Here is a 60,948-nt window from a genome sequence, read left to right on the forward strand (position 1 = left end):
GAAATTTGATTCCACTTAGTTTCCAATTTTGAAAAAAAAGAAAAGGAAGAGTTTTGTCCGCGTGGATCGCCTATGTTTCACACATATGGATGAACAAGGGTTTTCCTCAGTCAATTAATTCAGATACACGCAAAAATTTCGCATTAACGAAAATTTCCTTTCAGAGTCATTGTAAGGAACGGAATACAAGTCAGGCCATCTTCTTTTCCAATCGAACGTTCTATCCCTAGTTATCCCCTTTGAGCCTTCAGAATAAAATACTTCATTTGGCAACCCCTGAGGATCGCAAACCCCACGCTGGGGCAAGTTGGAGTTGAAAAAAGGAAAAGTTTCAAGAAGTGAAAAGTGAAAAACAACAAGATCAAAAACAAAAGAAGAAAAGAGAACCTCAGTTCAAAAATAAACTGGGGCAAATTTTGTGAAAGTTCGAAAGAACGGCAAAAGGCCGAAAAGTCAAAAGGAAAAAGAAAATGAAAGAGAAAAAGCCTCAATTGAGCATAAACTGGGGCAAATTCTGATTTAACCCTAAAATAGGGTTGGCGCAACAATGCGATCTCAGATTCTTCAAACCAGTTTTGAAATCCGTTTTCAGGCCTTAACTTTTCTAAGCACCCCACCTGACCCCATTACAAAGCCGAAAGTCCTGACTCCTGTTCTTTGCAATGGCCCTGTCAAGAAAATTTCTGATGCCGGAAAATTTTAGCTGTATTTCTGAATTGCTTGAGTATGAGGTTGACGCTACTCACCATGTGAAAACCCATCAGCTCGAGGGAAAGGGAAAAGAGGCAAAAAGCAAAGAAAGAAAAGTATATGCAAGAAAATGCAGAAAATTCGGCGCTGAAGTCTCTGGTGAATGATGAGAAAATGCAAACAAAGTCTGAGATCTTTTGATTTCAAAATAGGGGCAATTTTGAAAAAATGCGATCTATGGTGCAATATCCTTGAAAGTCTTAAACTATCGTTTTCAAGCCAAATTACAAGCTAATAAAGTCCATCGTTGACTTATTCTTTCATGACAATCCAAAATGAGGATCATGCTCATAAGAAATTCATCAAATCAGTTGTGATCATAAGGGCATAACCCGTTTCCACATGTTTAGCTATCACTTCTGTCCATACGTTACAAGCCTAGAAAGCTTGTAGGTTGACTAAGTTTTCTTGAAAATAAGGGTAACAAACTCTTTGCTTTCACTAAGATGTGACATTGAATGGATTACATACAACCGGGGCGCAAAAATGAGACAGATTCTTATCTCCCATTTCCTTAGCCATTTCAAAAATAAAGTCACTTGATTGATTCTGAAAAGATGAGCCAACCAGAAGTGGTGACCCGTTACCCTAAACACCAATGCTAAAAAGTGAGGAAGAAATCTTCTTGAATTTGGTGTTACTTCGAGGAATTCATCATGAAATTTCTGCATGAGTTCAAACTTGACGATTAAAGTTTCTTCACATTGTTGTATATGTGCACTCTTTTCTAAATTTTAGAAAGTGCGGTTTTTCTTTGTTCAAGTAAATGGGAAATCATCTAAACCAATTTTTGCAATCAAATGGGCCCAAACTGGGGCAAAATTTTTATTTGCAAAATTTCACAAAATAAGCCCACACAGGGGCAAATATTTTTGTAGTCCAATTGAGGATTTCGTCCAAGAATCAAAATAATGCATTTTTCAAATCAGTCACGCTCATTTGAGTGCATGTAAGCCCTGTGCAGGTATTCATAGTTGAAATCGACGAAAGAGCGTCTGGTGATGTGGAAGGCCGATGCCGAAGAAAGAGAGGAGAAAGAAGGGAGAAGGGCCCTACACTGGGGCAAATCATTTTTTAAAAGATTCTCCCGTATATCAAAAATTCGAAAATTCAAAAAAAAATTTCAAAAAATCCGAAAAATTCAAAAGTCAAAAATCAAAAATCAAGTTCAAATTCTTGTCTCTTGGAAAGTCAAATTTAATTTCTTGCTTCTTAACAAATCAAATTCAATTTCATGACCAATTGGATGGCAGGACTGGGTCTTATCCCACTGACCATTCACCAAATCCCGTTGGGCCTGGATTTCGTGCCGCCAACATTCCAAATATCAAGTTGGGCCTGAGTTTCGTGCCGCCAACATCACTCTATCACGTTGGGCCTGGATTTCGTGCCGCCAACATTCCAAATATCAAGTTGGGCTTGGTTTTCGTGCCACCAACTTCACTTTATCACGTTGGGCCTGGACTTGGTGCCGCCAACATCACTTTATCACGTTGGGCCTGGACTAGGTGCCGCCAACATCACAAATGTCACGTTGGGCTTGGTTTTCATGCCACCAACTTCACATCACCAAGTTGGGCCTGGATTTCGTGCCGCCAACCTCACAAACATCAAGTTGGGCCTGGATTTCGTGCCGCCAACATTCCAAAAATCAAGTTGGGCCTGGATTTTGTGCCGCCAACGTTCCAAACATCAAGTTGGGCCTGGATTTCGTGCCGCCAACATTCCAAAAATCACGTTGGGCCTGGATTTCGTGCCGCCAACTTCACAATATCCCGTGGGTCTATCCCAATTTTAAATTTCTGTTCGGGTCTATCCCATGGGTCTATCCCATTTACTTTTCTGTCTGGGTCTATCCCATTTAAATTTCTGTTCGGGTCTATCCCGTGGGTCTAACCCCGTTTTAACTTTCTGTTCGGGTCAATCCATATTTTAAATTTTCTGTTTGGATCAATCCCATTTTAAATTTTTGTCAAAGGGGTCAGTCCCCATTTCTAAAGCATCCATCGTTCGAGACGCTCATAGCCGAATAACACAGGTAAGTATTTGGTGTCTACTTCTTTGCCTCAAGTTTTTTCAAAACTCAGACAAAGAGGGGCAAACTGTAGACACCAAAAATTTCATCAATACAATCTTAACTGTATTTAGCTTTATTCATTCAATTTCTGACTCTCTTTGATTCAATTTTAGTTTTTATCATTATTTATTTATTCTTGTTTCATATTTATTATTTTTAATTGATTTGAGGTTGCAAATAGTAATTGATGTTTATTCTTATTTTAATACATTAAAATTCATCATTTTCTTTTTAAAAGCAATTTTACGCTAAATTTTAGGAAAAATCCTGAATAAAGATCCATTTTATTTTTTTAAATTTGATTTTTTCTTGCTAAGGCATTTTGCAAGGTAATTTTAGAAAAATTAACATATTAAACAAGTGTGTCAATTGCATGTTGAACAAGTGTGCAAATAAGCATTAGACAAGTGGTTAAGGAATGGTAGGACAAGTGTTTAGGGAGGGGTAGGTGTTTGAGACACCTGGAGGTCTAAGAGAGGAGAAAAGGTACGAAAGGCTAAAAAAAAATCGAAGGAAGCTCTCGGCTGGGGGGCAAGCGAGGGAATGGAAAGGAAAAACAGGGGAAGGTTTTGGGCGGGGCTAAGGGCGAAAAAAAAAAAAAGGGAAAAACGGAGAGGAGGCTTCGTCTGGGTTGGAAGAAAAACAGAGAGAGGGGCTACGAAAACTAAAGGCAAGGGGGAACAAAGAAAAACAGGGGAAAAGGATAGAAGGCAGGGGACGAAAAATCTGGAGAGCTAAGCAGGGGGTTTCGGCCTTGAATAAAAAAAACAGAGGAGGAATTGGGGTCTAAGAGAAGGGAAAAAGGAGCAAAAACAAAAAGGAGCCGGAGGTGAGAAGCAGGGGAGGGCTGCGGCTGAGTATTGGAGAGGGTCAGGGCAAAAGATAGGAAAAAAGAACAAGGAAAAAAAGAAACAGAGGAGCGGCGAAAAAAGAGAGGTTGATAGAGAGGAAAGAGCTTCAGGCAGCGGAAAAGAAGAAAAGGAAGACAAAACGCGAGAGACATAAGCTGAGAGAGTTTCGGAATAAAAACAGAGAGAAGAGAGGCTTGCGCCGCCCGCCCAAGCCACCACCGGCCCCGCATCCGCTGCGGCTGCTGTCTGTCATTGCCGCCACCACGCGCAACCTCCATAAGCGACCACCGCAGCCGTGAAGGTGGAAGCCGAGGCCATTCAGAAGAGCTTCGGGCAGAAGCAAGAGGGAAAGGCCGCGACCAGAGCCTCTCGTCAACTGCTTCTCCATCTGCTCCTCTTCCATGGATGATTTGAGCAGCAACGGCAACAGAGGTTTCCAATTCACCGAGCTGCCATAACCTCATCGACTGTCCGTCACCATCGTTGCCGAGCAGATGCTGTGAGTCCTCTTCCCCCTTTCAAATTTTGGTTCTCTTCAAGCTTAGGCCTATAAGACTCTCAGAAGAGAATGGCTTATTGTCATTGTTATGTTGATTGTGCGCAAATTTGAGCCTACATGATTTCTGTGTTGATTGGGGCTGAACGTCTTTATGTTTCTGACTAATTTTGGGCTGATTGTAATCTCAATTGAGCAAAGTTCTGCTGAAACTTTTTATGCCCACTCAGTGTTTGATAAAATGCCCAATTGGAAATGCTAATTGGAAACTAATTTGCCTGCATTTTTTTTCGTATGAAAAAACTAGTTAAGTCAGCGAGCTCATCTCCTGACGTTTGAAAATTGTGATGTATTGGCGTTTGGCATTTTTTTCGTTCCCCTTTGCTTCCCGAATTGATGTTAGGGAAAGAAGTCGTGGATTTCGTTGTCTGCGGAGAATGTCTAAGTTGAAACTTTTTTTTATCTTGCTCTGCTTGAAAGAAAGACAGAAATGGCGGGCTATTGTTTAACCTGTTAGGGAAGACGATCGTTTGTCCAAAATCAACTTCAGTCATTCCATTTGCTTTTTATTTTGTAATTTAGCCCCAGAGTTCCAGAGTTTCTAATTGTGACCCTCTAAACCTTCATGATTTCTTCAATTAAGTCCCTATTTTATTATGATTGAACCCCAAGTTTCCCCTTGTTCTGATATGGCCCAAAATCTAGAAAAATTGAACTAATTTCACCCTCTTGAGCTTAATCCTCTGTTTACCTATTTTATATGATTTCTGGATTTGATGCATAATCAGAGGTTAACAGGTTTTAGTTGGGTTTTATTTTGTGGGGTTTCACTAAATAAAATTAGGATTGACTTGGACTTATTTGTTTGGGTCTAACAAATGGGCTTTGATTGCTTTTGCTTGGATTTTGATATAGCATTGGATAACCAAAGCCCTTGCATCATTCGGTTGGGCTGGAGTAATAGAAGGTGGGCTAGTTTGTTTTCAAACAAAAGAACTTTCGGTTTGGGCTCGGAAGTTAAAGCCCATGCTTTTTGTTGGGTTTTACTTGATAAAAGTAATAGGCTGGCCCATCCCCTTTGTTTTGAATTTTCGGTTGGGCTAGGGAAGTTCGAGCCCAAACAAATAAAGAAAAGGGCCCAATGGCCTGTTTTGCCAAGAAGCCTGATAACGAAATTTCATTCCAGTCCCCTGACTTTCGAGTGCTTTCACTATGGCCCCAACAATTTTCAATTTCATTCAATTGGGTCCTTACTTTAATTGCAAATGAGTCCTTGAGCTTTATTTTTCTTTAATTTTGACCCCAAAACTTTGTTCATTTTTGCAATTAAGTCCCTTCTTCTTTGGACTTTTTAAATGTGGGTTGTTGACATGATTCAATTGATTCAAATTCATGCTTATTTCTATCATTTGTGATTATTTGCCAAATAAATTGGTGCCTTGACCCTTTTATTGTTTTGAAGCTAATATTCTTTTCATTTCACAACTCAAGGGAGGTAACCTCTATCTCTTTGATTTTATTTTTCCTACGTGCTCCTACGTGTTATGTGAATATGCATGTCTACGTTGTTTTCCTTGCCTTTCTTTAATTCCTTTCATTTATTTTATTTACTTTTGTTTTTTTATTTAAGTTATTCTTTATGGGGTATGTGTACACCTCTTGGCTTGTAATAGTTAGGGATTTAATTCATTTTCCCCCTTTTAGATTGTAGTAGGGTCTCCCTAATGTAATAGATAGGGCTTGGAGGAGCATTCAATGAAGACCTATCGAAGTCATGTGCCTAGTTAGCAAATGTAATAGTTAGGGCTTTAATTGTCTTATGTGTCTTGCATGTTTAGTTACTACGTGTTAATTTGCTTTGTTAGGGCCTTGCATCTAGTCGAGCATGTTAAATGTTATGTGCTATGTGTTTATAAGTGTTTGGCATGTCTACTCGCTTTTCATAGCCTGAATGAATGTGATGGATGAATGTACGTTTCCACTAGTCCAACGCTAGTCGGAATTCATAGAATGGGCTAGTCCAACGCTAGACCCTTAGGGATTTCCTCTCGTTAGTACATATTTGCCTGTTCACTACATATCACGCATTTTTCTTAGTTTTATCATTTGGCATGATCCTCGACCCCCTTTTCCCCTCACTTTAGGTTTTGCATCCCATGCTAGTTATAGGGTACATTTGCGTGAGAGTCCCCTTCCGATAAGGGAGACGAGCGAGTGTGGCTACTCGATAGCCTTAGCACGCTAGTTTCGCCTTCTAATCAAAGGGAAAATCAAGTCACGATTTAGGTCTCCCCGTACCCAATATGCATGAATTCCCTAGGCTCATGCATTCTCAATCCACTCTGTCATTACACTTTCACTTTTGTCTCATTTGCACACATGCACCTTCATATCCCTTCACTTGCACACGAACACTTTTTATCTCCACTTGCACACGAACATTTTATCTTCACTCGCACACGAGTACTTTCATCTACATTTGCACACCTTCACTCTTATCTTATTACTTTTATCATTTTTCTCACTTCACACAAACTCACACTTTCATATGGCATGCATTCCACTCATTTTTCACGTCATTTAGGTTTAGGTGTGACCTCTCCAAAATGATCATTACTGGGCTTCACAATTAATGTGATTGGCACCACTCAACCTTTGAAGAGAAATTTCCCCCAATCCCCCTAGGTCTAGGTTTTTGCATTCATATAGACATATCCAATATGCGATACATACCATGGGTAGAAAAATTAGGGAAAATTGGTTTAAGTCACGCAACTAGCCTTGGCTAGGTCAAAGGGGTGCCTTGGATTCTATCCTTGCCTTCCCCTTTGTCAAACGTGACCCCCGAACCTTTTTCTTTGGCTTACGTGGACTAGGAGTCGTTTTAAAAAGGGTTTTGCTACTTTGTCTTTAAAAAACACTTTTTGGGTGACTTGGTACACCCCAAATCTATACCAAGTGGCGACTCCGTTTTTCATATTAAAAAACCCTTTTTAAAATTTTCATTTGGCCAAATCGTCGCTTTCCAAAGTCCCATGGCCTATTTACTTGTCATTTTGCACACGTTAACACCACACTTCACACTCACATCACATCACTCGAATCGAAAAGTGGGGCGCGACAGTTGGCGACTCCACTGGGGACTTCCTAAGTGGGTCCAAGCATTTGACTTAGCCATTCGTTTCCTTTTCTACCCTTTTTATGCATTGCACTTGGATATTAGGCTTGCATTTTTCATTTTTAGGACCTTTTGTCTTATGTACGTAATCAAACCAATCCCTCGACTCATGAATGTATGTTTGAATGAATGTTTACTTGTTATCTCGCGCTTGCATTGCATTTGGGGGGGTGTGTGTCACCTTTAGAGCCTCGCGTGGTTCTCAACCCCTTCCCTCAAAATAGGGGAACACTTCATACGTGCATGTTTACTTGCTTTATCCCATTTTATTTTTATTTTCGTGGGCGTTTCCCACACCGCCTTGTAGGATTAGGATCGATTGCCTTGGGTAGGCGGCTGGTGTGCTCTGCGCCCATAGCGCTACCTAAGGGATCACTCGAGCCACCGATCAAAGGCCCTGGGAGTGATGACCCTTCGCCTTTAGGTCTGAAGGCTTGGGAGCCGAAGCTTTATCGAGTCTAGGCATTAGTGAACCAAACCTCATGCATCCATGTTAGCATTTGCCTAGGGTAGAGTCAGCCTCACCTTTTTTTAAGCACAATTAGGCACGAGGGAAGGGGTTCCACCCCTTTTATTGGTTTTTATCGTATTTCTTTTCTTAATTGCTCCCAATGTGTTATGTGTACTATCAATTGCACTAACCATTCTTTTGTTTTCTTGGATTGCATTCATGTGCCTTAGCAATAAGGGGCCTCTTTGGCACTCTTTTAGTGACTCACCCACTAGATAGCTCACATGTCTAAATTTCAGTCTTTGCACTTACCTTTCAATAAATACATTTCATTTTTAGACTTTTTCCCCCGATACGTTATTTATGTCCTTTAGGTCATATTTGTCACATATTTACATTGCTTTAATAAACTGGCATCACGTATAAACCCTAGAAAGGGAATGCCATTTAGGGGATCCCGTGTTAGGAATAAACCACCCCATGTCTCGGATATATAATCCAAATGAGACTTGCACGTTTACCTTTCTCGTACCATCCGAAGGGGTAGTGCACAAGGTAAGGTAGGATCCGATCATTTTCATGAAGCAATTTTTGGAATATGAGCATCTAATAATCACTTTTTGGCCATTTTCTCAAAATTGGTAAAATTCCCTTGCATAAAAGGACATTAATTCACAAATGATTCCTCATTATTGAGACGATAAATATAGAGGCTAAATTTTGATTTTAGAGGCTCATAGACCAAGGCATTGTAATGATTTCTTGAAACCACCCAGTGGGCGAATAATTCAATCGATTTTTGAACAAATCATCCATCTTATCCAATCCATTTTTTTCAATTCATTCACTTTTAGTACAATTTAATCATTTTTGAATAAATTCATTTCATCCAATTCATTTGACCAATTTACCCTTTTTAGGGTCATTCGGTCGATTTTGAATAAATTATCAAATCATTTGACCAATTTACCCTTTTTAGGGTCATCCGGTCGTTTTTGAATAAATCGTCAAGTCATTTGATCAATTTACCCTTTTTAGGGTCACCTGGTCGATTTTGAATAGATCGTTAATTCATTTGACCAATTTACCCTTTTTAGGGTCACCTGGTCGATTTTGAATAAATCGTCAATTCATTTGACCGATTTACCCTTTTTAGGGTCATTCGGCCGATTTTTGAATAAATCACTAATTCAATTTCATTCATTTGGCCAATTTACCCATTTTTAGCCGATTTTGAATAAATCAAGTTTCGTTCAATCTATTTGATCAATTTACCCTTTTTAGGGTGATCTGATTAATTTTGGATAAATTAAATTGCATTCAATTCATTTGACCTATTTAGGGTGATCCGGTCGATTTTTAATAAATTGTCAATTTCATTTGACCAATTAGGGTTTCAATGTCGAATTTCAAAATGGAAAACCTAGTCGATTTTGAGAAAAGTTGTCAAAACGAATTCCAATCTCTTCGGTAGGAAGTTCGTCAAAATCAAACCCGTACGTTTTTGCAAGTTCTTGTATCAATCAAAAGTGATCAATCCCTTCGGACGAGGTCCTCATTTTGACAAACGTCTCTTCTTATTCCAATGGGCCAAATTTTTCAAAATTATTTTCACTCCATGAGTTGATCGGATCCATCAGGTATTGTATAGTGCCTATTCTAGCGGATTGCATTTTCATGCTAGGCCTACCCTTGGCATAAAAAGGGTTCCCCCCATAGGACATGCATACCGATTTTGCAGTTTTGCCTACTAACTCGGGGTATTTTTCTTTTGTTTTCCCCCTCCCCTGCATTCATAAAAATGTTTCAATAAGATGAAAATATTCTTCTATATCTGATGATAATTTTAATCCAATAAAGTTTGAAGAGTACAAGTGTTATTTGATTCTTGGGCAGATCCTACGATGAAAACATAAATGATCTATCTGGAAGCTCTACGCTAAAGCCTCTGAGAGATGTTGTGATTGTTTTCCAAAGAAAAATTTTCTATATTTGATTTGTTAATACATTTTGTTCCAAAAAGAAAAGGAGACAAAAAGTGTATATGTGGAGCTCTTTACAAGTTTCTCTCTTCTCATTTGTATTGTAATTGAATGAGAAATTTTGTTTCAAACATTTTCAGTAATAAACTTTTTGGACAATCATTGTTTTGTGCATATTTATGTACATTTCATTCTTTATTCTTATTCATTGGAGATTTCGTGACGAATTTTAAGAAGTAAGACCAAATTGAAAAGCTTCATGATCACAAGGGTCTGCTTTCAAAAATCCTTATGTACACCAGATTGTTGATCCGAGTCATCCAATAAGAGTGCTCAGGAAAAGGGTGAACGGTCACTCAAAAGGCCCAATGAGATATCTTTTCTCCTTCACTTAACCCCAAAATAAAATCAGTGACATTGATTGATAAATTGCAAATTGGGGCCATCTTTGCTTGAAAATATCCATGGTGTTTAATCGATTCAATCACATCTAAGTGAAAGCAAAAATGTGCATTATTCTTGTTTGTTTTGAAAATTTGGAATGATACTTTGAGCATTTGTTTCACCATCTATACAGATTTTTATCACTTGCTCTCCCATTTGAGCCTATGAAAGAATAATTTCGTTTCAGATAAGAGCCTTAATGATCACTACCCTGCAATGGGAAAATTTTCAAAAAGGGAATGGATTCTCAACGACCATTTCGTTACTTTGGTTGTCATGAGGTGTAAGAATGATGCTTTGGCCGTCGTTTCTACAACCTAAACACCAATTACCACTTGCATCCCTATTTGAGCAAAAATTGGTGGTTCTTTTCGAGTGCACATATGATCGCACCCCACATTGGGGAAGGAGATTGGGGAATTTTGAAAAGAAAAGGGGAAAAGCAAACATGCTAAAATAGGAAGGGAACCGCAAATTGGGGAAATTTGATTCCACTTAGTTTCCAATTTTGAAAAAAAAGAAAAGGAAGAGTTTTGTCCGCGTGGATCGCCTATGTTTCACACATATGGATGAACAAGGGTTTTCCTCAGTCAATTAATTCAGATACACGCAAAAATTTCGCATTAACGAAAATTTCCTTTCAGAGTCATTGTAAGGAACGGAATACAAGTCAGGCCATCTTCTTTTCCAATCGAACGTTCTATCCCTAGTTATCCCCTTTGAGCCTTCAGAATAAAATACTTCATTTGGCAACCCCTGAGGATCGCAAACCCCACGCTGGGGCAAGTTGGAGTTGAAAAAAGGAAAAGTTTCAAGAAGTGAAAAGTGAAAAACAACAAGATCAAAAACAAAAGAAGAAAAGAGAACCTCAGTTCAAAAATAAACTGGGGCAAATTTTGTGAAAGTTCGAAAGAACGGCAAAAGGCCGAAAAGTCAAAAGGAAAAAGAAAATGAAAGAGAAAAAGCCTCAATTGAGCATAAACTGGGGCAAATTCTGATTTAACCCTAAAATAGGGTTGGCGCAACAATGCGATCTCAGATTCTTCAAACCAGTTTTGAAATCCGTTTTCAGGCCTTAACTTTTCTAAGCACCCCACCTGACCCCATTACAAAGCCGAAAGTCCTGACTCCTGTTCTTTGCAATGGCCCTGTCAAGAAAATTTCTGATGCCGGAAAATTTTAGCTGTATTTCTGAATTGCTTGAGTATGAGGTTGACGCTACTCACCATGTGAAAACCCATCAGCTCGAGGGAAAGGGAAAAGAGGCAAAAAGCAAAGAAAGAAAAGTATATGCAAGAAAATGCAGAAAATTCGGCGCTGAAGTCTCTGGTGAATGATGAGAAAATGCAAACAAAGTCTGAGATCTTTTGATTTCAAAATAGGGGCAATTTTGAAAAAATGCGATCTATGGTGCAATATCCTTGAAAGTCTTAAACTATCGTTTTCAAGCCAAATTACAAGCTAATAAAGTCCATCGTTGACTTATTCTTTCATGACAATCCAAAATGAGGATCATGCTCATAAGAAATTCATCAAATCAGTTGTGATCATAAGGGCATAACCCGTTTCCACATGTTTAGCTATCACTTCTGTCCATACGTTACAAGCCTAGAAAGCTTGTAGGTTGACTAAGTTTTCTTGAAAATAAGGGTAACAAACTCTTTGCTTTCACTAAGATGTGACATTGAATGGATTACATACAACCGGGGCGCAAAAATGAGACAGATTCTTATCTCCCATTTCCTTAGCCATTTCAAAAATAAAGTCACTTGATTGATTCTGAAAAGATGAGCCAACCAGAAGTGGTGACCCGTTACCCTAAACACCAATGCTAAAAAGTGAGGAAGAAATCTTCTTGAATTTGGTGTTACTTCGAGGAATTCATCATGAAATTTCTGCATGAGTTCAAACTTGACGATTAAAGTTTCTTCACATTGTTGTATATGTGCACTCTTTTCTAAATTTTAGAAAGTGCGGTTTTTCTTTGTTCAAGTAAATGGGAAATCATCTAAACCAATTTTTGCAATCAAATGGGCCCAAACTGGGGCAAAATTTTTATTTGCAAAATTTCACAAAATAAGCCCACACAGGGGCAAATATTTTTGTAGTCCAATTGAGGATTTCGTCCAAGAATCAAAATAATGCATTTTTCAAATCAGTCACGCTCATTTGAGTGCATGTAAGCCCTGTGCAGGTATTCATAGTTGAAATCGACGAAAGAGCGTCTGGTGATGTGGAAGGCCGATGCCGAAGAAAGAGAGGAGAAAGAAGGGAGAAGGGCCCTACACTGGGGCAAATCATTTTTTAAAAGATTCTCCCGTATATCAAAAATTCGAAAATTCAAAAAAAAATTTCAAAAAATCCGAAAAATTCAAAAGTCAAAAATCAAAAATCAAGTTCAAATTCTTGTCTCTTGGAAAGTCAAATTTAATTTCTTGCTTCTTAACAAATCAAATTCAATTTCATGACCAATTGGATGGCAGGACTGGGTCTTATCCCACTGACCATTCACCAAATCCCGTTGGGCCTGGATTTCGTGCCGCCAACATTCCAAATATCAAGTTGGGCCTGAGTTTCGTGCCGCCAACATCACTCTATCACGTTGGGCCTGGATTTCGTGCCGCCAACATTCCAAATATCAAGTTGGGCTTGGTTTTCGTGCCACCAACTTCACTTTATCACGTTGGGCCTGGACTTGGTGCCGCCAACATCACTTTATCACGTTGGGCCTGGACTAGGTGCCGCCAACATCACAAATGTCACGTTGGGCTTGGTTTTCATGCCACCAACTTCACATCACCAAGTTGGGCCTGGATTTCGTGCCGCCAACCTCACAAACATCAAGTTGGGCCTGGATTTCGTGCCGCCAACATTCCAAAAATCAAGTTGGGCCTGGATTTTGTGCCGCCAACGTTCCAAACATCAAGTTGGGCCTGGATTTCGTGCCGCCAACATTCCAAAAATCACGTTGGGCCTGGATTTCGTGCCGCCAACTTCACAATATCCCGTGGGTCTATCCCAATTTTAAATTTCTGTTCGGGTCTATCCCATGGGTCTATCCCATTTACTTTTCTGTCTGGGTCTATCCCATTTAAATTTCTGTTCGGGTCTATCCCGTGGGTCTAACCCCGTTTTAACTTTCTGTTCGGGTCAATCCATATTTTAAATTTTCTGTTTGGATCAATCCCATTTTAAATTTTTGTCAAAGGGGTCAGTCCCCATTTCTAAAGCATCCATCGTTCGAGACGCTCATAGCCGAATAACACAGGTAAGTATTTGGTGTCTACTTCTTTGCCTCAAGTTTTTTCAAAACTCAGACAAAGAGGGGCAAACTGTAGACACCAAAAATTTCATCAATACAATCTTAACTGTATTTAGCTTTATTCATTCAATTTCTGACTCTCTTTGATTCAATTTTAGTTTTTATCATTATTTATTTATTCTTGTTTCATATTTATTATTTTTAATTGATTTGAGGTTGCAAATAGTAATTGATGTTTATTCTTATTTTAATACATTAAAATTCATCATTTTCTTTTTAAAAGCAATTTTACGCTAAATTTTAGGAAAAATCCTGAATAAAGATCCATTTTATTTTTTTAAATTTGATTTTTTCTTGCTAAGGCATTTTGCAAGGTAATTTTAGAAAAATTAACATATTAAACAAGTGTGTCAATTGCATGTTGAACAAGTGTGCAAATAAGCATTAGACAAGTGGTTAAGGAATGGTAGGACAAGTGTTTAGGGAGGGGTAGGTGTTTGAGACACCTGGAGGTCTAAGAGAGGAGAAAAGGTACGAAAGGCTAAAAAAAAATCGAAGGAAGCTCTCGGCTGGGGGGCAAGCGAGGGAATGGAAAGGAAAAACAGGGGAAGGTTTTGGGCGGGGCTAAGGGCGAAAAAAAAAAAAAGGGAAAAACGGAGAGGAGGCTTCGTCTGGGTTGGAAGAAAAACAGAGAGAGGGGCTACGAAAACTAAAGGCAAGGGGGAACAAAGAAAAACAGGGGAAAAGGATAGAAGGCAGGGGACGAAAAATCTGGAGAGCTAAGCAGGGGGTTTCGGCCTTGAATAAAAAAAACAGAGGAGGAATTGGGGTCTAAGAGAAGGGAAAAAGGAGCAAAAACAAAAAGGAGCCGGAGGTGAGAAGCAGGGGAGGGCTGCGGCTGAGTATTGGAGAGGGTCAGGGCAAAAGATAGGAAAAAAGAACAAGGAAAAAAAGAAACAGAGGAGCGGCGAAAAAAGAGAGGTTGATAGAGAGGAAAGAGCTTCAGGCAGCGGAAAAGAAGAAAAGGAAGACAAAACGCGAGAGACATAAGCTGAGAGAGTTTCGGAATAAAAACAGAGAGAAGAGAGGCTTGCGCCGCCCGCCCAAGCCACCACCGGCCCCGCATCCGCTGCGGCTGCTGTCTGTCATTGCCGCCACCACGCGCAACCTCCATAAGCGACCACCGCAGCCGTGAAGGTGGAAGCCGAGGCCATTCAGAAGAGCTTCGGGCAGAAGCAAGAGGGAAAGGCCGCGACCAGAGCCTCTCGTCAACTGCTTCTCCATCTGCTCCTCTTCCATGGATGATTTGAGCAGCAACGGCAACAGAGGTTTCCAATTCACCGAGCTGCCATAACCTCATCGACTGTCCGTCACCATCGTTGCCGAGCAGATGCTGTGAGTCCTCTTCCCCCTTTCAAATTTTGGTTCTCTTCAAGCTTAGGCCTATAAGACTCTCAGAAGAGAATGGCTTATTGTCATTGTTATGTTGATTGTGCGCAAATTTGAGCCTACATGATTTCTGTGTTGATTGGGGCTGAACGTCTTTATGTTTCTGACTAATTTTGGGCTGATTGTAATCTCAATTGAGCAAAGTTCTGCTGAAACTTTTTATGCCCACTCAGTGTTTGATAAAATGCCCAATTGGAAATGCTAATTGGAAACTAATTTGCCTGCATTTTTTTTCGTATGAAAAAACTAGTTAAGTCAGCGAGCTCATCTCCTGACGTTTGAAAATTGTGATGTATTGGCGTTTGGCATTTTTTTCGTTCCCCTTTGCTTCCCGAATTGATGTTAGGGAAAGAAGTCGTGGATTTCGTTGTCTGCGGAGAATGTCTAAGTTGAAACTTTTTTTTATCTTGCTCTGCTTGAAAGAAAGACAGAAATGGCGGGCTATTGTTTAACCTGTTAGGGAAGACGATCGTTTGTCCAAAATCAACTTCAGTCATTCCATTTGCTTTTTATTTTGTAATTTAGCCCCAGAGTTCCAGAGTTTCTAATTGTGACCCTCTAAACCTTCATGATTTCTTCAATTAAGTCCCTATTTTATTATGATTGAACCCCAAGTTTCCCCTTGTTCTGATATGGCCCAAAATCTAGAAAAATTGAACTAATTTCACCCTCTTGAGCTTAATCCTCTGTTTACCTATTTTATATGATTTCTGGATTTGATGCATAATCAGAGGTTAACAGGTTTTAGTTGGGTTTTATTTTGTGGGGTTTCACTAAATAAAATTAGGATTGACTTGGACTTATTTGTTTGGGTCTAACAAATGGGCTTTGATTGCTTTTGCTTGGATTTTGATATAGCATTGGATAACCAAAGCCCTTGCATCATTCGGTTGGGCTGGAGTAATAGAAGGTGGGCTAGTTTGTTTTCAAACAAAAGAACTTTCGGTTTGGGCTCGGAAGTTAAAGCCCATGCTTTTTGTTGGGTTTTACTTGATAAAAGTAATAGGCTGGCCCATCCCCTTTGTTTTGAATTTTCGGTTGGGCTAGGGAAGTTCGAGCCCAAACAAATAAAGAAAAGGGCCCAATGGCCTGTTTTGCCAAGAAGCCTGATAACGAAATTTCATTCCAGTCCCCTGACTTTCGAGTGCTTTCACTATGGCCCCAACAATTTTCAATTTCATTCAATTGGGTCCTTACTTTAATTGCAAATGAGTCCTTGAGCTTTATTTTTCTTTAATTTTGACCCCAAAACTTTGTTCATTTTTGCAATTAAGTCCCTTCTTCTTTGGACTTTTTAAATGTGGGTTGTTGACATGATTCAATTGATTCAAATTCATGCTTATTTCTATCATTTGTGATTATTTGCCAAATAAATTGGTGCCTTGACCCTTTTATTGTTTTGAAGCTAATATTCTTTTCATTTCACAACTCAAGGGAGGTAACCTCTATCTCTTTGATTTTATTTTTCCTACGTGCTCCTACGTGTTATGTGAATATGCATGTCTACGTTGTTTTCCTTGCCTTTCTTTAATTCCTTTCATTTATTTTATTTACTTTTGTTTTTTTATTTAAGTTATTCTTTATGGGGTATGTGTACACCTCTTGGCTTGTAATAGTTAGGGATTTAATTCATTTTCCCCCTTTTAGATTGTAGTAGGGTCTCCCTAATGTAATAGATAGGGCTTGGAGGAGCATTCAATGAAGACCTATCGAAGTCATGTGCCTAGTTAGCAAATGTAATAGTTAGGGCTTTAATTGTCTTATGTGTCTTGCATGTTTAGTTACTACGTGTTAATTTGCTTTGTTAGGGCCTTGCATCTAGTCGAGCATGTTAAATGTTATGTGCTATGTGTTTATAAGTGTTTGGCATGTCTACTCGCTTTTCATAGCCTGAATGAATGTGATGGATGAATGTACGTTTCCACTAGTCCAACGCTAGTCGGAATTCATAGAATGGGCTAGTCCAACGCTAGACCCTTAGGGATTTCCTCTCGTTAGTACATATTTGCCTGTTCACTACATATCACGCATTTTTCTTAGTTTTATCATTTGGCATGATCCTCGACCCCCTTTTCCCCTCACTTTAGGTTTTGCATCCCATGCTAGTTATAGGGTACATTTGCGTGAGAGTCCCCTTCCGATAAGGGAGACGAGCGAGTGTGGCTACTCGATAGCCTTAGCACGCTAGTTTCGCCTTCTAATCAAAGGGAAAATCAAGTCACGATTTAGGTCTCCCCGTACCCAATATGCATGAATTCCCTAGGCTCATGCATTCTCAATCCACTCTGTCATTACACTTTCACTTTTGTCTCATTTGCACACATGCACCTTCATATCCCTTCACTTGCACACGAACACTTTTTATCTCCACTTGCACACGAACATTTTATCTTCACTCGCACACGAGTACTTTCATCTACATTTGCACACCTTCACTCTTATCTTATTACTTTTATCATTTTTCTCACTTCACACAAACTCACACTTTCATATGGCATGCATTCCACTCATTTTTCACGTCATTTAGGTTTAGGTGTGACCTCTCCAAAATGATCATTACTGGGCTTCACAATTAATGTGATTGGCACCACTCAACCTTTGAAGAGAAATTTCCCCCAATCCCCCTAGGTCTAGGTTTTTGCATTCATATAGACATATCCAATATGCGATACATACCATGGGTAGAAAAATTAGGGAAAATTGGTTTAAGTCACGCAACTAGCCTTGGCTAGGTCAAAGGGGTGCCTTGGATTCTATTCTTGCCTTCCCCTTTGTCAAACGTGACCCCCGAACCTTTTTCTTTGGCTTACGTGGACTAGGAGTCGTTTTAAAAAGGGTTTTGCTACTTTGTCTTTAAAAAACACTTTTTGGGTGACTTGGTACACCCCAAATCTATACCAAGTGGCGACTCCGTTTTTCATATTAAAAAACCCTTTTTAAAATTTTCATTTGGCCAAATCGTCGCTTTCCAAAGTCCCATGGCCTATTTACTTTTCATTTTGCACACGTTAACACCACACTTCACACTCACATCACATCACTCGAATCGAAAAGTGGGGCGCGACAGTAAGATTTGAAAAGATATTCCGACCCTCTCAATATATATTAGGTTTGGGTTTTGCATTCATATAGTGATATCCAAATGTGATAAATTTTTAAATTAAAATAAGAAAATTTTTTGACTAAACCACGTAAATAGCCTTGGCTAGATTGAAAGAGTGCCTTGGATTTCATCCTTGCCTTCCCTTTCTTCAAATGTGACTCCCGACCCCTTTTCTCTGATTTTCGAAAACTTGAAATAATTTAAAAAGAGTTTTTTCTACTTTTTTCTTTAAAAATTCATTTTAGGTGACTTGGTATACCTTAACTCAATACCAAGTGGCGACTCCTATTTTTCATTAAAAATCCTTTTTAAACTATTATTTTTGGGTCAAAATCGTCGCACTTTTTAGTCCCATCTAGGCCCATTTCTTTATTCATTTTTCTAAAAACAAAAATTCATTTTTTTAAATCAAAAATTCATTTTTAGAAACACTTTATTTTTTTAAATGGGGTGCGACACATTGACTCCACCTTCTTTTGATTTATATCCATTTCCTCTCATATCTGATGGTGGAGATCCAGCTTGAATTGTTGTAGGGAACCCAGAGCCTCTTGTAGTTTTGCTTCCTATTTTTCCCCTGATCCTCCTGGTTGTTGAATATTTTGCCTTTAACCATTGAAGACTCCTCCAATTTCTTTCCACACTTCTTGATGTCTTGGTAACTGTAGCCTACCAATTGTCAGGAATTGAGCCCATTTTCTTACAAAAATGCTCTTGGACTGGAGTCGGAAGATGATGATAAGAACTAAAAATGAACCAAGAAGAGAACAAAAGAAGAATAGAACCAGAATAGGAAAGAGAAAAGAAGAAAAAAGAAATAGAGAAATTGCTAGGAGAATATAGAGAGAACCAAAATGATCTTATTCACTGCTTTTTTTCTTACGAAAGGGAGTTACATTTATATGCTTACAATTACTACTGCTCTCATTCTCATCATAATCGAATTATTCAACTATAACTACTTCTAAAATTCTATTACAAGAGATTTTTGTGACAAGGACTATTATTGCAATTAACTAATTATCTATTAATGCAATTAAATAATTACCCTTCAAGTCCTTAAATTCCTGACATCGAGGAACAAACAAGCCAAGCCAGCTCAACTCGTCTCCTATTCAAGCAGCTCGATTGGATTCCTTAGTCAGGACATATATACCATTTCACACTATACAAGTAATAGAATTACAGGTTGGATTTTTTAAACTCGATCCTGGCTTGTTTGTGATTAATGCGTCGAGTTTGAGCCACATGCCCTTTTTATCAAATCGATTTTGACTAGGTTTCAAGGCTCATTCACTTAAACGAGTGAACTCGAGCCTACCTTGATAAAGTGTTAAATCGAGTTCATAAATCCAATACTCGACTCAACTCGATTAACACCTCTACTTGCATTGTTTTACATCACACTTATTTGACATAATTCGAATCTACTTGCATTGCTTTATTTTACAGCACACTTATATGACGTAACTCAAATCCAATACTTGATTCAACTTGATTAATACCAGTACTTGCATTGTTTTGTTTTATATCACATTTGTTTGACACAATTCATGGCTAAGATATTTTTAAATGTATCTTGAAAGTATTTTTAAAATTTAAAATTCTATTGAGATATTTTTAAAAATTTTTAATTCTCCCCTATCATATCCCTCCACCACCAACACCGCCTTCATCTTCGCATTCTCTCTCTTCCTCCTCCTTTTCCCCTTCTTCCTCTTCCTCCGCATCTTCTTCCCCTCCCATCCTTCCACCAGCTCCCCACGACCAGATTTAGTCATGCCATCACAAAAGAACTTAATTGGAAAGGATTGTAAGTTGAAGGTTAAATTAGGCTAAAAAAATTGATGTGTTGTAAAACTAATAAAATAAACAATCAAAAGGAGGGATTGAAATAGTAGAGTGAGAAGATAGGAGAGAACTATAGTATTATTATATTCACTGATCAAAGTACTTCCAGGTTACAAGGTTACAAATGAAGTAGGATTCACCCCTATATATAGGTGATCCAAGATAGAAGGTACATGAACCCTATTAAGTACTAATACATGAATTTAGTACTTCAAGTACATCCATAAATGGATTCATCTAATGTACCAATGAATCTAGGGAGAATACATGTGACTATCATCTAGAGAATATCAACGGACATCCACAACTTATCATTATTTCATAACACTCCCCCTTGGATGTCTATGACACAAAGAATATGCCTCGTTAAAACCTTACTAGGGAAAAACCCAGTGGGATAAAAACCCTAGTGAAGGAAAAAGAGTACACTATTGTTGTGTAATAAATTCTCCCCCTGATGCAAACATTATATGAGATCTTGTAGCCGACGCATACCAATATTCTTCACCAGTCTTTCAAACGTTGCAGTCGGCAAAGCCTTGGTAAACAAATCTGCCAAATTATTATCCGATCGGATTTGCAGTACATCAATCTCACCATTCTTCTGCAAATCATGAGTAAAGAAGAATTTTGGTGAAATGTGTTTCGTCCTATCTCCCTTAATATATCCTCCCTTTAATTGAGCTATACAAGCTGCATTATCTTCATATAAAATAGTTGGAGGAATTTTCTTCTCGGAGGATAATCCACAACTCTTTCGGATGTAGTGGGTCATTGATCTTAGCCAAATGCATTCTCGACTGGCTTCATGAATTGCTATTATTTCAGCATGATTTGATGAAGTGGCAGTCAAGGATTGTTTTGTAGAACGCCAAGAAATGGCTGTTCCGCCACAAGTAAAGAGATAGTCAGTCTGAGATCGCGCTTTATGTGGGTCAGACAAATACCCAGCATCAGCATATCCAAGCAACTCAGGCTTAGATTTATTTGAATAAAACAAACCAAGATCAATTGTTCCTTGGAGATAGCGAAAAATGTGTTTAATACCATTCCAATGTCGTTTTGTAGGCGAGGAACTAAATCTTGCTAATAAATTCACAGCAAATGATATATCTGGTCTTGTACAATTAGCAAGATACATAAGCGCACCAATTGCACTGAGATATGGTACTTCAGGACCAAGTATCTCTTCATGTTCCTCTTGTGGTCTAAAGGGATCCTTATAAGGATCCAATGATCTGACGACCATTGGGGTACTTAATGTATGTGCTTTATCCATACGGAATCGCTTTAATACCTTCTGGGTATAAGCAGTTTGGTGAACAAAAATTCCACCTTCTAAATGCTCAATTTGTAAACCAAGACAGAATTTTGTCTTTCCAAAATCTTTGATCTCAAATTCTTTCTTCAAATATTCGACAGCCTTTTGGATCTCTTCAGGAGTTCCAATCAAATTGAGATCATCAACATATATCGCAATAATCACAAAATTTGACCCATTTCTCTTGATTAAAACACATGGACATATTGGGTCATTGATATAACCTTCTTTAGTTAAGCATTCATTGAGGCGGTTATACCACATACGTCCAGATTGCTTGAGCCCATACAAAGACTTTTGTATTCTAATAGAATACACATCTCTAGGATTTGATTTACATGCTTCAGGCATGTTGAATCCTTCAGGGATTCTCATGTAAATATTATTTTCAAGATTCCCATACAAATAAGCAGTGACAACGTCCATCAGACGCATATCAAGTTTTTCATGCACTGCAATACTCACAAGATACCTAAATGTGATCGTATCCACTACAGGTGAATACGTTTCATCATAATCAAATCCAGGCCTTTGTGAAAAACCTTGGGCTACAAGTCTTGCTTTATGTCTCACTATTTCATTCTTTTCATTCCTTTTCCTTACAAAAACCCATTTATATCCAACTGGCTTTACACTTTCAGGTGTTTGGACTACAGGTCCAAAAACATTCCTTTTAGCCAATGAATTTAATTCAGATTGTATCGCATCTTTCCATTTTGGCCAATCATTTCTATGCCGACATTCATCAATCGACCTGGGCTCATGATCCTCGTCATCTATAATATCAAGTGCTACATTATATGCAAAAGTACTATCAACAATTATTTTTCTTCGGTTCCAACTTTTTCTTGTAGTGACAAAGTTTATCGAATTTTCTATAACTTCATTCTCTTCAGGAGTTGGCTCTTCAGGAGCGACCTCTTTAGGAGGTTGAATTTTGTCACTAATTATTGATTCATCTGATCCTCTTTTCTTTCGAGGATTTTTATCTTTGGAACCAAGAGGTCTTCCACGCTTCAGGCGTGTTTTAGATTCATTAGCACTTGTGATTTGTCCTTCCGGAACATTTATTTTAATCGGAGCATTTTCAGCAGGAATATGTGATTTGGTGACTCTTCTGGAGTCACTAAATGCATCCGGCAATTGATTTGCAATATGTTGCAAATGTATGATCCTCTGAACTTCTAGTTCACATTCTTTTGTACGAGGATCCAGGAAATCTAATGAGATTTTCCAAATGATTTCCTTTTTCGGCAGGATTTCCTTTTTCGGTTGATCTGTTCCTCCCCCTAATGTCGGAAAAAGTGATTCATCAAAATGACAATCGGCAAATCTTGCAGTAAATAAATCACCTGTCAATGGCTCAATATATGTAACAATAGAAGGTGATTCATATCCGACATATATTCCCAATCGCCTTTGGGGGCCCAATTTACGACGTTGGGGCGGTGCTATAGGAACATAAACCGCACACCCAAATATTCGTAAATGAGAAATATTGGGCTCATTACCAAATACTAATTGAATGGGGGAATAATTATGATAACTAGTCGGCCTGATTCTCACAAGTGTTGCTGCATGTAATATAGCATGTCCCCAAGCAGATAGGGGAAGCTTAGACCTCATCAACAATGGTCTAGCAATTAATTGTAGCCTTTTAATAAATGATTCGGCTAGACCATTTTGTGTGTGAACATAGGCTACTGGATGTTCAACAGTTATTCCAATAGACATGCAATACTCATCAAAAGCATGTGAGAAATATTCACCAGCATTATCTAAACGCATTCTTTTAATAGGATAATCAGGAAACTGTGCTCGTAATTTAATTATCTGAGCAAGCAATCTCGCAAACGCTATGTTGCGAGTAGATAACAAACATACATGTAACCATCTAGTCGATGCATCAATGAGCACCATAAAATATCGAAATGGTCCACATGGTGGATCTACAGGCCCACATATATCACCATGAATTCGTTCTAGGAATGTTAGAGATTCAGTCCCAACTTTAGCTGGTGATGGTCTAATAATTAATTTTCCTTGAGAACAGGCAACACAGGAGAATTCATTTGATTTCAATGCCTTTTGATTTTTCAAGGAATGGCCATATGAATTTTCAATGATTCGTCTCATCATAATAGACCCAAGATGTCCGAGACGATCATGCCAAATCATAAAATCATTGGAATGAGCAGACTTCTGGTCTGCTAGGTGATGAATTTCAATAGCACTTATTTGTGCATGATATAAGCCAGAAGAAAGAGAAGGCAATTTTTCTAATACACATTTTCCTCCGGAAATGGTATTTGTAATTAATAAAAATTCACCATTTGTCTCATTCATTGTCTCGATGTGATATCCATTATCGCGGATATCTTTAAAACTCAACAAGTTTCTCCGAGACTTGGGAGAGAGTAGTGCATTATTTACGACAATTCTAGTTCCTTCAGGGAGAAATAGAGTGGCTCTTCCGGAGCCCTCAATTAATTTTGCACTACCACAGATGGTATTAATATTTCTCTCTCCCATTGTTAAACGAGAAAAATATTTTTTATTTTTCAATATGATGTGCGTAGAAGCACTATCAACGAGACAAATGTTATCATCACCATTATTTGATCCCAAATATTTGGCATCCATTTCTTCTTCAGGAAGGAAAAATTCAAACAAAAATAAACATTAATAAAGATGCGAAGATAAATTTTAAATGAAAAGAAAATTACATGAAATATATAAAGCATTAAAAATTTCTAAACAATCATGGGATATTTGTTGACATCTTCAGGATGTTCAAAGAAATCAGCTACATCGAGGTGTGTCATATCAGCATCATCAACATCATCATAATCATTCTTTTGATCAATAAAATTTGTCTCAACACCTTTGTCTTTCTTTTTCAATGATGCTTGATAGAGGTTAACAAGATGCTCAGCCGTACGACAGGTACGAGACCAGTGACCTTCCATACCACACCGATAGCATTTTTCTTCATAAACTTTCTTTTCTCCATTTTTCGGATCGTAGTTATTTTCCCCTTTTTGGGAAATATTTTGTTGCTTGCCACGGCTATAATCTTCACGAGGCACAAATCTACTACGATCACGTCCACGGCCACGGCCACGTCCACGGCTTCTTCCACGGCCACCTCTACGGCCACGTCCACGACCTCGACCAGAATTTCGAAATTGAGTCCCATTCGCTTCAGGGAATGGACTCGCACCAGTTGGTCGGGACTCATGATTTTTCAGCAGTAATTCATTATTTTGTTCAGCCAACAGAAGACATGCAATAAGTTCAGAATATTTTTTAAATCCTCTCTCTCTATATTGCTGCTGCAGGAGCATATTAGAGACATGAAAAGTAGAGAATGTTTTCTCTAACATATTTTCATCAGTGACTTTTTCGCCACACAATGATAATTGAGAAGTAATTCTGAACATGGCTGAATTATATTTGTTGACAGATTTGAAATCTTGTAGTCGTAAGTGGAGCCAATCATATCGGGCCTTTGGAAGAACGACCAACTTCAGGTGGTCGAATCTTTCTTTCAAATCTCGCCAAAGGACAAGAGGATCTTTGACAGTAAGATACTCTACTTTTAGTCCTTCATCTAAATGACGACGAAGGAAAATCATGGTCTTAGCACGGTCTTGGTTTGAGGCATCATTCTCATCAACAATAGTATTACCAAGACCCATTGCCTCAAGATGAATTTCAACATCCAATACCCACGATAAATAATTTTTTCCAGAAATATCAAGAGATACGAACTCTTGTTTTGTGAGATTAGCCATAAGACTATGCAATAGATACGTAGGAAAGAATATTACCTTGATAAGTAGCCAAAAGTTGTTCGGGCAAAATCTTGACACGTTTCGTGCTTCACTTTTGCTTCGTGCCTTTCCTTCACTCAAAGTAGAGACTCGTGCTAATAACGTGTTGTAAAACTAATAAAATAAACAATCAAAAGGAGGGATTGAAATAGTAGAGTGAGAAGATAGGAGAGAACTATAGTATTATTATATTCACTGATCAAAGTACTTCCAGGTTACAAGGTTACAAATGAAGTAAGATTCACCCCTATATATAGGTGATCCAAGATAGAAGGTACATGAACCCTATTAAGTACTAATACATGAATTTAGTACTTCAAGTACATCCATAAATGGATTCATCTAATGTACCAATGAATCTAGGGAGAATACATGTGACTATCATCTAGAGAATATCAACGGACATCCACAACTTATCATTATTTCATAACATGATGGATGAAATTGGCAATTTTCCTTTCTACATCCAAAAGGATGGAATCTCTCTGGCTAAAACTGATTAAAACCCAAGAAGAATTTAATGACTTAACAATCATAATACAATTAGGAGAAGAGAACAAAGTTTGTCCTGAAACAAAAAGTTACTCCTCAGTCTATGTGTAGAATTATATTAATATCTTTCTCTCAACAAATTAAAATGGTAATTGCTTCCCAAAAATTCACCAAAACAAATCAAGTTCTTTAAACATAAATACAAGCAAATTAATCTATCTAATGCAATTAGATTCCTGAGTATATTAAATACAACAGATAAGTAAATCGATTTAAGGGGCTTAACGGACAGAAGCAATGCCCGCAGGACAAAATTTAGCTCCAGCAGCAAGACACGTTTCCGCACTTAAACCATTAGTTAGGGAACAACTGCACGCATCAGATCCAGAAAATCCCAATTGTCGATACATTCAGCTCGTAACCAGTCCGTGAATGTAATGCAATAAAACCAGATGGAAAATGCAAGCTTTTAATACCCAAGAAGGCACCAAGCGAGGAAGAATGACAAATGCTCTCATGCAGATAGGATCATTATTGCTGTTTCTTCAAGTTCGAAAACTTTCCTGCGACATTCGACCTTAGTTTACATCCAGACAGAAGAATTTGATGGACAAAACCATCTATTTCTTCTTCCTTCTTCTCATAGACAAAGAAAGCAACAAAGGCAATGGGAAGCCCTACCATAGCAAGAAGAAGATAATCAGACCAACCAGATGTGGCAAACTCCAGCAAGGATACTCAGGCATCTAGAAGAGAACATGCCTTGTGTGCATAAAGGTACAAAGAAAGAGAGCCCAAACCTATTATAAACAAACTTCGTAGTGAGAGGGCTCCAAGGATGCTCAAAATCAAAAGAGACAAAACCACCTGTTTTATTAAATGACCATGAAGCAACCAAGATTAATTCATGAAAACTCCATCAGGATTATAATAATAATGAGAAATCTAAAATGATGATGATAATAATAATTATAAAAATGCAAGATGACAATTTTAGAATATCATTTACCTTTCTGCAATTTTTACCGAGATCAGAATCAGAAAAAATTTTATTTATGGAATTGCCATAACACATGATAAAGGAAGGCAGTTCCTTTAATATATTTCTAATCTAAAGAAAAAGATACTCTTTTAACTAGTAGAACAAGTTGAATTGGTGTAAATTGAACGGTAAGGAATGGAGATAGTTTCGAGTAGTGATGGTGTTTTGGAAAAACCAAAGAATGCCACAGAACTTTTACAGCTTATTTTTCTAGTTACTGATTGACCTATTGAAGAATGATACCACAAATCAACTGCCCCCCTTCCCTCCCAGGCACTAACTGCTGACCTTTACTTTGTATTAAACTCGATCAAAAAGGAGGCTCTGTGCAGAAGATCCGGTGTACATATACCTCCAAAACAATCCAATTGAACCAAACACCATAAGATTCAGCTAGCATAGACTCCAGATCACAGGATGAAATATCTTACTTTAGAACAAAACTGTACAATTTATGCAGGAGCAATACCTTTGAAAATAGTATCCAGTCATTTCCTCTGCATAGAGATTTTAAATCGATCACAGCAGAGTTCCACCCCGAGGCTATTGATTGAGCAACTTGATGCGAGGACTCTTGTGAAATGTGGAACTTTGATTCAGGAATTTTCTCAACTTGATAACCCAATCTGCACCATTATGCATTGCATATAAGCTTTCATGAAAGCTTTGACAATTTTAACATGTTCAATTTGTTTCAAATTAGTATGCAGAAATGTTAGCTACTTGCACACATGTTCTAATATTGAACAAAGATAGTCATCTGGATCAAAGTATAGAAATACTGAACAAGGAGGAATGCATATTACGGATGTCGCCTTAATTTCCTTGTAGTATAACAGCCTGTAACACATATCAGTAGATAGAATGCCCAGGTGCATGTGTGCCCCAAGAGACATGGTTATCATATAAAATTTGCATGTGTACAAGTACTTGCATGCATACACACGCACACACACATATGTCAGAGAGAGAGAGAGCATACAGTTTCCCGGGTAACCTTCCATTGATGAAGAGGAAAACCACTGCCACCAAGAGAAGTCTGGAAACTGCAGTTATAATGGTGTATCCAGATGCTATGAAATTGAAGTAAATAGCAGCCAGAACCAACAACATGAGGAGCGTTTGCCTTTTATCCCTCCATAGAAGTGTGTCTGCAACTGCAATATGTAGTTCCATGATATTAAATCCAAATATGATCTTTATGAATTTTCTCACTATCCTTTACTATAAGTGCGTGGAGTAATTGGACCATCATACATGTTTTTGTATTTCAAAGTCTGACATACCCATGCTTGACAGAGTAGCATCGTACAAACCATCAATTCTTCAAGTTTATATAATTTACTCCAGCTACATATAAATCATAATAACTTGAAAAGAATACAACATTTTACTATATTGGATGAAGCTTCAAGATCACCAATCACATTGTCAAATTCTCTAGGTATATCCAGAGAATTAAAAATTTGCTTACATAGATTTAGACTGCTCTCAGTAACAGAATCTTGGTTTAAGATAAAAGTTACCACAACATAATAAAAAATGTAAGTGGGGTGAAACAAAGACATGATCAATTATTAATGCAATAGCATCACATTCTCCCTGTATGTACAGTTCTCCTGGAACTTCAACGGTAACATTACAAGCACTTTCTGCAAGAAACCTTAATTACAACACTAACTGGATACACAAGTGAATAGGCCCATCAGATAAAAGCAGTGGTTTCTAATTTAAGCTTCTCATGTGCAAGTTACCAATATTTATTTGGACCCAACATGTGGTTTCTTTGTCCAATGGTTTAACTGGTTTGCATTAGCTGTCAAAATCATGAAGGGTTCAGAGATCGTTCTACATGCTTAAAATGTTTAACAATATAATACCGTTTCAGAGGTCCAATAACCAGGGGATCCTACTAAACCACATTTATCATTTGTAATTCAACATTCCTACTTCACCACTTTTCTGGAAAATCAAGAATTTTCAGTAATAACCCAAAAACGACAAAAGCTATGTGCCTCTGCATTTTTCTAACGTGTGTTATCATGACAAGTACATGGGAAATTAGTTACCAAAAAAAAAAAAACAGAAAAAACCTGCAGAAAAAGAAAGGGAATCAAGAATCTATACCCCTTCCGCTACCAAGAATTTTTGATGCTTTTGATGGACCATCCCTTTTAGGTCGAACTTCAGCTCTCAAGTGTGGGTATGATTCAATTGTTCGCTTAAGACCCTCCTGCAGAAAATCAAATTTAAATTGTCAAAAGAAAAATACAAAAACCAGGAGATGTATTCTAAAGATTTACTTAACATGTTGAAATTACATTTGCTGCATCAAACTGAAACAAATAAAAATCTCCTTCCAATCAGAGCCCCTCATTATAGGGTGTATGGCAAGAATATATAAACCATAACTCTCAGGAAACACCCAAAACAATAATTAAATAAAAAGGCAAAGCATAAATATAGTGCATTATACAAAACCAAGTATTTAATGAAGGGACTCTGCTACAAGTACAGATTGGATATGGTCAAAAGGCTCCAAAGTTTACTAGGGTAGAAGAAATGTTTGCATAATTGACTATGTAGAAAATTCACTGGTTTAATGGAAATCATGGTAACCTGGAGAGAGACAACTGGTGTGTAGCCAAGCAAATCATTTGCTTTTGAACAATTAAATGTCCTGCAGCAAGACAGAAGCCTGATTCTTGAAGGAGTGAACTGTGGAACCTTCATCCCATAGGGGGCCAGCATCTTATATACCCACTCCACCATATGTGCTATAGGCATCATCAGAAAGACGGGAAGTTTAATTCTTGGCCTGCATACTATATGAAATCAGAATAAAGATAGTATACTTTAAAATCTTATTAGCCATGGCAGCTTGGTGACAGTTAAACAAATAAGCAACCACCCTCCATCTTTTACCTCCTCTCTCATTGTCAACACATGTGACCAAAATCTGACGACTCTATCTCTTTTCCAGAAAAAGGACGATATTCAGTTAAAGCCCGATTGCTACAGAAACAAAACTGAAACTTTATATGGCTAGTACTTGTCTCTCACTTACGTACAACTTAACAATACAGGGTCACTAAAGCTCATTCTTCATCCGTTAATTGAAAGGACAAAATGTAGAAAGTACCTTTCATAGCCAAGACCTTCAAGAACAAGCGACATAAATTCCCAGAACTTGATGGGCTCCATGTTTGTAATGAAATATGCCTGCAAGAACATTTGGTGGCTACAACTCTATCAAGGTTTGCATCGTAGAACAAAAAAGATAGTAGTAGCCGTACATCTGAATGGCTTAGTAAGTAAACATGATTTTGAAGCATATCCTTCCAATTCCAAAAACATTAGCTAACCAAGCCAGCAAAGGAATTAAAAGCATTTGGAGGGCAAACCTCTACAACATTAAAGTTAATTTCCCATATTAAAGCAGAAGGATGAAAGCTAGGTTAAATTCTTTGTATAGCATATCTACAACCACCGTGCTTATTAGGTGCTGCAAAGCTAGAGGGCTGGAGATTCAGCATGTTAACTTTCAGGATCACTAAATTGTAATAAGAGATTTCCTACCAGTCAATTCTCAATTCATTTTATTGAATTTATACAATGTTTTAAGCATAATCAAAAGTTATAGATGCAAGAACTACAAATATCACGAGAAGAACTAAAGGACACAAAAATCTACACAAAAAGTGAACACATCAAGAAAGGCAAAAAGATACAATCTTGCTTTGTAGAAAAAGATTAAAGGTGAAATTCCTGAACCATTATACCTTTCAAATTCTTATAAATAGCATAGAAGAAGCAGATTTCATTCAATGAACAACAATTCTGAATTTTGATACTACTTTTGAGTCATAACTACAATGAATGTTCGAGGAACAATACATTGCAAAGTCCATCAGGATATAACTGAAATTTGTTGCTTTTACGTAAAAATCATATTCAGGGCATGACTTGTATCAAGTTCAAGGAGTGGCATTTTGCTTCATTCAATGTGCCAAAAGTGAGCTTTGTCAATTCCATTTAGCTAGGTGGGATAATTTGACTGAAAATTTAAAGCTAACGTGTAACTACATAAATGCCTGAAAAATCCAAATATGCAACCTCTGAACCTCATAATTGTTAGCTTGAGATTCTCCAGTGCATCACAGAATGAACCTGGGTGTACATGCATATCATATGGTATGTGTAAACATGTACAGCAATTGTCTCTAATTAAACAGGGCGTCACCATCACCCAGTTTGAATAACGATTGCAAAGCTCTTCAGCATGCAAATATGGTCAAAGCTAGACATAAGGAACTAAAGCCAGCTTTGTGGCAAAACGACAACTTGAAGCAGCATTTGTTTGGGAAAAAAAGAAGAAGAAGAAGAAGCAAATAAGTGGTTGAATTCCAGAATAGTGATTGAAACAACAAACTAGCCTACCTGCCCTGCAGCTTTCTCTGAAACTGCCCCTCCTGAAGCCAGTGCTCGTTCAGCACATATGTGAGCATGTGCAACATTTTCGACGTATGTGAAATCATACAGATTGTTGCCATCACCAATTATGAACTAACATTGCATATTAGAAGGTCAACAAAATACAAAGTTAATGACCATCCAACCTTAGCAAGAATAGAGAACAAAGCCACAAGACTCCAAGTCAGTTATAAAAAGTGTCAATGCACAATGACCCAAACAATGAAAGAAGTATCATAAGCTAGTATCATCAGAAAATCAGGATTGTTTGGTTTTAAAAGAAAAGCTTAGTTGATGTAATTATAAAAAGAACCATAAACTTAGTAGTGAAGCTAAGTACACGTAGAAGTTAAAATTCACAGAAGTCATACTAACCTTAGATTTCCCAGCCCTTGCGGCAGCAACTAAAGAAGGCACAAGTAACCTATCACCTGGACCAAAAATGCTGCTAGGTCTAATGCAACATGTTAGAAGGCCATTAGTGCCATTTGACTTGATAACTAGTGCTTCTCCTTCAGCTTTAGTGGCAGAATATGAATCATTGTGCTGAAAATGTAGAAAGTAAAGTAAACTCAGCTAACAATATACTCCAGCAAAAGCTTGTTCAAAGATTAATACGGAAAAAAAAAAAAAATGAATGAGGGAAGATAACAAAAAATAGCTTGGCCAAAATTAAAACAAATCAAAAAGAAGTTTCAGGGTTCATATCCTTAAACAAGTAAAACATAATTTGAAATACATGCAGCCTTGGATATCCATCAAATTCCTAATTTTAAGTTTTGTGACTGCATCTGAACACTGAATTGCGCAAGACTACTGCTAAATATGCTAGATAACCTATGAAAAACATGAACCGTCCAATATGGCAAAGTATATGATTGTTTAATTCAAAGTTTATGGATGAATGGCTTCTAAGGCATTTTGATATAGTTAAAACACACTGTTGTGACAACAGTTGGTAAATTTATTGACGCAAAGTTGCCACATATAATGAAAAATCCTGAATTGTTACCTTTTGTCAACAATGAAAATGGAAATGGATGATAGATAAAGAGTAGATGTCGAGAATTGATGCATGAACAAGCATAAAGTGTTGTCACATCAGGGAAAAGATTATAACATTAGAGTTTCTAACGTTTAGCTTCACGACACCAACAGTTAAGATTAGTACATCATCAATGTGACAAATTGCACGTCTACACAGTTAAGATTTAGGGAATCCCATTGTGTTTAAAGCATATTAAGCAAATTAATCATTATCCTACAGATGTCACGACAAGGGTTTCTAATATTCTTCACAACAATTTTTTAGCAGATACAGGATTTTCCAGATTATGGTCATGAAAAATCCTAAATTAAATCGTGTCTTCCAAAGTCAAAAAGAAAAGGCAAGGAAGAACCATAGCTACATAGAGACAGTAAGTAAATTACTACATCAACCACATAAAGATGCCAGCAAAGGACAAGGAAAAGTAAATAAAATACAATTCTCCTCTTTTTTAGGTTTATAACTGCAACTATGAAATGGAAATTAGTAAAACACCAAGAGAATAGTGCTAAGTATCATCTAGCATTCTTGATAGCAGGATTATGAACAATCCCAGATTCATTTGAGATGAAAAGCAAACAGAGATCTGCTAATCAACCACAATGGTATCAGGTAAAAAAGCTGGAAGACCCAATTGTGACTGAGAAAGCTTCTAGTGATACAAATCCAGTATAGTCCCAGCAAAAGACCAATTCCAAGTAGGTCTATAGATGCTACATACCTTGGCAGGATAAGGCAATGTTTCATCACCATTAAAAATTCCATGAACTCCATCGAAGACCACACTCGGTGAGCTTGTGCATATAAGCCTCTTTACTTTCAGCTCAACACAAGCATCAATAACATTCTTGGTACCTGCAAGTAATTGACTTGTCATGTTAACGAAGCAAAATTTGGTAGCCCAGTAGAAAATATTTCAACCGTTTACAACAACTAAAGGTGCAAAGAAAAGTAGACATGAAGAAGTTCTTTATTCTGGTCAACTTTCTTATCAAAGAAACTTACCTTGCACGTTGACAGAATAATGAAGCTGGTAGTTGTTGATAGAAGAATCTGGAGCAGCCATGTGAAAAACAACCTCAGCTCCCTGGAAAGCTACAACATGAGAACGATACATCAGAATACTTCTAGAATGTGCCACATAAACTTGCTTAAAGGACAAGACCATAATGTGAAGTATAGTTCGCATGGACACAAAGATATTACACTTTTTTGTCATGACATATTAAGGACCACTTATGATGATGTTTAAAGTAGAATTTAAAGTGGTTTTACTCGTGGCTTTACTGGAAAAATTCAATGAAAACTTTGCTTTTGAGAATGTCTTGAAAATTAATTCTGATATTCTTTTCATTTGTGTGACCTGGTATAACTCAAATACAGAAAAATATTTGATGGTTTTACATTTTTAAAATTAATTAGCAAGGCATAACATATTTAGACAATGCACCCTTAATAGTAATCACTGAAAAACAAAAATTCTCAAGGGATAAACAAGGAGTAAAATTCACTGGAAAATGAAAAATAGGTTATCAAGTACCATATAGAAACAACTCGTGCGCTTAAAGTTCAAGTTAAAAGATAATCACTCAAGGGCCTATTCTTCTAAACACCTGATCAGTTTTTTGGATTATAAAAGGCTACTTTCTTGTGTTCTTGATTGCTTTCAAGACCAACTTTTAGATTTTTTGGAAGCAATAAAAGCTGAAAGTCAGAAGCAAAATAACGGTTTGGCTGCTGATTCTGCTTTTGAAAATCAGAGGCAATTAAGGACAAAGGCCATAATCTTAATCATAACCTTAAAAAAAAGGGCATAATCATAATGTTAATTTTATATATTAAGAAAAAAGGCTGCAAATTTTTTTCCTTCAAATGTTTTTGTTGAAATGGGCACCAAAGTGATGGGTTATGCAGATAGGTAATTGTCATCAGGATACACTGAAGTAATAGATTTGTCTGGATATTTATTTCATTGAATTTCTGTTAACACAAATGTGACCGCAAGATTCTCTCAATTAGAGGATGCACAAACTTCATGAAGTAATGTGATAAGCTTCGCGAATTACAAACCACATTGAAAGCTGTTAGCTCAAGAAATTTCTTTAATCGTTTGACAAAATTTAGGAATACTCAACTCAATTAGCCGTATACCACACCTACAGGGATACTTCAGAGTAAAATTCACAAAAGAAACTAGTAACCTGATTTGCCAAAAAAGGGGTGTCTTGTACTGCAATATCTATGCTTTTTGCACCCAACCAAAAAGGAAAAAGGCAAACTCATCCCAGAACCTTTAATGAAAAACTTGCATTTATGTGCATTTTGTGTGCGCACAAGGTGAATGCCGCATGTAGCGCTGATCCGTGCTATTATCAACTTTACCAACTGACTGATACATAATCAAATTTACCAACTTTTTTCCTTTATGTTTCCATTAAGTCCTACGAAATCACACACATTAGTTATCACGCATTGCTTCAAATCCAAAGACACATTTCAGGTGAACATTTACACATATAAAACTAACAAAAAACAATAACAATGATGATGAAAAGAATACGCCAAATACTACATTTATTTACTCAGATACCAAGTCACCAACTTTTTAAGACATCTTCTCTGTCTCTTTCTTGATTGCAAGTTCCAACTTACTGCTGCAATCAGGAAAAACTAACTGAAAACTTTCGACGTTCCTAGGCGTCACCAAACACTCACTTTAACTAAAAATTCGCCCAAAATTACAAAAATAAAAGAAAAGAAAATCACAAGAAATGTTGATTTCGTACCTTTGAGCACTTGAGACTTATCACGGAGATCCGCGGAGACATAGCTAGCACGACCAGAACTCAACGCCTCGCCGAGAATGCCTTTCTCTTCTTGCGGTTCGAGCTTGATCGTAGGGCCTAAATCCGCAATCCGAACGCAAAACATATTGTATCGGATCAACATTTCCACCAAATGCCTCGCCGCAAACCCTCTCCCTCCGGTCACCACACACCACCTCTCTCCTTGCCCTTGCCCTAGGTCTTGGCCTTCTGCTTCCGCCTCCATTTTCGCCTGATATTAATTTTTTTACTTCCTTTCAATCACATTGCCATTGGATTCAGAAATTTACATGCATAATTATACAACAAAAAATGTGCAATGTAGAATGTCCGTGAGAGATGAGATAGTACCTGCTAGAGGATTCAGCAGCGAACAATGAATCTAGTGTGTGTTGTGTGTGTAATTATGGGGCAGAGAGAGAGAGAGATTTTGAAGCAGAGTGTGGTGTAGGGAAGATGATGAATGCTTTAGTAGACTTGTTTCAGTCTTGGGCGTTTGTCTGGGGTGTGATTGGGGCCCCGCAAGTTGACCCGATTAAACGAGAAGTTGACGGTGTGGATTACGACGCGTGGACTTGATTAGATGGGTTGTTCAAACTTGAAAGCTGAAAGTAAAAATAGAATAAGTAAATAGAAGGCTTTGTGCTGAAATTTTGGCTTTTAATTTTTGAGTCATTGAGTAATCGAACTTTACTTTGACCACAAAAAGAGTTTTAAACTTTATTTGGGTGTGGATTAATAGATCAAATCTCCTTATATATATTCAAAAAATGCAAGCTATTCTAGAAAATATTGTCAGCAGATGCGTAGGTATTCATTTGAGTCGTGATAGCTAAGTTCTCTCTAGGTTCTTCTGGATTTCTTCAAGTCATTCGAAGAAAAAAAACTTCTCGATCTTGACTAGTACAATAAATAAGTCAAAATTTATATTCAAGTTTGACTCATTAAAATAATTTCGAATTCAAACTAGACCTTAATCTAGACTCATATGACATAAATTCAAACGTGTGCTTGAAATTCTTATATAAATTTACAATTTAAAAAGTTTAACCAATTTAATTATTTTATTTAATGAGAAATTATTTTACCAAATATAAGAAGGTTTTTTTAAAAAAACAAAACAAAATCCTAATCAATCAAGACAAACTAAATCTACATAATTATTACGAAAATTAGGAGTACTAGTTTCAATAAATATACAAATGAGTCTAAACGAATTATTCATAAGTGGAGCCAATCTCAACTCGTTTGAAAAAGACCGAATTTGATGTTCAAATAGTTCAACGAGTAACTTAAACATGAACCTGATACAAACCGACCTGAATGACTCATGAGCAGCTAGTTTGTTTTACATTTCTAGCCACTAGAAGAAGTGTCACCCAAACATCAAATACATCCTGGGGTGAAATATAAAAACACTTACATGTAAAAGGGCTTGATCAATAAATTTACATAGTTTGAAAGAAGTACATCAAAATCAACTCGACCCTCTTTTCGAATTCTCCTAAAAATAAATCAGAACATTTTCCCTCCATTCTCATCCCCCATTCCTCCCTCCCAAAATTTCTGCAAAATCAATCTTGTCCTTCCCTCGGAAGAAGAAGAATTTCAACTTCTTAATATGGCGAATTATTATGATATTGATGATGTTTTAGCTGAAGAGGAGGTAAACAGAAGAATTTCAATTTCTTACAGCTTTGCAAATTCATTACTATAATTTTTTGGTTTTTTTAACAATTGTTGATGATTTCTTTCTTCTCAATGGGAAAAAAAAAAGATTTTACCAGCTGTATTCCAGCAGGCAGCGGACTGTTTCGGGCTACTTGATTCTAGTGATGATACAAATGAGGTGATCTGTCAGTGATTTTTGGGCAGAGGGGTGACTCTATGCGTGCTTTTTCTGTGCATTTGTGTGGTGTTAGTGATTGTTTCTCGTAAGTTCAGGTTGAAGCCGGTGCGAAAGTAGAATTACCATTTTGGCTAGCTCGTGATTTACATGTGAGAGGAGTGGTAGCCGTCGACGTTCCGCCGTATTTCAGAAAAGTGTAAAACTCATCCCACTATTTGATAATATTTTCTTCTCACAAGTTTTGTCCCATACATGAGTTCTTATGATTTTCTTTTAAGGATGGTGCTATAATATGTTTGTATTTTAATATAGTTTTCACTAATATGCAATCAAGATCTATCATTTAAGCGTTAGAATGTAATATGTGTGTCTGTGTGCTGTAAATCTTCATGAAGACAATGCAACAAATCAAAATAATTCCTATTGTACTTAGCTACAGACTTAGCTGGTGATTAGGACGTGATATGGTAATAAGATGGGTGGTGGTTTTATTCATTCTTTGTGGATTCCTGGGCTTTTCCAATTTAGTCTCTCAAGCAGTTTGTTCATCAAAAATATCAAATTAATTTACATCAGAATGAGTGGTGTACGTCACGTAATTGTATGATGCTTTTGGGATGACTTTGAAGTTCTCCGAACATCATGTCAATTCTTGAATGTCTGTAGTTTTATTCATGAAAGTTTTGATAACATTTATTTTGGTCAATTTAATTATTTTTTTGAGGCTTCCACCAGTTCTAGAACACGCAAGGAAATTGAGGCTGATGCTGCACATGTGGATCTAAGAGGTCGATGCCAGTATTTCTATGAACTAGGACTCAAAATAGCACCACTGTAAGTTTTTATTAAGATTTTGGTCTATATCTGCTTCATCTATGCCTAATGTTTGACTTTGTCTTAAATTTCATGTATATGAGCTTTTCCCAGTCTTTAATCCTCATACAACCAACATCCATCGAAAACTTCTAATAATTATGTTATGGAAATATCCTGTCATGTCAGAGGATCTTATTCAACTTGAATGAAAGAATGGAATCTCAAAATCATGCCATCTTTTTTTTGTTATGGTTAAGCATACGACCAAAACTTATTCCTTCAACATCTTAAGTTAAAGCATGCTAAGATTAGTTTGGTCCAGAATTTGTCACAGCACAATGTAATTCATATCATGCCATCAGCATCTACAATAATTTTTTATTTGCTAACTTTTAAAGAAATGAATTTTGATCTCTTGAATTTTTTAGAAATAGAACTTAGCCTGAAAAGGTGTTGTCGAGAGATTATCAGCAGAAAGCATCACGAAGATGTTTAAAGGTTAAAATATTTCTGGTTGAGTAAGAGAAAAGAATATCAAAGCTAAAAGTATGTTGAAATTGAAGTCTGCAGGAACTATATGGTTTTTCGAAGGCTTGTTGGCAATGACATTAACTTCTTTTGGTCTGAAAATCTGGAACCTAAACAGGATTGGAAATAGAGAACGTGTTTGGTGCTTTGCCCTTTTCTTTTATGCTTGCACTCTTTTTACAACCCTAGGGGAGCAGTGAGGAGAGCAGTCTGGTAAACCAATTTGCTGAAGTAAACTTCTTAGTATTTGCTGCAAAGTTCATTGGATTGGTCTAAAAAAAAAGACATGGATTTCCTTTTCCTTAACGAATCCTTAGTAAATTGTGCTGAGAACAGAAAGGAAAAACAAAATGGACGAGACAGTCAAGATAACAAAAGAAATTTTAAGTTGGAGAACCATGATTGAGCGGTTATACTTGTCTGTGTATTCCACCTTCTATTCTTCCCTTTTCTTACCGCTTATATTCTCTAAATCCTTGCTATTTGCTCGTATATGATTGGAAGGTTTTTCCAGAAAATATGCCTGTAGTTTCAAGCAATAGGTAAATCCTATCAGCAAGAAGTTTGTTGGTTTTTATTTCAGATACAATAATCATCAGTTCGTTCTCTTTTGTAATTTTTTTGAACCAACAGGAGTAAAAAGAAAGAATTAGCACGCTGTTGTGACTAACCTTCGATCTTATATAGAAAGACAAGCATAATTAATGAACAAAATTTTTAAAACTTATTCTGCAACTAGAAAGAATATTTGCTGAGCTCAGAAGTTGAAAGAACATCGACTAACTTACAATACTAATTCAAAGTATGTCAAGTAAAAAATCTTATCTTTATAACAAACAGCAATGTGTCTTAGCTGAGAAGTAAACAGTGTTGCAAGTTTGCATTCAACCATAGCTAAGTATAATTGAATGTACGAAAGTGCAGTTATATACATGATGCTAGCGGCAACTTTTGGGGTTTGTTTGTCTACTGGTTATCTCCGCTGGAAGTAAGTTTTCTATCCATAGAAAGCAGCGTCCAAGAAAATTATTAGTTTCCCCATCTGTTGGTTAATAGATGGGCTGAAATATTTTGCTTATCCTAGGAAGCATAACAATCACCAATGATCAATGGCTCCCTTTTACCACTTCCTCTTTGCTCGTCCCCACCTCAAGCCACGATACAGCTATGGTATCACAACCATTGATCCACAACCCCTATTCCACCTGATATGGGAATGAAAAGAGGAATGAACCTTTTCTTCTTTACTGACCACTAATCTCTCAAGTAGCCCCTTTAATTAAACTTTTAATCTAGTATGAACTTCATTCATCTCCATCTGCCTAGTTTTTATTTTAGGATTATATACATATGGCTATGTATGTTGAGTGGGTGTGAATTGGTATGTGAAAGGAAAGAGAGAATGAGATAAGGAAGAACCAGCAATGAGTGGGTGATGAATGCCGACTCCATTTTATGATGAATTGTCCAGATCCGATTTTGGTTCTTATCTTGAGGTTGATTCAACACATTCAAAAAGAAAAGGGAAAAATACTCCAATAAATTGGCTCCCTAAGTTATTTTACACCTGATGATGTTATTTAGTTTCTATTGCAAATCTTTCATAAACTAACATGTAACTCATGAGATTGATGAACATTTTCATCAAACTAACCTTTAATGTTACCATTCATCAAACTCACCTGAGGATGACATTTGTGGCTTACCACATGTTATTCTTATGCGAATTCTTGATAAATAGGGTTGGTGACAAAACCATTGGACCTTTCCTCCTAGTTGCATTTCAGACCAGATACAAGGAGGTTCTTGTAAAGGCACATACTGCTGCATCTGCAGTGGCTCCCAAGCACTTAACACTGCTAACAAATGAAGAGGCCAAATGTAAGACAAATATAATAATCATTTGGTTGTTTCGTTTTCATCTCTGTGTTCCTTTTCTGTTGCCCTGTTTTCATTTTAGAAATCAGAGTTTTGAATGTTGATCATGTGGCTATTAATTTGAAGTATATGAGGCTGGTCAATTGTCCACTGCGGCATTCAAGAAGTGGCGGATGGGTGGACCAAGATTGCAAAGAGCTCCTGTTCTTGGTCGGAAGAGGAAACCAATAGAATAGGTGACCTTTGTTATCTTTTTTAATGGATGTCACAGTGTGTGAGCTCTCCATTTCATGTTCTTTGGTAGGGCAGATGTCATGGAGAATATGTAGTTTATGCTGTTTTATCCTATGCAAGAAATTCTTGAAGGAACCAAAACAGCTGAATACAATTTTCAATCATGTTCTTGGTTATATTAGTGGTTATTTGTGAAATACCTAGTTAATGAGCAAGTAGTTTAACTAGCACTTGTCTTGCTTCCAGTCCATCGCCAATGTTTTGATTCACAAATACCACCCACAACATCCTTCCTCTTTTTTTTTTTTTGTTAAAAGTTTTCTTTTTCTTTTTGAAATTGGGAGTCTGCCTTGTGAGTTACATACCCATAACATCCTCCATCATTTACTTATGTCACTGGCAAAATTTATTTGAGAGGCAGTAAATATTTGTATTATATCTATATAATATCCGTTCTTATAGTCAAAAATTTTTTTTGTATGTTGTGTATTTAAAAAATACTCATACTTTTTAATTAACTATATAAAACATGTAATCAAATTTTAAAAGAATAATCCAAATTTTGGAAAAATTTAAAAACTTGAGTAAGGATAATGACATACCTATTGAGGTACATATAAAATAGCAAAGACATGTATCATAGCTTTTGTAGATATAAAAAATCATGAGATAATAAAATTGTAATAATTTTAATGTCTTGTACATGACACAAGAATAAGCATTTAAAAAAAGCAAAATTTGGTTATAAAAAAAAGAATAAAAGAATTAGGAGTTATAATTGGCATAAAAATAGTAGTCTCTGACTAAAAATCACCCTCCCTTCCTTCCATAAAATTTGTCATGTTTGTCATTTTTTCTTATTTCAAATTAATTGTTATTTTAGAAAAGTCAACTCACATTTTTCAATGAAATTTTATCTTTTTTCTCAACTCATTTGTTTCAATGAAATTTTTGTGTTTGATTTACACCTTATTTATTCCAAAAAATTATCTCAAATAATCTTATATCCAAACACATATCTTTACCCTTCATGTGTTTACCATTTATTCCCTGCAATTATTAATATGTCAAATAAAAAATGATTTGCTGACCCATCACTAGATATAAGAGGAAAATAAAAATTCACTTTCTTACTAACATCACTATATATAAATTGTATGTTTTTTAAAAAATGAACGACATATTAAATAAACAACATATTTTATGGGACGGAAAGAGTGCTAATTTTTCAAGTATTTTTAGTTCCATAATGTTCAAATATTATTCACGTGCATACAAATTTAAATGTGTGATTTTGCCATCAAACTAGTAAAATATATTTATAAAATATGTCTACCGGTAGAATCTTCCGCTAGAAGTTTCGAAAATCTCAAAGATCATCCCACCATCATTTGGCGGGACGGAGGGTCAAACACTCAAACCTTCCCAGTTTCCCACCATTCCTCCCTTTATTTTATATACTATAGTTTTTGTATCTGCACACCCCCCAAATCCATTGACGCTTTCAGCTCAAAAAACACACACAACACACACTCGCAACAGTCCTTTCGCACCTCCTCCCTCCTCTTCTCATCGCGTTATAGCTTCGATTGGATTGGATTGAATCGAAGACTACTATCAATGCTGACCGGGCGAGAAAGTTTGAAAAGATTGATTGGCAAACGGCGTCGTTTTCTACCTAATCGCCATTCCATCATCTCCTCCGCTCTCCCTTCGCCTGAGGTAAATTCAGAGTTCTATTCATTTGATTGTTGAAAAAGTCAATTTTTATTTTTTGTTCCTGAATTTTTTTTTTATTTTTTTGCGTCATTTTTAGAGCACATTGAATTTGTGGAAGAAAGAAGAGGTTGATGATGAAACCAGCTCGGGTGATGATAAAAATGGTGCTCCGGAGCTGGTTAGTTGTCCGATTTGCGGCGTCGAAGTTCCTGGAGACAATGACGTCATCAACTCTCACTTAGGTGTGTTGTTGTTATGACTTTTTTTTTTTTTTTTTTTACATTTTAATAATTAAAGGAATGATGTTTGGTAGTGTTGATGTAAAATAATTGTGGTGTTCTTTTGGTTTTTGTTTTTATTTTGAATGAAGGGAAACAGGTTTGTTGGAAAAGAGTGTCTGTTTTTTTAATTTGAATAGATTAAATGCTGGAGAAAGTTTGAAAGCATTGTGGAATTAGGAATAATAGTATATGTGATGGATAATGATAACTTTTTTATTTTATTTTTCCTACTTTTGGTATTTATGGATGCTTATGCTTTCAATTACTGATTTTTCAGATGCATGTCTTGCTAGAGGGACTGAACCTTGTGATGCTATCGTCAGCAATTCTCGTTTAGGTAATTCTTCAAAAAAAAAAATTTATGAAGAGTCTTATTGAATTTCACAGCTTGAGCAGAAGAACTGGGTATCTATTTTGTTTCTGAATATTTTTAAGAGTTGTTTTTCTAATGAAGGGAACTGATGAATGAGAGAGTATGTATTTTTTATTTCCTATTGGGTTTCTTATTTCCTATCCTTCAATGTCAGGTCAATAATGTCAGAAAGTTTTAATCTCTAGAATGCAATTCTTATTTTCATTTTTGCTTTTCAAAACTTCATCTTTATAGTATAGAATATAGATGTCAAGTAGGGGCAATTGTATATATTGATAGATTTGAAGAACCTCTGTGTTCTTGTTTTCCTTCTAGATTCCATTTCTTTTTAAATTTAATTTGAATGTGCATCTTTATTCCTTGCTTATGACTTCAATTAATGATTGTAGATGCATGCATTGTTAGAGGAACTAAGCGGAAATTAAGTCAGCGTACCCTTTTTCAGTTGAACTTTTGCTCAAGATCCAAAGTTAAAGTTCATTCTGTTGTGTTGGATTCTGCTGAAGTTGTTGATGTTGCTGAGAGTGATTCAATTAATGGTATTAGATGGTACAGACATCATGGATATGATGACACAGAATGTTTTGAAAAATGCAGTAGCAATCAAGTGGAATGGCCATTGGAGTCAGTTGCTACTGGAAACAATGAAGTAGCAGGTTATGCAGATAAGCCAGTTAATGATGAAGTAATCGAGAATGATGTTGATTCCCCTTCACTGCCTTCTGAAGGGAAGGTGTCTGAAAAAGATAGGCAGGAACCCATGGAGGATGATGAACTATCAGAGTTGTCTCTTCAAACATTCATTGTTGGCAGAAAGTTTGCTGATCAAACAGAGTTAACTCTTCAGACAAAGATGATCCTCTCAAGAGACCCTGAGAATCCCAAAGATCCAAATGCTATTAAGGTTGTTGTCTTTGTGCTTCTGATTTGTCCTTTTAGCAACCAGTAATGACTCTTTGAACCAGGTCGTTTCTGCAGATCGTGGGTGTAATAATGTGATCGGTTTTCTACCACGCAAGTTGGCTGAGCATCTATCTCCCCTAATAGACAAGTTCCACCTATATTTTGAGGTACTTAGTTCCCTGCTAAACTAGAAGTATCCAATGGTTGTTCTGTCAAATGTTCTGGTCTGGCATCTTCATTTTACCATCTTGCTTTGTGGTTAAGGTTGTACCTTTACCACATGTAATGATTGGATCTCTGTGTGTGTGTGTGTATTTATATTCGACTCTCTTTTTTCTGCATGTTGAACTCATGTGATTTTTACCTTCAAGTGGGAAACTTTTTCGAAGCAATGTAGTATTACCACAATTTTTTGCAGAACTTGGGACAGGGTATGATCTTTTAGGAATCAAATCTTGGATACCAGAAACACTCTCATAAATAAGCTGCGAGATGACCAAAAGTTGGTATCTACATTGATTGTTTAGTGAGGTACAATTGGGATGTAACATGGAAAGTACTGACTTTGTTGGAATAGGTGACAGTGTTTGTGGGATGTGCCAAACTAGAAGGTGTGACAAAGTAAATGATTCAGAAGAAGTAGTATGTTTGGGATGGTTCATAGTGTCCACTTCATGCTTAGTTCAGATGGTGTGATGCATAACATAGAAAGCACTGTGTTGGGTCAAGAATGTAAATGGAAACTTTATCTCAGTATCTCATGTCTTTATAACTAAATGGGAATGCACTGCCACTCAGTAATGTAGTTGAAAAGAAACAAGAAAGTTCACATGATTGCTCCTGCAGAAGCAGCAGAGATGATTCTAGTGCACTTGCTTCTTTATCTCAGAGGCCTTTGAAAAGTAAATCCACCTCCAAAGTGTGTGTTTTGGAGTGGGGGGCAGGATTTGGCATGGACCCTACCTTTTCTTTTGCCTCTAAATATACAAGAACCCTAATATAAGCAAAATAATTGACGTAGTTGAAGCCCCTAAAAAGGGCAAAGCTGAAGAATGAAGGATCATATTTCATGTCATACATGAGCTTGGATTGGTGCTTCAACATCATGTGAACCTCATATTGAGTCAAATCTCTACACCAATGCCCATACAGATAAAGTTGGTTTCCTTGAAGAACTTAAATAGCAGCAAACAGTGGAAAAGGAAAATGAAAAGAAAAATGGGAAATTGGCATTTAATACTTCCTATTGACACAAGCCCTGAAGCTAGGTTGGGACTCAAGGTTTAAGAGAACCTCGAGGGGATAATACAGAAAAACATTAACTACAATAGTGCCATCTTCAACCATGAAAGTGAATTTCAACAGGAGATTGTTTGGAGTGCTTTATCAAGTTCACAATTGTTGCCTTAACTTATGTACCTGCCAAGATTCCTTTATATTGCTTGACACCACACAATTGCATGCAATAGCTGCATCTGCTAGTTGCTGAAAGTATCTTTTTTTCCCTGATTTTCACTAGGTTTTGATTGTCTTGATCATTCTGCAGGGTCATGTGACTTCTGTTCCACAGCATGCTCTTGCTGTTGTCCCTATTCAAATTTTCTGTCAAAATAAGTCAGTACTTGATGGAAAAGATTGTGACAGTTGGAAACTTTTCAAGTCCTTGTGGAGACATGCTGTGTATGCTGTTGATTCTGCGAAGACTCGTCCTCCAGGCATGACAGGATATCAGCAGAACCTTGTTCTAATGATACAAGAGGTTTTAAAGAGCCATTCACATCTTTTGACTGATGGAGAAAAGACTTTCCTTGGTAAAAATTTAATAATTGTTTGAAGTTCAAGATCCCGCTGGTGGCTTATGCATTACGTATCTACCTTGAACAGAACGCTTGACCTTGCTTTCGGATGACAGTCAGAGGCTCTTTGCTCGGCTTTATACAAGAAAAGGTCTTCCTTATCAGGCATCCTTTTCATTTATTTAACAGATTATAGTTGAAGAATTCTACAGATTTGCTTTTCATTTTAGTCAACTTTAGGAAGGTAGCAATTCCTGGTTGCAAAGACAACTTATGCTGTAGTATTGCTATTCAGTCTGTCTTGTTGTGTGATATACAAATGAAGTATAACCAGTCAGTAGCATGAGGATGTTCTTGAAAATGATCAAAGGCTGGCCTAGAGCTCGAAAAGTTTTAAGCACTTGGGTAACATCCACTTTGCTTCTAGTTGTCTGCATGGGGAGACAATTTTGACGGTACTTGAAATGAGTGGATTTTTTTTTTAAAAATCATTGTGAGGCTTCTAAACACAACTAACTAGAGAGAATTTTGTTGTCTTTTGATGTTGAAGTTTGAACTTTACTTGTTACAATAAATGAATTGCGTGTAGCATTTGTAATATTCCCATGTTGATAAAACTGGTACCTAAGACCAAGTAGCATTCTGGTAGGAATGTAACAAAATATTCAATTCAAAAATTGAAAGCATTGGTAATGATTGAGGTCGATAATCTATTTCTAGTTACTTCCTGGGTTATGGCTCTTACTACACTCCGCGTACCAACCTCGCTTCGTATGAGATGCTTACTCATAATGGGAGAGGTTAGAGCTAAGAAATCTATGGCCTGATTATTTTGCTCTTCTTCTTCAGGGCCATGGTTTAGGATGTCCAATATCTCATACACCGAGATACTTGACTGTGAAGGGGCTATCAAAGAACTTTCTGGTACACAAGTTTTGTAAGTTTTATATATTAGAGTATTCAGTTTTTGGAAGTTTACAATTCAAATTTTCTATCTTATTGTAATCCAGAAGCAGGCTTCCTATGTTCCATTGAATCAGACAATAATGTCCAAGAAGATGACTTAAAGGAGATCTTGAATGTACTGAACGTTGGTGAGCTGCGGGAACTGGTCAATAGTGTCATCGACGAGGTCTGCATATAGCATTTTGTGCTTCACAGAAAAATTTTGGCTCTGTATGGATTGAGACTTATTGTGAAAAACTGTTTTTGTTTGTGGGATCTACAGTAAAAAATTCCAAAAACAACTCCAAAACACACATATCAAATACAACTAAATACACCTAAAAAATGAATAAATATAATAAATAAAAAATTACCTTCTTCTTTCACTCACCACCACCCACCACCACCGTCCCCCAGCAACACCCCACCACCACTACCACCCCCTCCCTTTCTCCTCTCTCTCCCTCTTTCTCTCCTTTCTTCCTCCTCCTCCCTCTTCTTTCCCTTCCCTCGGTAGATTAATGAACAGGCAGGTTTTCTCGATTCATCATAAAGATGTTCATTGAAATAATTAATAAGTTACCTTGTTTTCTCTTTATCTATGGAAGAATCTTGACTTGGTAGAAGTTATTAACATGGCAATAGCATACAAGGTACTTATTTTCATTTCATAGAGCTTACAGTGTAGCTGTTCCTGTGTGCTGAACTGTGCATGAAGCACATAATGCTGGGGCCCACAGTTATGAAACACATAGTTTGTGGTTTCTGCTTGTTCTCAGCCATTGGTCATTGCTGTCTGCTGATACTGGTTTATTAGTTATGTTAACTGATCTAAAGGACATGTGTTCTTTTTGTGGACAAGTGCATCTTTTACTGAGTCTATTGGTGGTTGTGTTGGATGAACCCAAGTATTTACCTATTTTAGTTGAGTATCCGGGATTCTGGAGAGTGTAGGCGTAGCTGTGTTTTCCATGGCATTTGGCCCAAAAACTTGAAAGTATTTTAACAGAAGAACTAAATGCTGATGCTCTTGACTCTGATTTTCTCCTAAACTAGAATACTAATCTCTTTTTTGGACTTGCTTCACTTTAATTGTGCTTACCTGTTTGTATCCATTGTACATTTTGCAAACGCATAAGATGGAGCATTATGGATGGTTCCTTCTTAAGTTGAATGGTCCCATAGTTTATGCTCCAAAAGCAAACAATTGGCTTCTGATGACTACGCAGAAAAAGGTTCACTGTGTGGACAGATACGGGCCATAAATTTCTTAAATTATGACTATAACTTAGGCTCTGGATCTTAGCTTTCATATTTGTCCAATAGGATAACGGTTCTTGGCTTCATTGATTTTTAAATAGTAAATGTTAGATAGACCCCTCTTTACAGTACATTATTTTCTCATCTGTTTCCTGGTATTCCTTACCACTTTCTTATTTGGGATAATTTCCGAAACCTCTCCTGAAGTTTCTCATAATGTTTCTTAACACCCTTGAGGTTTCTAAAATCTCACTTACCTGTCCTGTCAGTTTGACAAGGCCAAATGTCCCCATTCAAGGCCATGAATTAACAACATTCCCTTGCATTCTTAACATCTGTTTAACCTAAAAGCCTAATAAAAAGGAGGATATTTAAACCACAAACATATGGACAACGAACAACCAAATGGCCTTCTATGTTGGACCATATTTTTCTGTATCTAGGTGGTGGTAGGGCAGCAAAGGAGGGGGTTAAGTTGAATTTAGTCAATGTCAATCTACTTGAAGAATTTTGGTAAGTAATTAGCCGATTAGGAATTTTGTGGGACGGATATAAGGAAGCCATGCAATTTTTTAAGGAAGTATATTTTATTACAGATGTTATTCAACCTTTACTCAAAATTTAAAAAAATCTTTTCATATGTGAGTTTGCATGTAAAGCCCACTCATAGAAAGAAAATTATAAATCAGCTAGTATTAAAAAGATTAATCTAAAAATGATCTCATGACAAAGTATCTAGAAATTGCCTACGTTGAGGTTGTTGTCTTTTTTGTTTTTTGTTCTGTTTTTTTTTTGGGGGTCAAAATGGCATTCATTATGCTAGGTAACAGTTGATGTATTGCTGCGACTCTGCTCTTTACTGTATTTATGACCCTTCATACATTCACCTGTATTTTTTGGGATTAATCTTGTATACACTGTCAGTATATACACTATCACTGTTAGATATATGACACGTGTAAAATTTGAATTTGAAATTCAAAATTTGTTTATGTGTCATTCATCCAACCGTGATAGTGTATATAGATTTATTTGTATTTTTTGACCTTATTTTAATTTTCATTGTTGCTGTAAGCTTCTAAGCCTACATTGAATTGTTTTTTACTCTATTTTCTACACCATGCGTCATGAGTCCAGCTTAATTTATGCTGTCTTAAGAGGTTAGAATGACCTTGCTTCTTAATTATGATAATCGTCCAAACGCTGTCAAAGTCACCTCTGCATCAGTTGTCTCATAACCTCAGTCTTTTGAATGTTACATTTCCTATGTCAATCTGTTCTTAGAAGCATTTTCTGGTATCTGTTTTTTAAGAAAACACTTCTGCACTTGCACACAAGTTAAATATCTTGTGATCAATAGAATATTCAATTGAAAATTTCTCTCTTGCTTTTGCTTCCTTAAAAGTTCTTCTAAATTGGTCTTAATCTTCTGATCTGATTGTTGTCTTAACGCCTTAGCCTTAAAATGGATTTGAGGTTGCAGTTAGTCTGATGTTTAAAATGTGTCTGATTCCTATCTCTCTTTGCCTTTCTAATTAAGATATGATTTTTCACTCCATTACCTTTTCTTCCTGCAATACCCAGTGAAATTCTTGCCGGATGGAAATGCTGTCCCACCTAGTGTCATATCAACAGTACATTTGTTGTTAGTTCATAAATGTGTTGCAACCTGATGGCTTTTTCTTTTTTTTTTTCTTTCCCATCTCCTTACATGATATTTCTTGCCTACTGGCGATTTGTAATAGTAATTCCCTTCCAACTCCTTTGTGATTACTTTGATTCCAGCAAATTTGAATGTTTCATATTGGCGCTAAAGATAAATGCAGAAATGCCTTACATAATCATTACAGTTGGGTCTGTAAAAGCAGCTTTCGTTCCATACTTTCTTACAGGTGAAGGGTCAAAATAGTGCATTTGTTTAAGTGAATATTACTCTTTTGGTTCAACCAATAAATTATCTGTACTCTTCTAGTCATGCCAATTTCTAACTTGACATTGGTACAGTATCCGTTTACATTTCCTCAAACATATTAGCATAATGTATAATTCATAACTATGATTTGTTTACAAGATAGGAATTGCTACTTTTTTGGAGCATTGTGCTACCTAACACCACAAATTCCAATATCAGCCTTTAAGATGAATTAGCACTCCAAACTTTCACTTAACAAAACAAACAGAATATGGTGCGCTCCTTGTCAAAATCATCAAGCTTAGGACCTTTAAGTCTTTCATGCTGATTAGGAGTTGCCTTTCATCCGATCATGCTGATGACAGTGGCTTGCATGTCTTGATTACAAAGTAAAACATTTTTTGATTGCATATCTTTTGCCTTTTTGAATTTTATCTTGTCAAACTACATGCTCTTGACTAGTAGGAGTTGTCACTTCTGATTTGTATCTGTGCACACTTGAAATTTTAGCTTTTGACCTTTTATTTGTGTTGATGGGTCGCAGAATTTTACGCGGACGTATTGGAAGAGACATAAAAAGTGCACTCCTGTTATGAAAAAACAAGATTTGATTAGTTCACTTCTATCTTCATACAAGGACAATATCTGGTATGATGAGTGTTTTCTTGGAGTTTGTAAAAATGCATAGTTTGGCTTGAGATCTCATGTACCTTACCTCCATCTGTTGTTCATGCAGCTCCAACCTCCTGAGTTTGATTTTACTAAAAACTGCAGTCTGTGTTCGAGTAACTGCATCAGCTGAGTCTCTTATTTGGCGAGCTGAGGTACTTCCTGAATTCTGATATACTAATACTTATTGGATCTTCCTCTATAATGGTCATTTTGATCTTTTGCTTTTTGCAGCGGCTATTCTTCTTGAATGGGGAGCAGGACTTATCGTCATTTTTACTTGTTGATTTAGGAATTATTAAGTATCCAACTTACAACTGTATATTGTCAGACCATATTTTTAGACATAGAAACGAACTGCTTTCTTATGAGGAGGTATGCTTTACCACTTAAATCCATTTTTTTCCCTTTATGCTTCTTTGTTTAATCTTTAATATGCATACAAATCTGCTCTCTAGGCAATTGAGGTTGCACAAATTATGGATGAATCTCTGGATTTAAATAATTCTGAGTTGGTTTCAAGGTGCATAGAGGTTTCTGACCACCGCATCTTCAATCCTGTACAAGCAGTCCAATCATCAACTGCTGGATCAATAGATACATTTTTGTCATGTTTTTCAGCTTCATGGGTCTACTCTAAGGTGGTCTTGTTAGGTGTTTCATTCCTTGAGCGTGAGCTGAGGTACGAAGATTCTAGTTAGTATACATTTACTATGTGATCAACTAGTCATTTTGCGTTCTATTTTTCTGAGGCTTCTATGTTTTTGTGGCTCTTGTCAATATTGCCAGCAGAGAGAAACTAGCAACTGAGAACAGCACTTTCATTGTTGTCTCACTTTTTTTTTTCCTTTCTACAATCAAGATTGTTTAGTAAATTATCTTTATCGAGTCAAAGATTTTGTTGTACTGCTTCTGGAAAGCAGCAACTTCGAAAGGGGAATACAAGCTATCCATTGGAACTTTGGTTACAACACACTGCAGAGAAATTGCCTCCTTATGCTTCATACTGTTGTGTTTGGATAGTCTGTTGTTGTACTTGAGATGAGACATTGTAATTCAGTAAACAGCTGAGAGTATGACTTCCTCGTATCAAACAACTCGTGTACTAGGGAAAGGGCAAAGACCATCCCTCGGTGGTTGGTTAAGATTTAAGAATAAGTAGCTTGGCTAAGAGGTTTGGTTGCTTGACCTAGTATCATGTGTTCCAAACCAAGTTTACCAAGATTGTTGAACCGCACCAGTAAATGGAACTATATGGGAACGTAATCTCAAAAGCTAGTAAGGTCACTGATGAGAAATCATGTCATGTAATAGAGATCTCAAAGCTTCTTAAGTCCTTTGATCCTTAATGTTAGCCAAATGATTGGGGTTTCAATGTTTGGTTTTAACAAGAAACAAATATCAGAAGCTTGTGTTTCATGCATGTTACTTTTAAAGATCAGCAGCTGTTGAAATTTGGGATGGGTAAATGACTTATATTGACAGTTTGTTACACAGTCAGAGCAAGGGATGGTGAAGAACGTTGAAACAAGCAGCTTTAAATAGTGGTGGAGAGAATGTAATGCTATAAAAGCCATGATTGTGTGATCGTAGTTGTTTAAGAATGCCAGGAATGGTTAATTCCCTGTTTGGACTAGTTTGAGTACTTTACCAGAAAATATCCGGTGCTAGTCTAGCATTCTTTTTTGTTATTGGTGGTATTTGGAGATCTTCTTACTTCTTCAAATGTGGAAAGCCTCAAGTAACATTGCTGTGACTAGCTGGCCCGAATTAGGGGCAATCAACCATATCCGAGAAGCCCAACGTCATCTAATGCTCTGCATGGTAAAGAGCTCATGTGACCGAGCTTGAAATGTTGAAAGCAAGATGATATCTAGTTAGAGCTTGGCCCTACCGCATGTGACCAAGAAGCATAATATTATTGTAATCAGGGGATTTGCTAATAATTTATGCACACTTTAGTCTCTAATAGCTAGTGATGGTAACGAATTTCATTTGTCACAAAGATTAACATGTTGGTTTTTCATGTACTTTTGTTAGTGTAACTTATTTATATGTCTATGCATTTGTAAGAGCTTTAGCGCAACAAGACCAGTTTACAGATGTAATCCCATCTTTTCAGTGGCCTATATGATACAAATGAACACAGTGGTAGTGATATGACCTATGCATTGCTCCTCTAAACATGTTCAATGTAAACTTAATCAGATAACAGGGTTCCTACCATCTGTGATAGTAGTGTACTAATGGAACCTGGCTTATTATCTTCTTGGACCTGTCTTACCATTTTGAATCTATGGTTGAAGGACATGTAGTATGTGATACACTATATCTGATCTACTATTCTATGGAATGCCTCTGCAATGGTGACTATGTTAAATGGGGTTTCTGTTAAATTGAAAATAAAAGAAAGAAAGATGATTGGGTTTAATATATCAATTTTGTTTTGTTGAAGGAAATTGATTCTGGATAAGTTTTATCATATCTGAGAGAGTATCATGGTATTGTGAATTTATTATCAAGCTCTTGCTCATGGGTGTTCTGTAGCATCCATCATTATCGGTTTTTGTGAAATTTGGTCCTTTGTTATTGCTTAGGGAGTTATTTGCTTGATACTGTCAATCTGGATGTTTCTTCTTTTTGGTGAATATGTCTGATTATCTTTCTTTGTTTCAGGTATATTGAAGCTATCAAGCTACTAAAGCGCCTTCTGGTTAATTTCATTTCTGACAGAAGAAGGGGATACTGGACACTGAGGCTATCAGTTGACCTGGAACATGTGGGACGTATAAATGAGAGTCTTCAAGTTGCTGAGGATGGGTTACTTGATCCCTGGGTTCGTGCTGGTTCAAGATTGGCCTTACAAAGGCGGGTTCTACGACTGGGAAGGCCACCTAGGCGCTGGAGAACTCCTAGTTATTCACAATCTGTTAAAAGGAAGATAACTGAGGTAATCCTTTAGATAACCAGCTTTAACTGATTTAAGCTACAAGACTGCAAATGTATTCTAATTCAGGATCATGCCTTTAATTATCTCAAAGGGTCTCTGATTACATGTAACTGTTTATTGAGATAGTTTTAGTTGGGTTAATGTGATTAGGTTCATATTCAAGGTAGACCATTAAACAGTAAGACAGGAATGAGGAGTATATTTTATGGTGAAGATGGAGAGCAATGTGGAGTGGAAGAACTTGCTTTGCAGTATTACGCTGGAGAAGGAGGTGCATGGATGGGTGTCCATACAGAGAGTGGCATTTGGTTGACTATTTTTGGGCTTTTGATGTGGGATATTATGTTTGCTGATGTGCCAAATGCCTTTTGCACCAAGTTTCAGGTACTCTTTGTGATTATTCAATTTCTCAACTTTCCAGGTTCAGGACAGTATACCTCTCTTTTTTGGTGCTGATTACATATGTTCAAAGTAGGTTACATGCCGGAGTGAAAACATTGGGTTTCTTGAAGTGATTTTTGGCCAATAACAGCAATTATCTTTTATTATTTAAATGGCTAGTGATTCAGTAAAAGAGCTGAAAGTTGTAGTAAATTGCTATTGGTTTAGAATGGAATACATCTTGTTAGTTGCACTTGGTCTAAGGTGAGCTAAATTTTCCTTGCAGTTCACAGGGGCAAATCTTTGAGTTTATACTATTGAAGCTTGAGGGACTGTTATGATTCTTTTAAACCCCGAAATTATGACATGCTCTGTGCGAGTAAGAGATATTGTGCGTTTACTGCTTTTATGTGGGTTCTTAACACTGTTTAGGTATCTGTCAATGAGGCAATGTTAAATTATTCTGACACCAGATTATTTAGAACAAGTTTCTCTGGTGGCATTGAAAATGGGAGCTCCTGTATTACTGTTTCTTCCTGGCAGAAAAAGGATTATTCTTTGAAAATGCAGAGTTTAAATGTGCTTGTTTTAGCTAATTGATCCAAGTGGCAATGGGCAAATACATTGATAACACCCGGATAAAAATGCTGAGTTAAAACTGATATAGGATTCAGTCATATGGAAGACCAATCTTCCAATCTTCACTATGTGTTTCGTTGTTTCATTTGTGTGAAGCTATTTAACCTGTCTCTTATTCAATGGATTCAAAATGAGGTTAGTACTTCTTCAACCTTAAATTGAATATCCTTGTCTAAAATGGCCTTAATCTCTGTTGCTGATTTGGTTTGGGAGTATTCTGCCAAATCAATTACAGCTACAGACATCACTAAGGACACTCTGTTGAGTTAGCAGCAGATTTTTTGTTTTCCTCCTAATATTTGTTGCTGAAATGGAAGGTAATTTGGATGGGAAGTAGGAAAGCGATGGTAAGAGTTGAACCTGTGACAAGAATGGAGAGCCTTAACTAATTGACTGTATATTGTACGCTCTTATATAAGGTTGCATTACCTGTCATCTTCACCATATAGAGTAACTATATAGGAAATGATTTTCAAATGATCATGGATAGATTGTTCATTAAGACATTTGAATTAAAACACGAGGTGGTACAAATGAAAAGCATTACACCTTACAAATGTTTGTGTGCTGTTGAATTCCCATTTGGGTAATATGCAATTAAATTTGCTATAAATGAGAACCTCTATTATTAAAATTTTAGCTAGATCGGGTACTGTCTTTTTTGTTTTCATTTCATTTATAAATTCTACTACCTTTCGCTCGCTTGTTTCTGTTATGCTTTTATTTTATAAGGATTTCTGTCTTTTCTATCATAATACCCTATTTGTGTGTTGAGACATGTAATTTTTTCATTCTGCAGACAGCTCCCTTAGATCTGGAGACAGATAGCTTTTATGCAGCCAGAAAGAGCCTTATAGAGGGACTTCTGGGAAAGATTAATGATGGCATGGCAGAAGAAATTCTTATCACGTCATGGGAGTTACATGCAGGAACAGCCTGCAGGGGAGTGAACTGGGAAAAGCATTCCTTGGCTGAGCTTCGTGCTGCTGTCACATGCATTGGGGGTCCTTGTCTTGCATCAATTTGCAGGCATTTGGCTCAAGATTATCGGAGCTGGTCGAGTGGAATGCCTGATCTCTTGCTTTGGCGTTTTCACGACAATTATAAAGGTGAAGCAAAGCTTGTTGAAGTAAAAGGCCCAAGGGACAGACTTTCCGAACAGCAGCGTGCATGGCTGCTGTTTCTTATGGACTGCGGCTTCAACGTTGAAGTGTGCAAAGTAACTGCTCCAGTCGTGAAGTAAAATGTGTTCTTATCACAGCGTATTCCATCATACAAAAACATTTGTGCAACATGTCATCCTGCTCAGAGAGCTGTACGCCTGTTGATCTTCAGAGGGATATTGCACTTATCCCACGACTACAGCTGGAGATGTAAAGATTTAGTTCAACATACGATGAAGGGGTAGGCTCTCTGAACAAATGCTAAGCCTACTTTTGGAGCTGTGCCTGTAATTGCTATGCAATGTTCAGAGACTTCTTCCCTCTAGGGTTGCTGAGAAGTCATCCAGTTGTAACGGTAAAAAGTTATTGCTTCATCTCTTTTTATTTTCTTCTTCCCAACCAATCGTTGTTTTGCTGGTAACTATTGTTTGACCGGCATTTCACACAAGTGGTGCTCTTCCACCCTCCCTATAACTTCTGAAGAAACTTCTCCAGTTTATTGGAGCCACCTCAATAAATTACTACAAAGATAGAAAGAAAATGAATTGTAATTGTATTTTCGATTGTACCTCCAACTTGAATTGTGTCACATTGAAGCCATACCGTGTAGTGAAGTCATCTACATTCTGTACTGGTCTCCTGTATAGAGTTGGCTTCTAAATTCATTAGCAATTTGTGTTTTTCTTTTCGAGTTCTCTTCTATAATGTTTGCTTATTCTTTCAGTTTGTCTGTTTCCTATGTTGCATGCATTTATCAAAGCTTCTTTTGATGCTTTTGCTACATTGTGGTCGGCTCTGATACCAAAATATTTGATTAAATCCACTGATAAAATTGGTAAACAAACAATTTTATTCTACTGAATGTGGATCAACTATAATAAACAATGTTTACAAATTAAACACACATAAAGGACATCTCTGTTCCAAGACGAAACTAATTTGAGCATCACTCGTATGTTTGCTCTCTATTATATATATTAGTCTCACCCTTCAGATATTAGTTCAATTTCGCACACAACTGATTTCTCAAACACTTGCTTAGAGCCTGAATGAGCAAGCCTGTGCTACTAGCTTACCGGACTTTAGCAAGTTCAAAATTGCTACGGCTGGACAACAAACTTCCAAAGAAAGTTAATGCTAAAATCGCGAGGAAAATAGCTTTAAATATGATTATCATTCATTCAATTGTAAGTCACATCTTAAACAATTATAAAGTCGCGTCTTAAATACGAATGCCATTCAACAATAAAATCATGTCCAAAATTGCAATAAAATTTGACTTCGTTCAAAATAATTTGTTACCAAATTAGTGCCGCTATGGCAACTTCAGTAATAGGTATGCCCTATTGTGGCCATAGAGAATTAAAGTTAGTCATGACTTCTTAATGGTTTCAAAGGAAACTTTTGTGAATAAAATTACATCAAAAGAAAGAGAGTCGTGAAGATTGAAAGTGTGTTAGGGTATAGTAGATACAAATCGTGCTCCATTAAGTAGGATTACCTGAAATCAGTTAGGATAGTGCTCTAATTCGTCACTTCAATATTTAGTTTTCCTTTTTTTGTTTTTATTTTCTCTTTCTAGGACTTTATCAATTGGCTGCGTCAAAGTTAATTGTTTTTGTTTGGGGGGGGCAGGAGATTGGTTGTGGGTGGTAAAGTTGAAGACATCGTAAATAGAAGGTTTTGGGTTCAAATCGGCCGTGTCAATGTAAATTGTTGTGTTGGGGGGAGGGGGGAGGGGGGAGATTGGGTGTGGGTGATGAAGACATTGTAAATAGGAGGTTTTGGGTTCAAAACTTTTCATTTACCAAAAAAAAAAAAAATCAGAGTTGTAATTGGAATGGTGGTTATCGTTATGAAACATTCGTCATATACGCATCCAATATTCTTCACTAATTTTCATACAAATGACCATCAATTGATTCTCTTTTCCTAATAATGTTTCCTTTGATCGATAAGTGATGGTGTTAATAATAATTTTGCGTGTATATCTTTTACACCTTTTCTATGAAGAGAAGAAGACCTGATTTAAGTTTAGGCCATTTATTCACTGTATTTACAAAATTGCTATCCTTAATTATTACTATGTGTTGAATATAATAATAGTATGATATATACTGTGCTAAATAATCCTATTCTAATTTCTTTTTTTAAAAAAAAAATCCATTACTTGTAGAAGAAATCAAATATATGATGCATTTAATATCTATTTAAGGTAATATAGTTGTCAACTTCTAAAATGTTTTAAAAGAGCAAAGCACCAATTTAGTCCCTAAACTATTTTACTAAAACCAACATAGTCCCTAAACTTTGTTATGACCTAATTTAATCCCTTAACTATTTTTACAAAGCCAAAATAGTCCTTAAACTTTACTATGAGCCAACTTAGTCTTTCAACTATTACGCTTAAGCTGAAATAGTCCCAAACCCATGCTTACATGGGTAGTTTTGTCCTTATTTGACTCATCCACCCAATTTATTTAACTTTTTGCACTCATAATTGGGGGCCAAAATAGAAAATTCAATCATTGCCCTTATTAAAACAATAGAAAAACATATATTTGTGAGAATATCGACAACAAAATTGAATCATATATAGAAAAAAAAACAAATTAAAGCTTCTTATGGCAAAAAAAATGGAGCTGATGCTTTAAAAAATTTCATAGGGATCCAAATCAATCCATTAAATGGAAAAGGGGGGAAAATAACATAACAAGATTGTGCAAAAAAATAAGTGCGAAGTTAAGATGTCCTAGGTTCAAGTCCTCTCTCAAACACCAAAATAAAATAAAATAAAATAAAAAGAAAGAAAATTATTTTTTTTGCTTTCTATAAAATTCAATTTCGTTGCTGTTTTTCACCCATATAAATATAGGTGAGGGACTATTTCAGCTTAAGTAAAATAGTTAAGGGACTAAATTGACTTATAATAAAAGTTAATGACTACATTGGCTTTGTAAAAATAGTTGAGGGACTAAATTAACTCATTTTAAAATTTAGGACTACTTTGACTTTAGCAAAATTGTTTAGGGACTAAGTTGATATTTTTCTCGTTTTAAAAAGATGATGAATAAGTTTGTTATACATTTCAAAGTACAAAAAATTTTGTAAGATGAAGTGCCAGAATATATTATTTAGACAACATTTAGCCTGCCAAATTGATGTATTTGGTCTATATTATTAGCTAATTGAGTTGATCATATATGTTTTTTTTTTAGTCTTTTTTATATTTGTTTTGTATCTTTTAAGCACAATACATGAAAAACCACGTATCGTCTTTGATATTATCTGGATAAGTCATGACCCATGTGAAAAACCTGTATCCCTCACCATAACCAATATTGCTACCGTGTCATTTTATGTATGGTAATTTATAACCTTTTATTTTCACTAATTCATTCTTTGTTAGCAATAGAACAACTGCATGTCTTTCTATTTTTTATTCTAAAGTTTGAGTTAATATCATCCTAAATTGGAGTGCAAATGAGTTGAGTTTAATCTGAGTAGTTCGCGAGTTTGTTTGGTCAAAGCTCGAGTTCAAACAGTTTGAGTTACTTGATCAGTCGAGTTCATACTTAACATGTAAACTCAAAAGTTTGTCGAATTTAATTAAACTCAATTAGACTTGATTAGGCTCGATTAAGCAAATTGATTGAACTTGATAAGCACAAGTTCAAACTCGACTTTCAAGAGCTCGACAAGTTCGAGTTCGATCTCGAGTTCAAGTCCAATTTTTTTTTAACTCGAGTAGAGTTCCAATAATACACTACCCAAACTGGACTTGCACTTAGGGGTGAGCAATTACGGTAAATACCGATTTACCGACCGAAATCGATTTCAATTTGGTAAATCGAATTTGGTAATTCGGTAATTCGGTCGGTAAATCGGGGATATAGTACAAGTTGAAATCGAATTAGGTTCGAAAACGATTTTATAGTTTTTGAATTCGGATATACCGAATTCGAATTCATTTCGGTAAAGCGGTAATAATATACCGTTTTCAATTTCGAAATTCCCGAATTAAGTTACATAGGAAATAGTTCATTATGTCCGATATTCATATTGGTCCAATTTCAGATTTTCAGACGTGGTGCCCTAATTCCGCTCTTCGTCCCCTCTTCCTCTCGCTCCTCTGCACTGCCGCGGCCCGCGGCGCAGTCCCATCTTCCTCAGTTCCCCTCTTTCTCTCGTTTCTTCTCCTCTCCTCATTCTGCTCAGTCCTCTCCTCAGTCAGTCCTCTGTCCTTTCCTCTCCTCTGCTCAGTCCACTCTTTCTCCGTTTCCCATTCTGACCGAGGTTTCACCATTGCTGACCGAGCGGAGCATCCACTATCACCAGGAGGTCCAGGACCACAGTTCGCTAGTGCTGATTCCAGTGAAGCCTTGGATAAGCCTATCAGGTAAATGGGTTTATGAAAAAGACTCAATAATTGGATTTTCATTTGGTGTTTTTTTTTTCTTTTGGTATTTGATTCTGGATGTCGTTGTTTAATTTGCTAGTTTTTTTATATGGGCTAATTTAATTTCAGTGGAACTTGTATGATGTTTGATGCTCAATTTCCTTCCTGATTGAATCTTGATAAAAGTTATGAGTTTTTGAATTGGATAAGAGTAGTTGAGCCGGTACAAACTTGAGCAAACTTGGATCAGTTTCATTCTTCTTCTAGTGCAGCAAACTTGAGCCGGTTCTCCCTCTCTTCTTCTTAATCTTTGCATTTACAAATCATCTAATGTTGATTCCTGGATTTTTTGTCCTGTCAGGTATTATTGTTAATGGAAACATTGCCTGGTATTAAGTGACCGTGGACGTTTTATTCGTGTGAATTGCCAAAATGGATAGACTGTTGAACTCAAGTCAATGTCGAAATTGGTTCATTTCTTCATTTAAAGCTTTAGATCTGTTCCATATATTTTTTTTGAGGTTTTGGCCTCTGTTTTGTCATGGCATTAGTGGGAAGTCTTTTGTACAGATTATCACATGTGCCAATTATCTGGCCACTAGAATACATACTCCAATACCCATTGTCTTCGATTATCTGAAAGGAGAAAAGTAAACATTATTCTAGGCTATCATTAAGCTTCAAATTTACCAGTAGCAACTGATGTTACTGCTTACGATTGCAATGCTGCTTAGGATGAAGATGATTGATGCCCACTTAAATGACTAGGAGTCAAGAGCATACTGTTGCTTGTATGGGAGTGACCTTGTAATTATGCAGCTTTATCATATAATTGGAATTTCGATGTTAGATTAATTACTAATGCTTTTGTTTGTGCGTGGGACTTTGTGGTCTTAGTAAAAACATTCCCAGACAGCACTCATTGTGTCTCTAGTTGATTTTCTCAGCGTTCATTGAATGTTGTCCTGAGTTGGTTCTTCAATTTCATCTAGTCTTTTATTTCAATTTTATTGCTAAATGATTGTTGCACTAAATTGTATAATTTATTTGCTCAGATTCTCGCAAAACTTAAGGTATGTCTACTACTAATGAGGGTGAGAGTAATCCAAGTCACAATGAGTTAGAACAAGAAGGATCATCTAGAGGTCTTCTTCCTAGTCCTACAACACAAAGCTGTGAAGAATCTGGTTTTGGCAAGAAAAGAGGAGAGTACAAGAAGAGGTCCAAAGCTTGGGATCATTTTCATGTAAAGCATGTGAATGGAGTTCGTCATGCAATTTGCAAATACTGTGAGAAGGACATAGCCGCGGATCCCAAAAGTC

The 60,948-nt window shown here is 36.7% G+C and overlaps 4 protein-coding genes across 7 annotated transcripts; 2 read left to right on the forward strand and 2 right to left on the reverse strand.

Annotated features, from left to right (window-relative positions):
* Positions 1–23,968: 23,968 nt before the first annotated feature.
* On the reverse strand, positions 23,969–24,916 carry LOC113737399 (uncharacterized). Its single transcript, XM_027264639.1, has one exon. The coding sequence runs from the start codon at positions 24,914–24,916 to the stop codon at positions 23,969–23,971; it is 948 nt and encodes a 315-aa protein (XP_027120440.1).
* Positions 24,917–25,669: 753 nt separating this feature from the next.
* On the reverse strand, positions 25,670–35,420 carry LOC113736556 (3beta-hydroxysteroid-dehydrogenase/decarboxylase-like). Of its 3 annotated transcripts, none has more exons than XM_027263585.2 (13): positions 35,283–35,420; positions 34,893–35,163; positions 33,112–33,201; positions 32,828–32,961; positions 31,434–31,604; positions 31,026–31,151; positions 29,728–29,807; positions 29,205–29,403; positions 28,713–28,818; positions 27,568–27,742; positions 27,055–27,211; positions 26,344–26,410; positions 25,670–26,220 (listed from the first exon to the last, which is right to left on the reverse strand). In XM_027263585.2, exons 2-13 carry the CDS (start codon positions 35,155–35,157, stop codon positions 26,075–26,077), a joined length of 1,716 nt encoding a protein of 571 aa, XP_027119386.1. In that variant the 5' UTR covers positions 35,158–35,163; positions 35,283–35,420; the 3' UTR covers positions 25,670–26,074. The 3 variants fall into 3 exon arrangements, with proteins under 3 accessions (XP_027119386.1, XP_027119387.1, XP_071900793.1); XM_027263586.2 differs by having other exon boundaries at positions 34,893–35,185; positions 35,283–35,408; XM_072044692.1 differs by lacking the exons at positions 25,670–26,220; positions 26,344–26,410 and adding an exon at positions 26,826–26,937.
* Positions 35,421–36,376: 956 nt separating this feature from the next.
* LOC113737183 (uncharacterized) lies at positions 36,377–40,433 on the forward strand. The gene is made up of 6 exons (XM_027264447.2): positions 36,377–36,597; positions 36,709–36,780; positions 36,876–36,976; positions 37,516–37,614; positions 39,866–40,005; positions 40,129–40,433. Exons 1-6 carry the CDS (start codon positions 36,553–36,555, stop codon positions 40,236–40,238), a joined length of 567 nt encoding a protein of 188 aa, XP_027120248.1. The 5' UTR covers positions 36,377–36,552; the 3' UTR covers positions 40,239–40,433.
* A 1,170-nt stretch (positions 40,434–41,603) lies between these two features.
* On the forward strand, positions 41,604–55,913 carry LOC113736847 (fanconi-associated nuclease 1 homolog). Of its 2 annotated transcripts, none has more exons than XM_072044693.1 (16): positions 41,604–41,958; positions 42,053–42,197; positions 42,514–42,573; positions 42,999–43,513; positions 43,575–43,679; positions 45,059–45,323; positions 45,397–45,459; positions 46,158–46,232; positions 46,319–46,440; positions 49,970–50,073; positions 50,162–50,249; positions 50,329–50,469; positions 50,553–50,776; positions 52,771–53,044; positions 53,195–53,428; positions 53,712–54,834. In XM_072044693.1, exons 1-16 carry the CDS (start codon positions 41,857–41,859, stop codon positions 53,730–53,732), a joined length of 2,538 nt encoding a protein of 845 aa, XP_071900794.1. In that variant the 5' UTR covers positions 41,604–41,856; the 3' UTR covers positions 53,733–54,834. The 2 variants fall into 2 exon arrangements, with proteins under 2 accessions (XP_071900794.1, XP_027119820.1); XM_027264019.2 differs by lacking the exon at positions 53,712–54,834 and adding an exon at positions 54,864–55,913 and having other exon boundaries at positions 41,606–41,958.
* The last annotated feature ends 5,035 nt before the right edge of the window (positions 55,914–60,948 follow it).

The sequence above is a fragment of the Coffea arabica genome, chromosome 3e, assembly GCF_036785885.1.
Source record: "Coffea arabica cultivar ET-39 chromosome 3e, Coffea Arabica ET-39 HiFi, whole genome shotgun sequence".
In the NCBI taxonomy this organism is placed as follows: domain Eukaryota; kingdom Viridiplantae; phylum Streptophyta; class Magnoliopsida; order Gentianales; family Rubiaceae; genus Coffea; species Coffea arabica.

Coding starts and splice junctions, on each gene's coding strand:
- LOC113737399 (XM_027264639.1), bottom strand. CDS start 24,916: ATGGGTCTTGGTAATACTATTGTTGATGAGAATGATGCCTCAAACCAA.
- LOC113736556 (XM_027263585.2), bottom strand. CDS start 35,157: ATGGAGGCGGAAGCAGAAGGCCAAGACCTAGGGCAAGGGCAAGGAGAG. Junction 31,152..31,433: donor CAAGGGCTGGGAAATCTAAG/GTTAGTATGACT, acceptor ATGCAATGTTAG/TTCATAATTGGTGATGGCAA. Junction 29,404..29,727: donor GAAGGTCTTGGCTATGAAAG/GTACTTTCTACA, acceptor TATAGTATGCAG/GCCAAGAATTAAACTTCCCG.
- LOC113737183 (XM_027264447.2), top strand. CDS start 36,553: ATGGCGAATTATTATGATATTGATGATGTTTTAGCTGAAGAGGAG. Junction 37,615..39,865: donor GGACTCAAAATAGCACCACT/GTAAGTTTTTAT, acceptor CTTGATAAATAG/GGTTGGTGACAAAACCATTG. Junction 40,006..40,128: donor AACAAATGAAGAGGCCAAAT/GTAAGACAAATA, acceptor ATTAATTTGAAG/TATATGAGGCTGGTCAATTG.
- LOC113736847 (XM_027264019.2), top strand. CDS start 41,857: ATGCTGACCGGGCGAGAAAGTTTGAAAAGATTGATTGGCAAACGGCGT. Junction 50,074..50,161: donor TCATACAAGGACAATATCTG/GTATGATGAGTG, acceptor TTGTTCATGCAG/CTCCAACCTCCTGAGTTTGA. Junction 53,045..53,194: donor TTAAAAGGAAGATAACTGAG/GTAATCCTTTAG, acceptor TAATGTGATTAG/GTTCATATTCAAGGTAGACC.